The sequence below is a fragment of the Lithobates pipiens genome, unplaced genomic scaffold, assembly GCF_037356315.1.
Source record: "Lithobates pipiens isolate NorthernLeopardFrog02 unplaced genomic scaffold, aLitPip1_a1.2 Scaffold_1, whole genome shotgun sequence".
In the NCBI taxonomy this organism is placed as follows: domain Eukaryota; kingdom Metazoa; phylum Chordata; class Amphibia; order Anura; family Ranidae; genus Lithobates; species Lithobates pipiens.
The window spans coordinates 226,857,779-226,926,824 of record NW_027507685.1 but is presented as its reverse complement, the minus strand read 5'-3'; the positions used below and the strand labels follow the sequence as shown (position 1 = coordinate 226,926,824).

At 43.7% G+C, this 69,046-nt stretch overlaps 2 protein-coding genes across 2 annotated transcripts; both read left to right on the top strand.

Moving 5' to 3' along the window:
* The first annotated feature begins 13,578 nt into the window (after positions 1–13,578).
* Positions 13,579–39,476, top strand: LOC143988968 (antigen-presenting glycoprotein CD1d-like). The gene is made up of 4 exons (XM_077488934.1): positions 13,579–13,957; positions 33,156–33,422; positions 36,744–36,849; positions 38,995–39,476. The coding sequence occupies exons 1-4, from the start codon at positions 13,720–13,722 to the stop codon at positions 39,071–39,073; spliced, it is 690 nt and encodes a 229-aa protein (XP_077345060.1). The 5' UTR covers positions 13,579–13,719; the 3' UTR covers positions 39,074–39,476.
* A 4,549-nt stretch (positions 39,477–44,025) lies between these two features.
* LOC143983884 (antigen-presenting glycoprotein CD1d-like) lies at positions 44,026–67,491 on the top strand. The gene is made up of 5 exons (XM_077484007.1): positions 44,026–44,225; positions 50,699–50,950; positions 59,177–59,455; positions 61,266–61,532; positions 64,928–67,491. The coding sequence occupies exons 1-5, from the start codon at positions 44,162–44,164 to the stop codon at positions 65,032–65,034; spliced, it is 969 nt and encodes a 322-aa protein (XP_077340133.1). The 5' UTR covers positions 44,026–44,161; the 3' UTR covers positions 65,035–67,491.
* Positions 67,492–69,046: the final 1,555 nt, after the last annotated feature.

The following is a 69,046-nucleotide window of genomic DNA, read 5'->3' as shown; positions in this document are numbered from 1 at the left end:
AACAGAAGGCAACTTAGTAATAAAGATAAAGGATACTTTAGTAATAAAGATAAAGAATACCTGAAAGTATATTAAAGTATAATGTATATTTTACAAGCCATATTTACATAGTCACACAGTTTATGAGGTTAAAAAAAAGACATAAGTCCATCTAGTTCAAGCTTTGTGTAAAACCCCTTTCACATGGGTGCCTCCGCCTGATGGACTCCACTTGCTCAGCGAGGGATCTCTCCGACGGACCCTATTCTGCTCTCTTCTATGGGGAAATAGGTTGAAAACGGACCACCTGTCCATTTTCATCCAATCATATCTGATCCAATCCACCACACGGATGGAAAATAGGACCACCATCCGTCTGGATTTTGCGGACAGGATCGGATCGGATAGCGGTAAATGTCAGCGGACATGTCATCGCTGACATTCCCCGTTCCATAGGGGAGAGTGCAAGGTCCAATCAGGTCCATCTAAAAAACTGACAGGCCAACCGGATTGGACAGTGTAAATTTGTCTTTTACCCATATTGGTAAATCCCTGGACCCAACTTGTATCGATTTTAAGAATTGCCATAGTCCTGTATGTTATGCTGACTGGGAAGAATGTTTAAAAGTTTTCAGATGTTATCAGCACTCTCAGCTAATACCACTTAGTGACTTAGTACTGAAGAGAGTTCCACATTTTCTCTTCTCTGACAGTAAAGAACCCCTTGTGTAGTTTAACCGGTTCCCGACCAGCGTACACCGATGTACGTCGGCAGAATGGCACGGGCAGGCATATTGGCATACAGTTACGTCCAATCTCTAATGCCGCCCTGCCATCGCGAAAGCGCCACCAACGGCGCGCTTGCGTGCTGGTCAGGACCCCCGTGAGTCCGGTCGCGGGTCCCGCGGACTTGAACGCCGCGGGCATACCCCGTCTCATGGGGCGGATGAACGGAGAAATGCCATTGTAAACGGCATCTCCCCATTCTGCCTAGCAACTAGTGACGCTGATCTCTGCTCCATGTGATTGGAGCAGAGATCAGTGTTCACTAAATGAAAGCCCATCCCCCAACAGTTAGTAACACACCCCTAGGAACACTTACCCCCTACACTGCCACCCACTGGTTAACCCCTTAACTGCCAGTGTCATTTACACAGGAATCACTGCATTTATATAGCAGTGATTGCTGTATAAATGACAATGGTCCCAAAAATGTGTCAAAAATGTCCGATGTGTCCGCCATAATGTCGCAGTCACAATAAAAATCGCTGATCACCGCCATTACTAGTAAAAAAAAAATATTAATAAAAATGCCATAAAACTATCCCCTATTTTGTAAATGCTATAACTTTTGCGCAAACCAATCAATAATCGCTTATTGCGTTTTTTTTTACCAAAAATATGTAGAAGAATACGTATCGGCCTAAACTGAGGGAAAAAAATGTTTTTTTATATATTTTTGGGGGATATTTATTATAACAAAATGTAAAAAATAATGCTTTTTTTTCAAAATTGTCACTCTATTTTTGTTTATTGAGCAAAATAAATAAATAAATAAATAATAAAAAAAAAAAAAAATAAATAAAAACGCAGGGGTGATCAAATACCACCAAAAGAAAGCTCTATTTGTGGGAAAAAAAGGACGTCACTCTTGTTTGGGAGCCATGTTGCATGACCGCGCAATTGTCAGTTAAAGCGACGCAGTGCCGAATCGTAAAAAGTGGTCTGGTCTTTGACCAGCAAAATGGTCCGGGGCTGAAGTGGTTATGATTAAACCTTCTTCTTCATCCAATCTTAACTGACTGATTGACATATTCGAGGATTTGTGCATCACAGTATGTATAAAAAATGAAAAGAATAGATTGATGTAAGGGAGACTATTCTTCAATGCTGCTGGCTATATGAGGGGTATCATGGGTCTGTGTTGATAAGGTGAATTGATCAATAACCTGTTGTATATCACCTTTTTTGGGGGGACTAATAAGCTCCATTAATACTTTGCATTTCTGGAACATGCAACAAAGCACACAGAAAATTTGTGTGTTTGCCATGCATTTTGGAAATGCCAATTACAGTAATTGTAATTGTTAATGCTACCCCAAGTGCAGGTAGCAGGTGTGTTTTTGCCACGTGTTTTGTCACAGACTAACTCCCTGCAAACATGCAGTGAAAAAATGTGCCACACTTTTCTCCAAAAAAGGTTTTGGAGCTTCTTTGGGGTATTGCACATCAATAACTGTCCTATGCGTGACAATTGTAAGTGCTTCAAAAAGGGCAAAGCAAGCTACATAAGCTGCATTGGTGTAGCATCAGGTGACGCAGGGGTCACAATTGTGACCCCCACCCATAGCTCCTGAGGGCCCGCAGCTCTGCTCCCTGCTGTCATATTACATTTGATTTATTTCACAATCTCAGAGCTGGAGTCGAGCTCCGATCCGCCTTGTGTTCCCCAGTCAATTTATAATCCAGTAATCAGCTTCCAGTTGTTTGCCTTCTCCTCAGTCCACACACTTCCTCTGCTCTCATTGGCTGGGGACATGTCATTACTAGGATGGGGGGAAGGGGCAAGGTCATGTCATTACTATGATGTGGAGGAGGGGACGAGGCCATGTCATTACTAGGATGGGGGGGGGGGGGCAAAGTCATGTCATTAATAGGATAGAGGGGGAGGAAGGGACAAGGTCATGCCATTACTGGGATGGGGGGCTGAGGTCATGTCATTACTAGAATGGGGGGAAGGGGGCAAGGTTATGTAATTACTATGATGGTTTCTACAAAATGTTTTGAATTACCCTCTCAATATGTACATACATCTCTGAAATAACGCTTTAGCCACTTGGAGTATCTTGGTGCATAATGGGAGTATCTTGCCGTGTAATGGGAGTATCTTGGTGCGCAGTGGAAGGGGCGGGTAGTAGGGGGGCCCCAGGAAAACATTTGCATCAGGGCCCACAAACTTAAACCTACGCCTCTGGCTATAGGAATTCTTAATTTAATAGGTGTTGGATTGAGGGATTGAGTTTAATGTCAATATGGGTAAAACACAAACTGACACATACACCAAGGTTGAAGTAGATGGACCTTTGTCTTTTTTCAACCTCATAAACGATGTAACTATGTAAGTATGTATGTTACTATGTATGTATTTATGTAAAATAAACGTTAACACACTTTCAGGTATTCTTTTCTACTTATTATACTTTATCTTGATTATTATTACAATCATTATGTCGCTATTCATAGTGATTTTGATACTTTTACTAATATTATATTGCAATCGCAACACATAGGGGAATTTACTAAAACTGGAGAGTGCAAAATATGGTTCATCAATTCATCTTGTTAAATTAAGCTATGACAGAAAAAAATAAAAATTACCTGAAAGCTGATTGGTTTCTATGCAGAGCTGCAGCAAATTTGGCCCTTTTACACAAATCTGCAGGGTTTTACACATTTGCTATAACATTTACTATTGCACATCTCTAGGGATGAGCCAGATGTTCAAGTCGAATGTAAGCACCCCCCCCCCCATGTTGAGGGCATGTGGCCTGGTAGGGTTCAGGAGGGGGTCGCTCTCTCTTCCTCCATCTTTTCCTACGGCCTGCCAGGTAATGGTCTAATATGGATTTTGGGGGGGGACCCCTATGCCATTTTTAAAAATGTTTACATTTTGGCGGGGGTTCCCCTAAAAATCAATACCAGACCTGAAGGGCCTAGTAGGGATTTTGGGGGGAACCCCACGCATTTTTTTTTTAAATTTGGTTCAGGGCTCCCCTTAATATTCATACCAGACCCATAGGGCCTGGTAATGGACTGGGAGGGGAACCCATGCCATTTTTTTTCAATGAGTTTTATCTATATATATTATCTATATTGCCGAGACCCAACAATTCATTACAGCCACAAGCAGTTTTAAATGACTTTTTTTCCTTTAGCAATGTCATTTTGCTGTAGTATTGTTCTAACCATGGGAAACCTGGGGCAGGACCCGAGTCCCCAAACACTATTTATGACAATCACTTGCATATAAGCCTTTAAAATAAACACTATTGATTTTTCATGTTCATGTCCCATAGACTTTAACGGTGTTCGTATGTTCGTCCAAATTCTTTGCCTGTTCTCAAGTTGTGGTGCGAACCGAACCGGGGGGGGGGCTGGGGTGGTGTTTGTCTCATCCAAAAACATTTCTACTCATAAAGGTGGATTTACTAAAACTGGAGCACACAGAATCTAGTGCAACTGTGCCATCCAACCAATCAGCTTCTAACTTCTTGCTTGTTCAATTAAGCTTTGATGATAAAACCTTGAAGCTGATTGATCACGATGCATAGCTGCACCAGATTCTGTGTGCGCCAATTTTTGTAAATCACCCCCCCCCCATATGTAATAAAATGCCCCTCCTTTAGCCGTTGTGAGTTTACCAACACATACAGTATATGCTGTTTTATTCGGTATTAGTCATATCCACTCATTGGTTACTTTTTTTAGCTACACCTTGCTAGTACCGGTTTGGACCACATTTTACCTTCAGAACTGCCTTCATCCTTCGTGGCAGAGATTCAACAAGGTGCTGGAAACATTACTCAGAGATTTTGGTCCATATTGACATGATAGCATCACACAGTTGCTGCAGATTTGTCGGCTGCCCATCCATGATGCCAATCTCCCGTTCCACCACATCCCAAAGGTGCTCTATTGGATGAGATCTGGTGACTGTGGAGGCCATTGGAGTACAGTGACCTCATTGTTCAGTGGTGAGATGATTGGAGCTTTGTGACATGGTGCATTATCCTGCTGGAAGGAACCATCAGAAGATGGGGACACTGTAGTCATAAAGGGATGGACATGGTCAGCAACAATACTCAGGGAGGCTGTGGCATGTAAATGATGCTCAATTGGTACTAAGAGGCCCAAAGTGTGCCAAGAAAATATCCCCCACACCATTACACCACCAGCCTGAACCATTAATACAAGGCAGGATGGATCCATGTTTTCATGTTGTTTACACCAAATTCTGACCCCACCGTCTGAATGTTGCAGTTGAAATCGAGACTCATCAGACCAGGCAATGTTTTTCCAATCTTCTGTTGTCCAATTCTGGTGAGCCTGGGTGAATTGTAGCCTCAATTTGCTGTTCCCGGTGTGGTCTTCTGCTGCTGTAGCCCATCTACTTCAAGGTTTTATCAGTTGTGCATTCAGAGATGATATTCTGTATACCTTGGTTGTAACGAGCGGTTGGTTGAGTTACTGTTGCCTTTCTATCAGCACAGTGGTGTAGTGGTTAGCACTTTCACCTAGCAGCAATAGGGTTGCTGGTTCAAATCCTGACCACGACACCATCTGCCTGGAGTTTGCATGTTCTCCCTGTGCCTGCGTGGGTTTCCTCCAGGTACTCCGGTTTCCTCCCACAATCCAAAGACATGCTGGTAGGTTAATTAGACCTTGTCTAAAAAAAAAAAAAATTGGCCTTAATATGTGTATATCAATGTTGTATGTGTTTGTAAGCTTTTCAGGACCTTACGGGGTAAAAGGACAACACAAAGTCACAGATGGTGGCAAGAAAAAGCACCCTGAGGCAATTCAGTTTGCATAGGAAGCGCTATACAAGTCACTCACTATCATCCCGAACAAGTCTGACATCAACAAGGCATTTTCCTCCACACAACTGCCACTCTCTGGATATTTTCTCTTTTTCGGACCATTCTCTGTAAACCCGAGAGATAGTTGTGCGTAAACATCCCAGTAGATCAGCAGTTTTTGAAATACTCAGACCAGCCCGTCTGGCACCAACAACCATGCCACCTTCAAAGTCACTTAAATCCTTTTTCTTCCCCATTCTGATGCTCGGTTTTACCTTCAGCAAGTCGTCTTCACCTTGTCTAGATAAATGCATTGAGTTTCTACCATGTGATTGGTTAATTAGCAATTTGTGTTACTGAACAATTTAACAGGTGTACCAAATAAAGTGGCCGATGAGCGTCATGTTCAAAGTCAAGCCCCCCCATTCACATCGGGGCGATTTGCCATGCAATTTGATATGTCAAATTGCATGCCAAACCACAGCCTATTGCCGACAACGGCACTGTCCGAAACGGCACAACATCGACTTTGTGGCACCACCAGATTTCCAAAAGTAGTTCCCACACTACTTTTGCCAACTTCGGGGGCAATTTCAATACACTGATTCTGACAACATATTATATTTTGATGCCTTTATATCAACTGTGTCCCAACCCCCCAGCTCAGATTATGGAATATATTGCAAAACCAATGGCTGCACCTTATATCCGGGTTACAACAATTCCTTTTGCAAATCAAATCTTCGAAGGATGTAGGCACAAATGTCATCAATTGTCTCTACGCATTTCACAGCCAGCACAAGTCACTTCCTCAGGAGAATATTGTTTTAAAATCTACAATTAAGTACATAAAACAGTACATTTCAGGCACACGGCATCAACATAATCACCAGATACCAAAATTCCATCCAATATTCATTCCCCTCACCTAGTATGGGATATTGAAAACAAAGTATATACCCACCTCCCAGCACTGCCCCTTTTAGAGAATTCAGGACCAAGTAACAATTGTGGTACCAAGTCATTTTGTATGGAATTTGTTAATGATAACAAGACAAGCAGTAAAATAGATCCCATGCAGCCAGAAACAATAGATCCCCCCCAGCAAGAATGGAATACCTGCAACAAAATACCCCTCCCCCCAGCAACAAATGATCCCCAGCAGCAACAACAGATCACCCTCAACAGTAGATCCTACCCTCAGAAATAATAGAATTCCCCCTGCAAAAATAGATCCTCTCCAGCTACAATAGATCCCCCCAGCAAGAATGGAATACCTGCAACAAAATACCCCTCCCCCAGCAACAAAAGATCCCCAGCAGCAACAACAGATCTCCCTCAACAGTAGATCACACCCCCAGCAATAATAGAACTCCCCCTGCAAAAATAGATCCTCTCCAGCAACAATAGATCCCTTAACAACTAGCATCAATAGACCCTGCACCCCTTGCCATTAAATACATTCAGTGCTGGAGGTTCCAGAACTGTACTCCCTCACATTCCTTCTGAAAAAAAAGCTTAGCATTGCATACTAAATAATAATTGTATATGTGTATGGTGCCATACAGTAAAAACCCAAAGCATTTTGGAACCTCTGTATTAGTCACTAGGCATGTCTGCACTTTTTACATTATATTTTTGTACTGTATGTATTATTGCTCATTTTTTCGCTCTGGGACTGCCCAATGTACCTAGCCTCTATATACTGTACATCAGGAGTCAGCAACCTTATTCCACTTAAGAGCTGGATTGAATGTACGTGAATGCATGGAGGGTCACATTCACCTGCTAATAAATGAAGATGATTGATTGCTTGATTCACAGTGCCCACCTTACTCTGGAGCCTATTGGAGCCTCTGGCATTAATCAGGTGCTTCAAAAAAAATGCCCCCCCCCCCTGGCATCCAGCATCCCTTAATGGACAGGCTGCCCCTGGATTCACCACATGTGAAGGTTTTTTGAAAGACACAGTTACTGCTTCATAAATATGCCCCATGTTCAGGTCGTAAGGCCTGTTCTTCTTCAAGCCTGAAAACTGTTAACTCTTTATCTGCATATTTCTTCTGGTAGAGTGACCTTAAAAAGTGTCAAAGCTTTGGTGTCCACATAACAGTATTTTCGAGAGCAGAGCCCAGAGTCCAGCAACCCTGTCCCTCTTACTCCCCAGGTTCCATCAAGCTGAACTGGCTGCAGAGCTACTATGTCTCCAGAAATGGAGAGCTGACTCTCTGGAGCTCCATGGAGATGGAAGACGTTCAAATATTGGCTACCTACAATGCTTCACGAGAGTTTATATTCAAGAAGAGCTGGGCAAAGGGAAACCACACCGAGGATTACTGGAGTTTATATAATATCTTCCTACGCAAATACTTTTCCGCTTTCCAAATACACATAAATGGAATCAAAAAAGAGTTCGGGGCTACAGGTAAGTGATTTGCAATAAAACAAGTGTCAGAATATGTTGAAAGGAAACATGGAACAGTATAAATATAGGGGTACTTAACGTTGAATGTCTGCTAAAATAGAAAAAAATAAAGTCAATACCCCATTAAGGTAAAAAATGTTTACTTTCTGCAATACTTTCCATTAATCTCGAACTGAACCCCACAGCTATTGCTTTCCACCATTAGATGTTGCCAGTCTTTCTTACTGAATGATGTTCAGAGTAATTTAATCTACTGCTTGATCTATTGGGCCTTGATAGGCTTGATCTATTGGGCTCTGTAAACAGCAGGTTTTGTGCAACAGGTGGTATGGAAAAACTGAAAAAGCTAAACAAAAAATAGATCTACTTAAAGCGGGGTTCCACCCTAAAGTGGAACTTCTGCTCATCAGAACCCTCCCCCCCACTGGTGTCACAGTTGGCAGTTTTAAGGGGGTGCAGATACCTGTCTAAGCCCCCGTACACACGGTCGGAGATTCCGACAACCAAATCCGTTGGATTAATTCCGACGGATTAATTCCGGAAGAGGTCCGGAAGTGATGTTGCATACACACGGTCGGACTAAGTTGTCCGAAAATCCGATTGTACATAACGTGATGACGTTATTTCGTTACGACGGGACTATGTTCAGGCTAGTAGCCAATAGCTTTGGTCTAGGAATTTGATCTGAGCATGCGTGGCACTTTGTCTGTCGGAGTAGGCTACACATGATCGGAGTATGTCCGATTGGAGCATTTTGTCGGAAAATTTTACCGGCAAGTTGGAAAAGTTGGTCCATCGGATATTCCGACAGAAACAGTCCGATGCAGACCACACACAGTCGGAATATCCGACAAAACGGTCCGATAGGACACATTCCGTCGGAATCTCCGACTGTGTGTACAAGGGCTAAGACAGGTATTTGCACCCACTTCCGTGCATAGACTCCCAAAGGAGTCTATGCTGTTTCCTGTCCCGGTGCGCTGTCTGCTGGGACACACACGGGTCCCAGAGACAGCGCGGACCATTCCCATTGTGCTGCGCGACTCGCGCATGCGCAGTAGGGAACCGGGAAGTGAAGCCGCAACGCTTCACTTCCTGATTCCCTTACTGAAAATGGCAGCGGCAGCAGCCGAGAGCCGAGCGATTGATCGGCCTCAGCTGCCGTCATTGCTGGACCCTGGGACAGGTGAGTGTCCATTTATTAAAAGTCAGCAGCTGTAGTGTTTATAGCTGCTGGCTTTTAATATTTTTTTTTTTTCTAGTGGAATCCCTCTTTAACCTCCCTGGCGGTATGATTCAGTCTGGAATAAGGTGCTGAAAGCGGTACAATTATTTTGCATGGAAATATGGCGTTTTATTTTGTAGTCCTGTAATTCTTAGGAATAACGCTCTTAAATCTGTTCAAACCAGAGTCTAGCAGACATCCCGGGTATGATAAAGTTTATAATATAATAAAGAATAATAAAAAATATTCAATAATGTAATCAAATCCTAAAACACTGAAAAAGGGACAAGTTTTGGTTGCTATGGACAATCTCCAAATTCCAGGCAGAAAAAAACAGTATTTATAATATAAAAGTGCATGCAGGGAACTGCACAGACCACTAGGGACAAAGGGGGTGTGTATTTTTTTAATACAGCACTGTAATCTGTAAGATTACAGTGCTGTGTGTGTTTTGTGTACTTTTACATTTTTGAATTTGCCGCCGTTCTCCGCTCCCGTGCGCCGTAACGTCGCAGGGAACGGAGCTCGGCGGCATTCGGCACTGTGAATAGAGCGGAGGACAGCTCGATCACACAGCGCGGCGGACATCGCTGGATCCAGGGGACAAGGTAAGTAACTCTCCCTGTGTCCTCCCCTGCATCCAGCGAAGCCATCCCCAGTCTGGCTCGGGGTTACCGCTCCTGTAATTAAAATCCCAACCCGAGCCAGACTCGGGATTACCGCTAGGGAGGTTAATGTCTAGATACGAAAATGTAAAATTTTCACATGCAAGATTTTATCTTTTTACCTTTTAGCTTTAAAGATTTAAAGATTTAAAGATTTTACCTTTTAGCTTTAAAAGTATAGCACGGTTATTCCCAGGCGAACAAGTGCGGGAAACACTTGGCCAAGGTTTTGCACCCCAGACAGCAAAGACAAAATATCCCATTTATAGTCACTAATACAGGTCAAAAGCGGCATAAAAATTCGGAAATTGTGTCTGAATTCAGGGACTATTATTCATCCCTCTATAACCTCCGACCACGCGTTGACCGGGAAACGCAGGCCACCGCGACCGCGTTGGACTTACAAGGTTATGTGCAGGACACAGCCCTTCCTACCATGACGCCCGCGGAGACTGACGATTTAGAACTACCCCTGACTGCCACAGAATTCCTGACTGCGATTAAGGGACTAAAGAACGGGAAAAGTCCAGGTCCAGATGGATACACTCCACAGTTCTACAAAATGTTTGCGCAACAATTGGCCCCTATTATGTCTCGTGCGTTCGAGGGAATAGATGATACCCACCCGCTATCTTCTCACATCCTCCAAGCCCAAATAGTGGTACTGCCTAAGCCCGGAAAAGATAATTCTCACTGTAGTAACTACAGACCTATTTCACTCCTTAACCTCGATCTCAAACTTTTTGCCAAGATTCTAGCCACCCGTTTAGCCCCTATTTTACCATCCTTAGTCCACAAAGACCAAGTTGGGTTCATCCCACATAGAGAGGCTCGTGACAACACTACTAAGACGTTGCATCTAATTTCTTATGCCCAACAAAGTAACATTCCGATGTACCTGTTGGCGTGCGACGCTGAGAAAGCATTCGACCGCGTGAACTGGTCCTTTCTGCGAGCGACACTTCTACAAATAGGGACGGGGCCAAAGCTGCTGTCTAAGGTGATGTCCTTATATTCTAACCCTTCTGCAAAAGTGGCGGCGAACGGAGACTCCTCGGAGTCATTTCCAATTAGAAACGGCACCAGACAGGGGTGCCCATTGTCGCCCCTGCTGTTTGCACTCACGATTGAACATCTGGCACAAGCGATTCGGGCCAACCCTGCCATTCATAGGATTCCAGCTTTCACGGAGCCTAGCAAACTTTCATTATACGCAGATGACTTGCTTCTCTACATTACCCAACCTTTAACTAGCATTCCGGCTTTGCTACACGAGCTTGACCTCTTCGGGGCACATAGTAACTTTAAATTAAATGTGACGAAAACGGAGGCTCTGAATATAACTCTGAAACCACGTACAGTATCTCTACTAAAACAGAGGTTCCCATTTAAGTGGCAGCCGCAATCAGTTAAGTACCTGGGGACAGAGATACCTAGGAATTTTGCAGATATCTATGCCCCGAATTACAGCCCTATGTTGGCGAAAATCCGTCACTCGCTGGAATCTTGGCATAGCCTCAAACTATCTTGGTGGGGACGCATGAATGTACTAAAAATGGATCTCCTGCCTAAACTGCTGTACTTGTTTCAGACGTTACCCATAATTCTTCCTCTGGCTTTTTTCCGCACACTTCGCTCCGTGGCGGTTAAGTTCGTCTGGCAGAATCACCCCCCTAGACTGAGACACAGGATTTTATGCGCCCCTAAAGATAAGGGGGGTATGGGCCTACCGGACTTTCAGTTATACCACCTATCTGCCATCTCGTCACGACTCCTTGAATGGTTCCCGCGCCCCTTGACTAAACTGTCCACGACAATTGAACAGACCATGGCTCGGGTTGACCTCAGAGCCCTCCTGTGGGGCTATCATGCGAAATTTCGCTCCATGCCCGGACTATCCCCTTTGACTCTAGCAGCGCTCACCCTGTGGTATCGCAAACAGACGACCCTTCACCTTTCTACGGATCCGAGCCCTCTGTCACCCCTATTTGACAGCTCGGCAATCCCGACACTGCATACAGGGAGACAATGCGGCTCTTATTCTAGAGACCAGTGGCCTACCGCCAAGCAATATATACAGACTTCCACAGGTGGTTCTGGTCGCCCACAGACCCTCAACTGTTAACCCAAATGGACTGGCTCTCCAGACTAACTATAGAGCGATATTGCAAGTCACTCCATCTCTCTGGCCTGGTACATAGACCTCTCACGACCTTCGAGGACATGTGTGGTCTCTCTCAGACACCTGAACACTCTCTGTCTCGGATCTACAAAGACATTCAGCTACACTCTTATGACACCCTTCCGAATTATACACAAAAATGGTCCAGGGACCTGGGCACTGAAATATCAACGACACACTGGAACACGTCGTTCTTGATCACTCACAAATCCTCCATATCTGGATTCACACAAGAAAAAAACTACAAGCTGTTGACGAGATGGTATAGGGATCCAGTCACGGTGAGCAAAATGTTTCCGGAGGCCTCGGATAGGTGCTGGCGTTGTCACGGAGGAGCGGGCACATATAGCCATGTGTGGTGGGAATGTGATCGGATACGCTCCTTTTGGGATAAGGTATTTAAAATTCATAATGATATATATGATGTCTCTGTGTTACCGACACCGCACATAGCTTTACTTTCCATACTCCCGGGTTCCATGAGCTCACACCGAAAGAGTCTGCTCCGATTCTTTCTGTCCGCAGCTCGTCATGTCATTTCGCAGTTCTGGAAAAAGGATGTTGTCCCCCCGATTACGAGATGGACTGATGCCATGAACGATATTATGCTCATGGAAGAACTGCACGCCAAACGAACTGACAAATGGGATGACTATATGTCCCTATGGTATCCTAGGCTCCATCACTCTTCCTCAGCCCGCTTTCTCAGTGACGTGGCTTAACTTTAGATTCACAGGCCCCCTGTCTGCATAGGCCTCCCACGCAGGATTTTTGTATGGACATAACCGTAGAGAAGGGTCTATGATTAATCCCTTCTTATGTGGGTTTTACTATATAACTTGATGCATGGACTCTGCAGATGCCTGTAAGTGGTTTTGTAAGAACTTCACTCCCTACCCTTCCCCCTCTCCCCAACCTTCTTTATTCTGTACCCCCCCTCCCCCCTCAACTCTTACTGTATTATACTGTTGCCTGATCAGTAACAATAAAAATTATATTCAACCTTAAAAGTATAGCACAGAATATAAAAAAATAGAACAGAATAGAATAGAATAAAAAATAACAGAATAGACTAGAATATAAAAAAATATAATACAATAGGAAAGAACAGAAAATAAAACAAAATAGAATAGATAGAATAGAATAGACTAAAATATAAACAAATAGAATAGAAAATAATAAAACAGAGTAGAATAGACTGCAACATAAAAGAATAGAACAGAATAGAATAAAATAGACTAGAAAATAACAGATTCAAATATAAAAGAATAGAAAAAAATAGAATAGAACCGTCTTCCGTAGTTTGAATCAATCGAAATAGAATAAAACAGAAAAGAAAATAATGAAATACAATAGAAAACAAAAGAATAAAGTACAATGAATATAGCCATCATCTGAAATTTGAAAATAAAGAATATATGAACCAAATCCGACTATACAAAACAAATTCCGAAAACACATTTTTCTAACATAACCAATATGACAAAACAAAATCATCACTTAACAAACAAATTTGAAACAAAACAACTTTTTTCATTGTGCACATCTTTAGCTTCTGCTTCCTATTAGCCTACAAATAGTGTTGCCTGGTAAATATATTCACTGATTATCAATCCACTTCAGGTGCATTCACTGTACAGTGCTGGGCAGGATGTCCCTCATCTATGGACAACAATAAAGCTTTCACTTATAGGTTGGCTGCAGAAGGAGAAGACCTTGTGCATTTAAATGATGCAGAGAGAATGTGGGTTGCTGGGAGTATGCATTGTTCCAATGCTGTGCAGAAAATCATGCAGGAAGATAGCCAAACACTGCAAAATATTGAGAAGCAGGTGAAAGTCCATTGCCAACAGCTGGCCACCATATTTTCAACTGCGGGGAAGGAAGCCTTTTCAAGAAAACGTAAGTGGTATACTAAAATTCCATAGTGTATTATCCAGTAGTTGAAAATGTTTGAGCACCCTCTCAAGTGGCTTCCTCAGGCCAAATGAGTGGCAGCAACAGACTCCAGCATTTTATGAGCAACTCAACTACTTTTATTCAGTAACCAGGGCCCGTGCTACCACTAGGCAAACTAGGCAGCTGCCTAGGGTGCCTGGCCACTGGTGTTCCTACTCTCTTCTCTCTGCAGCAAGCAACTAAGTCTCAGCATCAGCAGGCAGTCCGTTTGCACATAGTGTCAGAGGCGTAGGACTGTGTCTGTGCCCCGTCTCTCAAATGAATGACAGCAAGGAAACATTCATTGATGGGCACTGGTAAGCTACAATGATGGGTGCTGGTAGGTTGCATTGATGGACGCTGGTGAGGCTGAATTTAATGGGCACTGGTGAGGCTGCATTTGATGGGCACTGGTGAGGCTGAATTTGATGGGCATTGGTGAGGCTGCATTTAATGGGCTCTGGTGAGGCTGAATTTGATGGGTGATGGTGAGGCTGTATTTGATGGGCACTTCAAAAAAAGTTGGGGTATACATGAGCAGGGCAAAGAGGGTGGTCTCAGGGTTTAAGCCACCGGGGGTGGGGGCGACGACAAAATTAGGTTTCGCCTAGGGTGTCAAAAATCCTTGCACCAACCCTGCCAGTAACCATGGAGTCATCAAATGTCTCAAGGCAGATGATGGTTGTCGAAGACCACCAGAACCACCCTGTTCTAATTTGTAGAATCCTACCACAATGATGTAATGAAAGTTTGAATTGTTGTCACATTGTTTGGGTAAAGATATTAAAACTGCATTATATGTGGAAGACAGGTGGTGTTGAAGGCCAGGGATGGGAAGTTCCACTTTGACGTAGAAGACCTCTTTTACATCTTGTAAATTAACTGTGCTTTCTGCCCAAAATATGCACCTCACTGTCCTCAAAAGAATGCCCCTTCTCCCCATGATGTGTTCAAACCTTCAGCCATGTAACATCTTCCCCCACACTTCATGGCATTGTGGTAGTAGGGTTGTGTAAATTCTAACATTGTTTTTCAGAATTTTCACATCTCCAGCCATGTTTTGTGGACAATCAACATCTGCTTTGACACATTTCATAACATCATGGTAATTGGATTTAGGTGATTGAGTTGCATGTGTGGGTGTACTTGCTGACACGTGTTCCTGACATTCATCAACTAAGGAGTCCACTTGGACAAGTGACGAAATGTGTTCATAATTACAGGACAAGTTAAACTGAATGTAACTAATTAACCAGTTAAGGACCGCCTCATGCCGATGTACGTCGGCAGAATGGCACGGCTGGGCACAATCACGTAGATGTACGTGATTCTTTAATTGCCCAGCTGTGGGTTGGGAGCGTGCCGGCGGCGGCGCGCTCCCGACCCGGTCCTGTGTTCCGTGACAGTGGCCGCAGGACCAGCGCACCCGATCGCCGCTGGTGTCCCACGATCGGGTCACAGAGCTGAAGAACGAGGAGAGGTCTGTGAAAACAAACCTCTCCCCGTGCTTCCCTGTGTGGCTGTCACGATCGTCTCTTCCCTTTTATAGGGAAGGACGATCAGTGACGTCACATGCCAGGCCACGCACCCTATGATAAAAAAAAACACATAACGTCATACATAACACTACACTGCCCCCTAGTGGTTAACTCCTTCACTGCCAGTGTCATTTACACAGGAATCAATGCATTTAAATAGCCTTGATTTCTGTATATCTGACAATGGTCCCAAAAATGTGTCAAAAATGTCCGATGTGTCCGCCATAATGTCGCAGTCACAATAAAAATCGCTGATCGCCGCCATTACTAGTAAAAAAAAAAAATATTAACAAAAATGCTATAAAACTATCCCCTATTTTGTAAACGCTATAACTTTTGTGCAAACCAATCAATAATCGCTAGTTGCGATTTTTTTTACCAAAAATATGTAGAAGAATACGTATCGGCCTAAACTGAGGGAAAAAATTTTTTTATATATTTTTTGGGGATATTTATTATAGCAAAAAGTAAAAAATATTGCATTTTTTTCAAAATTGCCGCTCTATTTTTGTTTATAGCGCAAAAAATAAAAACCGCAGAGGTGATCAAATACCACCCAAAGAAACGCTATATTTGTGGGAAAAAAAGGACGCCAATTTTGTTTGGGAGTTATGTCGTACGACCGTGCAATTGTCAGTTAAAGCGACGCAGTGCCAAATCGCAAAAAGGGGCCTGGTCCTTTGGCTGCAAATTGGTCCGGGGTTTAAGTGGTTAACATGTCCTAAATAAATAAAAACCTTTTTAAAATCAATCAAAAGTGAAAAAGTGCACATTTATTTTTTTCACTTATTTTTACATTACTCCACTTCCTCTGATTCTGTCTTCACATTTCTGCCCTTTTAATGGAGTTGGATCACAGTGTTTTAAAGCCCCGTACACACTATCAGATTGTCTGCTGAGTTTTTCCTTCAGATTTACCAAAACCATATAATATGAGGTCAAACCTTAGGAGTTTCAATGTGTATGCAATCTAGGGTTGCCACCTGTCCAGGATTCACCCGGACAGTTTGGTTTTGGAATCATGCGCCCGGGTTTCAGACTGCCTGAAACCCGGACACATTATTTAGATTGACTATGGCTTCCCTGCAGCTTCCACCCCCCAAACACTCTTACCCCTCTGTGTCTGCCCACACTCCAATCCCCGGCGCTGTGCCTCAGAAATGGAAAGTTGGGGCTGGAAATTTGAAGGTGCTGACTGCCAAGGAGTGAGTGAGTGAATACACTAAGGCAAGTCAGGGTTCTCAGAGCACCCTTTACATCAGAGTGCCCCTTTACACCAGAGGCCACAGTGTTCCCCCTTACATCAGAATCTTCTCCTTACATCAGAGTTCTCAATGTTCCACCTTAAATCAGGGTTCCCAGAGCACCCCTTATGACAGAGTCCCCAGAGTTATCCCTCACATCAGAGTCTGCAGAGTCCCCCCTTTACAGTGAAAGGGAACTCTGTGAGTTCAGATGTAAAAAAGGAACTCTGCAGACTCTGATGTAAAGGGGAACTCTTGTGATTAACTTCATATGATTAGAAATGTTATTTAATAGCAAAATATATGTATAGTTTATACTATTAAAAAAAATTGCTGCATGGCGCTAAAGTGTTCAGGTTTGACTTAAAGAAAAGGTGGCAACCCTAATGCAATCAGGCAGGCCCTTCTACTACATGGTTTTGGTAAATCTGAAGGAAAAACTCAGCAGACATTCAGACAATCTGATAGTGTGTACGGGGCTTTAGACACACACAGAACCCTTCACTTTAATGGAAGATGTGGTTTCCTGAAAACTGTACTAAAGATGCAAAAAGAAGATATTGTTTTAACATGTTGCACTTAGACCCCTTTCACACTGAGACATTTTTCAGGAGCTTTTGTGCTAAAAATAGCGCCTGTAAAGTGCCTGAAAAATGCCTCCCCTGCAGTCCTAGTGGGAAAGCCCGAGTGCTTTCAGATTGGGGCGGTGTGCTTGCAGGACATTAGAAAAATTCCTGCAAGCAGCATCATTGGGGCAGTTTGTGAGTGGTGTATACACCACTCCTCCACCGACCCTGCCCATTGGAATGCATGAACAGCGCTACACAGGCGCTTTTAACCCTTTTTTTAACCCTTTTTAACCACTTTGACCAAATAGTGGGGCCAAAGTGCCGCTATTACAGCGGTAAAGTGCTGCTAAAACTAGCGTAGCTTTACCGCTTCTGCCCCCACCACCCCAGTGTGAAAGGGCTCTAAATCACATGTTGGCGGGTGCAGGTTTTCCTCCGTCCAATAGGTGGCACTGTGGCATTATACAAATGGAGAGTAGCCCAAATTGTTTCCTCATTGACTCCGTCTGTGTCTCAGAAGTACCAGCTATCTGATTGTATACTCTAACTTCTGGTGACCTTTGGTAGCCATCCTGGTGTAGGCAGGGCTTTTTTTCAGCTGGAACTTGGTGGAACTCAGGTCCACTACCACTGGCTCAGGCCCCTGCTCCCTGCTCACCACTATCACTGGTAAACACAGAAGTCTGTCTTCTGTGTTTATCAGTGATAGCTTGCTTCCCACAGATGGACAGAGTGCAGGATGGGAACAAGGGAGATGCAAGTGCCCGGGGGGCATGCTGGATGACGACACCCCCATTAGATGATCTCCCAGCAAGTGAGAGAGAAGACGCTGACTATAGTGTGTGGGGAGGTACTAGAGTCGGGTGGGTGCTTCAGTTTAATACAGCAACAAAAATAAGACATGTGGAAGATGGTGGCACTTTTAAGGAGAAGGGTAGGTTGCATGTAGAAGTCAGAGCTGAAGAGGGGTGAAAGTGAGATATGGTTGAGAGATGCAGAGGTGAGCAGTTGTGGAAGAAGGCTGAACTCTGCACTCTGTACAGCACACCCCTAAATTCTGCATTCTGTATGCAGTACACCAATGAACTCAGCATTATGTACGTAAAGCACCCCCAAACTCTGCATGTAGTTCACCCCTGAACTCTGCATTGTGTGAGAACCCCCCAACTCTGGACTCTTATGCCCTGTACACACGGTCAGTTTTTCAGACGGAAAATGTGCGATTGGATCATGTTGTCGGGCTCCATCGGACTTCTTTTTTTTACCGATGCACAAAGTTTGAGAGCAGGATCTAAAATTTTCCCACAACAAAATCCGATCGCATAAATTCCTATCCAACGGACAAAGCGCCACACATGCTCAGAATAAATTACGAGACGAAAGCTATTGGCTACTGGACAGTTTATAGTCCCAACGTACTTGGTTTATGTCACATCGTTCTGAATGATCGGATTTTACGACAACTTTGCCCGACCGTGTGTATGCAAGACAACTTTGGGCCAAAATCCGTCAGAAAAAAATCAGATGGATTTTGTTGTCGGAATGTCTGACCGTGTGTACAGGGCATAACTCTGTACATAATGCACACCTGGTATTTAATGCCCCTTTAAGACCCTCCCAATGTTAGTAAAATGTAACCACACCCACTATTTGATGTAGTTTGGAGGGTGTGTGTGGTGGGATGGGGGTTTTGGGTGGTCATGGTTCAGTTCCCTAGGCCAAGGCCTCACCTTCACACGTATATGTGAACTGAGCCTTATTGCATAACTCCCAATCTGATTTCGAGGGAGTGTCCCTGATTTAGAACAATGTCCCTCTGTCCCTCTTTCCTCCTCATTTGTCCCTCATTTTGGTCTGATCTATATAGTTGTAGCAGTGACCCCCGAAGGAGCTGCTGGTTTTGATTGGGCCTGCACTCTACCTATAAACCCCACTAACTTGACTCAATTCCCTTGGCACAGCTGTGGTCCAATGTAATACAGTACAATATGAAACAATGCAAAGTACCTGTATAGTACCCTCAGGATCCACTGGCTCCACCTGGTGGGGAAAAACAATATGCCACACAACTGGATACTTAACCAGAAATATTGTTTACTGTAAAATATTTAGACAGGTGATTACAGTAATTGTGCTGTCATCCCAACATAGGACGACAGCACAATATATATATTAATATAACAGAATATTACATATGTATGTAAATATATTTATATAAACCTGGGAACTCCCCTTGTTTTAAAGGCTATACGTGAGGCCTCACTTAAAGTACTTTAATCCGGGGTCTTCTTTTCTTCTCTAGCTAAAGTCACTCCTTTGTATTTGTAATCCAAAGTTCATGGAGGATTAAGCTGAAATGCTCCTGGTGTAACTCCAGTAACTTATTTACAAGCACTTAGGCGCCAAAGTAAATAGGCTTTAAGCCTGCTCAGTGTCAGTGGCTCTGCTACGCCTCTGTGGAACTGCAGATTCCAGTGAGGCCTGTATGTGAGTCTAATTGCATGCAAAAGTTAACAAACGGTGGGCCGTAACCTGCTCACCAACTGGATCAGAGTTCCGCGTGATCACTTTGGTCCGGTGACTGTAGCTTGTCTTTCCGTCAGCTGGGCCAGACACTCTGTATCACTCCGCTGAATCGATCCAGTCCTCTGATTCTCTGCTGAGTGTCTTTGGACCTTCTCAATCCGGCTACTGTCTCTCAGGCTCCTTCAGGTCACCTCACAAAACAAACAGGCTGGTGCTCTGCAATAGCTGTCGGCCGCTGTCTCTCGGGAAACCTCTCCACAGATCTGCACAGGCAGGTAACGTGGTCCCAAGAGACCTAAAATGGCCGCTGTTGTTCCTTATATCCCCTACCCAGCATGCACTGCGAAAGAGAGTGTTCATGGGTAGGTCACACGGACTCCTGGGTAACAAGGTCAACCTCCAGAATCCAAACAGTCACTTCCTGTACAAGTCTTTAGGTTGTTCTGAGGTAATGATAAACAGGTGCGCTACCCATATTTGGTCACTAGATGGCTCTAGTACAAAACCACAGTAATGTCCATATACCTCACATTAAAGCATGCATAATCACATCAATAAACAAGGATGTCTGTTTTTGTAAATTTCAAAAGCCAATATAAAGGAATAATAGTGGTAAAAAAAAGCACTTGTGGGTTTAACTAAACATTTTTTTGTACAGTTCTCCTTTAAGAGGGCACGGCAGGGGGTGTGTCCTATGCCTACATACGTTTGCTAATAAGCATCCCTCATTCCCATTTTAGAAAGTTGGGAGGTATGCTTATTGGAGCCGCAATTTCAGAGTTCACTAGCAAGTGGTGCTGAAAGAGAAATATGGAAGCAGACTAGGATTCTCCATACATGGAACGCTCCAAAGAAATGGAATGCTTCTTTTTACATATTATTTTTAATATACATATAATCTTCTTCAAATTATTGCAAAACAATATAACACAAATATTACACAGTAGGTGGAGTGTTCCAATATCACAATATACAAAAAGTGTTTCTAAGATCCAATAACATTTTGTTTATTAAATTATTCTTTTGGCATAGGAACAGCACAGAAATACATGAGTTCATTATTATTCATTATTGTCAAAAGTATTGGAACACTTGTCTTTACATGCACATGAACTTTAATGGCATCCCAGTCTAAGTCTGTAGGATTCAATATTGAGTTGGCCCACTCTTTGCTGCTATAACAGCTTCAACTCTTCTGGGAAGGCTGTCCACAAGGTTTAGGAGTGTGTCTATGGGAAGGTTTGACCATTCCTCCAGAAGCGCATTGGTGAGGTCAGGCACTGATGTTGGACAAGGAGGCTTGGCTTGCAGTCTCCGCTCTAATTCCTCCCAAAGGAATCGGGTAGAGATTAGGACTCTGTGTAGGCCAGTCAAGTTCCTCCACTCCAAACTCCCTCATCCATGTCTTTGTGGACTTTGCTTTGTGCACTGGTCCAAATCATTTGGTGGAGGGGGGGTTATGGTGTGGGGTTGTATTTCAGGGGTTGGGCTCTGCCCCTTAGTTCCAGTGAAGGGAACTCTTAAGGCTTCAGCATACCAAAATATTGGGGGTTATATATGAAAGGCAAATCCACTTTGCACAGTAAGTGCACTTGGAAGTGCAGTCGCTCTAAATCTAAGGGGTAGATCTGAAATGAGTGAAAATTAGTGGAAGCTCTGCTGATTTTATTATCCAATCATGTGCAAGCTAAAATGCTGTTTTTTATTTTCCTTGCATGTCCCCCTCGGATCTACAGCGACTTTACCTTCAAGCGCACTTGCAGTGCAAAGTGGATTTTCCTTTAGTAAATAACCCCCATTGTGGACAATTTCATGCTCAAAACTTTGTGGGAACAGTTTGAGGATGACCCCTTCCTGTTCCAACGTGACTGTGCACCAGTGCACAAAGCAAGGTCCATAAAGACATGGATGAGTGAGTTTGGGGTGGAGGAACTTGACTCACTCCCATAACACTCAAACACTCCCATAGACACACTTCTAAACCTGGTGGACAGCCTTCCCAGAAAAGTTGAAGCTGTTATAGCTGCAAAGGGTGGGCCAACTCAATATTAAACCCTACGGACTAAGACTGGGATGCGATTAAAATTCATTTGCGTGTAAAGGCAGGTGCCCCAATACTTTTGACAAAATTTTCCATTCCTTCTACCTCTGAAAATCCAGGTACATAACAGTAGGTTACACTACACTGCCATTTTTCAAAAAACGAATACTTGTTTTCACCTATTACATCTCTTAGGGCTGGTCTTGTGTATATTGTGTTGAAATGGCCACTGGTAGTCTTCATCTGAGGCCCATGTGACAAGGTGACCACACAGGGGCACAATTGGAAAACAGGAGCAAAACATTGGGGTTTATTTACTGAAGGCAACTCCACTTTGCACTACAAGTGCACTTGGAAGTGCAGTTGCTGTAGATCCGAGGGAGACAAGGAAAGTAAAAAACATCATTTTTGCTTGTGCATAATTGGATGATAAAATCAGCAGAGCTTCCCCTCATTTCAGATCTACCCCTCAGATCTACAGTGACTGCACTTCCAAGTGCACTTGTAGTGAAAAGTGGATTTTCCTTTAGTAAATCAACCCCATTGTCATCCTATATTAGGAAGTGTCTAGACAAGGACTTTCATGGCAGAATCACTAAGTATTTTTTAATAAAAGCTGCAGGTTTCAAAACATTGAAAACTGCATTTGAAATTACATTATTGTATCAGAGTTTATATTAGATTTTAGTTATTGGGTTTACATCTACTTTACCTTTAGTTAAATTATAACTAAAGGCAAAACGTTTTCTTTTAGATTTGGATAGAGTGGATAGAGCCCCTGTCGGTTTTTATTGCTGTCTGTGCTACTGTTAAGGAGATTCACCCTCTCTGTTTGTCTGCTTTACCATTATCATTATAAGTAAAAAAATTAAGAAAATTACAAATTTTGAGTTGTCCCCAGAAAAGTAATAAAGGGGAAATCTACTAATGGGGAAAATTGTTCTGGAGACCTGGGGGGCCCCAAGGAATTCCCTTAAATTACAGGGATTTCCTCCCATTTCCTGTTTGGCTATGGGACAGGAAGTGAAGGAAAATCGCCAATGGGACACAATGGCAAAAAATAAAATAAAAAATCTGACAGGGGTTATAACCCTATCTTGCTTTATTCAAAATAAAAAAAAAAATCCTATAGTTCTTCTTTAATTTGTTAGGGTGTTAGATTATTAGGTTTTAGACTTCCTCAGTGAAATTTTCCAAGTTTTCTGTATCTCAAAATAAAAAATACATACGCTTTTCCCTTTTATTTTGACTAAGATGGGAAGGCAAATTCTCCTTGCAATTTTTTCACTTTATTTTTTTCCCTGGAAATCTTGCAAATAACACACTTTCTGTCCTTTTGGGTTGTATTTACTAAATGACAAGAAAGAAGAGGATTGAGCAAGGGCTACTCCAATGGACATACCGTATATACTCGAGTATAAGCCGAGATTTTCAGCCTCTTTTTTGAGGCTGAAAGTGCCCCCCTCGGCTTATACTCGAGTCACCGCTGTCTGACTGCCCGAACAGCGTGTCGAGCAGACAGACAGCGGCCATTCTACCTTTCAAAAGCCGCGCCTCCGGCTCCGCCTCCGCCTGTGATAGGCGGAACACTGAATTTCCCAGCAGCCTGTGTTCCGCCTATCACGGACATCGTATCATCCTCGTACTACGGACGAGGATGATACGATGTCCGTGATAGGCGGAACACAGGCTGCTGGGAAATTCAGTGTTCCGCCTATCACAGGCGAAGGCGGCGGCGCAGCTTTTGAATTTTACAATGGCCGCCGAGGCGCCGACGAAGAGGGCACGGGACGGAGGCAAGGCAAGGCACGGCACGGCACGGGACGGGACGGGACGGGACGGAGGCAAGGCACGGCGGCAAGGCACGGCACGGGACGGAGGCAAGGAGGCAAGGCACGGGACGGAGGCTCGGGACAAAGGCTCGGGACACAGGTAGGCTGGACACACACACACACACACACACACACACACACACACACACACACACACACACACACACACACACACGGATGGATGGATACACACACACACAGGGATGGATGGATGGATGGAGACACACACACACAGGGATGGATGGATGGAGACACACACACACAGGGATGGATGGATGGATGGATGGAGACACACACACACAGGGATGGATGGATGGATGGACACACACACACACAGGGATGGATGGACGGACACACAGGGATGGACGGACACACAGGGATGGACGGACACACACACAGGGATGGACAGGCATGTCTCACCCTCGGCTTATACACGAGTCAATAAGTTTGCCAGTTTTTTTGGGGGTAAATTGGGGGCCTCGGCTTATATTCGGGTCGGCCTATACTCGAGTATATACGGTATTTGCCCTTAATCACCCAAAGAAGATTCTTTCTTGTCATTGTCTAAAATTTAGGATGATGGTACCCGTTTTTGATGTTATTTTCGAGGCATAATCCATTCTTGTATTTACTAAAGCTGGAGATTATAAAATCAAATTCTCGTCTGCATAGAAACCAATCGGCTTCTAACTTTATGTTAACCAGTGGGTGATCTCACCTGGCCGATACACTAGAACAGCCTTTCTCAGCCTTTTCAACACAGAGGAACCCTTGAAATAGTTTTCCGGTCTCAGGGAACCCCTGCTAAATTTTAGAAATCTACAACTCATGATACATTAGTGTGATGGTCAGTGGGAAGAATGGTCCTTACACTTGTGGTCATTGGGAAGACTTAACTCCTTACAGATAGCTAAAAAGATCAATGGTGTCAGTGGGAACTTATCTGAGAGGCAGAAATTGCCCAATGCTGAAGGAACCCCTAGCAACCTTTGGAGGAACCCTGGTTGAGAATCACTGCACTAGAAGAATTGTCTATCTTATACAACTTGTCTAACGCTAGTAGATACGTGGAACTTTATAGAATCAATCATGGGCGTCCGCAGAACTTTTTTCAGGGGGGGCATCATTTTAGGGACACCCATGCACCTCCACTTTTCGACAATGTCATTATCACATTATCATGGTCAGAGACTGCAGACGTAGTACAGTTCATGAGATTAGTAAAGAGAAGCACGGATTATGAATGCAATGATATAAGGAGTGCTGGACATGACAGTGTGGATGAGGGACACAGAGGGTTAAGCTTTATGGGTGGAGCTGAGGAAAAAGGTTTGCAGGAAGCAAGTTCAGTGTAGGGGAGGGGTCATATAAAAGGGAGGGGGGTGGCTTTAGGGGATCATTCGGATCCCAGCGTGACACAGAGGAGGCAGTTTTTCCCGCCCTCCCGCCCTAATGTTATGTGTTTGTTTTGTTGTGTCGTTTGTTGCTGGTCTTTTCTTCTTTTGCAGGTTTCGTCGGTTGTCACGGCAGCTGAAGGTTTTCCTGTGTTGGCGGTGTGTTTTCTGGTGGTTTCTGACGGTAGACAGGTACTCAGAAGGGATCTGAGGGTGTGGGGGGCTCATCTAACGATCGGCCCCTCTGGGTATTCCTGAACGTTGGAGGGAATACGGTTATGTTCACTGGCGGAAGTTGTCTCCGACCGGTCACAGGTGGAGGCCTTTGGGAAGTTGGTGAGGTGTACCGCAGTGATTTGGTATTGGCTTAAGTGGGGTCACCGTCAGAGATCACCAGAATGGGCAGTTAATGTTATTTAATGTGGTTTAATGGTAATAAAGTTATTTATATTTATATATCTATATATATTTAGATATTTTCATATTAACAAGTTATTGGAGTGAATTTTGAGTTATGTTTAATAAAGGCTGTTGTGGCCAGTTTACTCCAACCTATGGTGTGGTCTCGTTTCTAATAGGGGAAGGTATGGGTAAGGTATAATATAAGGGGAACATTCAGACTACACTAGTCATGGATAATGACCAACAGGCCCTTTTACCAGACCCAGTGAAACTACAGCAGTGATCCCTCCGGCTGGACGATCGATCACTCTGGGTCCCCCGGGGGCGACTCTGGTCTGTAGTGTAGCATGTCTGTACCCTGGTCTCTCTGGCTTCCGCCCGGCCCACTCCTCATTCTTTGTCCTGTACCACTCTCTCCCTCAGCTTTTTTTCCAGGCTGCAGTCTCTCAATCTCTCTCTTGATCGAGCTGTAGCCTCCTCCCTGTGGAAAATGGGGCTAGCAATCCTTGGGACTACATGTCCCATGATGCTCTCCTCTCCTGGTCTCCTTTGATTGGCCCTCAGTTATGGCCAATAGGGAAGGAACAGAGCGGGCAGGAAGCCCGGATAGCGACAGGACTGTGCTAAATTTAAGATCTGGTCCCCAATTCCAGGGGGGGGGCACTTGACCCCCCTTGCCCCTACCTGCGGACGCCCATGGAATCAATCAAATCGAAGAGTAAGTTTTGATGTTTTGTTGATGTTTTTTACTTATGTATCAAGGTCAGTTGGGTTTCCTCCATTCCCTTTCCCCATCCTTTCCCTACCTTCTTCCCTTCACCTTTTTTTTTCCCCCCAATAACATTATTTTTAGATATTTATCTGTACTTCTTTTGAGGAAGTGAGTCTATATTTCACAAAACACATAGAGAACTAGTACAGATTACTTATTTCATTGGAAGTTCAATTTAATATGTTATTACTATGCATTTGCACTATTTGCACTATGCACTATTACTATGTATGACAACATGGTTTTAAATGTTTGTAACATCTGCCTTTTGTAATAATATTTCTTGTATATTTTACATGTTTGGTCGTGCCTCGGTAAAGTCCCGTGGCCAGTTCTTTTTTTGTATAGCTTTTAACCTCAGCTTGTTCAGTTAAAGGGGTTGTAAAGTGAATTATTATTTTTTTTTTTAAATAACAAACATGTTATACTTACCTCCACTGTGCAGCTCGTTTTGCAGTGGCCCCGAACCTGCTCTTCTGGGGTCCCTCGGCAGCTGTCTCTGCTTCCTCCCTCAGATGCTTCTCACGTTCATGCGAGCTCCCTCGCATGGTGAGAAGTATCTGCGGCTCCCGTGATACAGCTGGCGGCTATAGCCGCTTGCTGTATCACACGGCCCCGCCCCCGCTCCGCGTCAGTGGATGTGATTGACAGCAGCATGAGCCAATGGCTGCGCTGCTTTCCATCCATCCACTCCAGCCAATCAGCGGCCAGGCTGAACGGTGGAAAGGACATCGGGGGACGAGCGTGGGACTTTCAAGGGGTGAGGTAAGTAAAACGGGGGTCTAGGGGCGCAGGCACTCTCAGATGTTTTTTCACCTTAATGCATAGAATGCATTAAGGTGAAAAAAACATTTACCTTTACAATAGGGTGACCACATTTCCAAACTGACATTCAGGGACACCCCCCCCCCCCCCCCCCAGCGCGCACGCCCTCGTGCCAGCCAAAAAAAAAGCAGATTTTTGATATGTTTTTTTTGACAGTTTTTGGAAAAACAAAAGCAAACAGTGGTCACCAGTTTAGACAGATGATATACATTCTCTACATATATATTTTGTATTGCCCTCATTTGTCTGCTTCATTTTTCATTGCCCCCACTTTTCAGCCTCATTTTATTGCCCCCACTTGTTAGCCTCATTTTATTGCCCCCACTTGTAAGCCTCATTTTATTGCCCCCTACCTATCAGCTTCATTTTTTATTGCCCCCACTTGTCAGCCTCATTTTTTTTATTGCCCCCCCCCCACTTGTCAGCCTCATTTTTTATTGCCCCCCCCATCACTTGTCAGCCTAATTTTTTATTGCCCCCCAGGGCAGGGCTCCACTATGTCAGCCTCATTTATTACTGTACTGTCCCCAGCCCCAGTGCCCCTCTGACCTGCTCCAATCAGGTTCCATTTGCTCACCTTTTAAGGGCAGCACTGGGTAAAGGTCTTGCTCCCCTCGGCCTTGCTCTGAGCGAATGTGACATCACTGGTTGCTAGACACCAGGCGGGGTGGCCCTAGTAACCAGTTTAGCAATCTTCTATTAGGGGGACTATGTGTCCTCATTTCATTCCGGGACAACCCCTTTAAGCTTTGGCAACAAAACCTGGAAGCTGACTGGTTTCTATGCAGAAGTGAGCCTCCAGCTTTAGTAAATAAACCTCTTTGTATCTACATTCATTTCTCCACTGGATCTATGAAGAAGTCACAGTTGTCACACAGGCTGAACTTCAAACATGTCTGCCTATGTTCATCTCCATTTACATGGTAGATTGATGGAACTAGCAGTCTACAAGAAAGATAAGGATGTTTGTCCTCTCAGGGCATGACAAGGTACTGCTTTTTGGCAAGATCAACATGTATTTTCTGTACTTGCTGAAAATGTCCTTATCTAAGAAAAAAAAAAGAAAAAAAAACAAGAAAACAAATCCAGCCACCACATCTAAAACTGACCATAGATAGATCCAAATTTGGTTGGCTCAGCAGCAGCTGGCCGAATTTTCGATCCATCTATGGTTATTCCCGTTCAACAGAGTTTGATCCAATGATCAGGAATGTTGAAAAATTGATGCAGCGCTGATCAGTGAATTGTCTCCACTATCAGAATACAATACCACAGTGAGGTGGAGGATTTATCCATCTACCCTGTTTGTGTGTCTGATGAATGTATAATCCTGTACTCTGCCTATCAACCCCAAGAACAGTCTCAACCCCTTTGGCACACCCAGGGAAGCCATCAGAAATGTTGGGGCCCCTTACATAGCTTTAGGCCTGGGCCCCCCGGGGTCAGGGCCCAACATTCCGTGCGTTGTGGAGACTGGAGGAGTGGATGGTGCTCGGCGTGGGTGGGGATGCATGCGTTGTGGAGACTGGAGGGATGGATGGTGCTCGGCGTGGGTGGGGATGCATGTGTTGTGGAGACTGGAGGGATGGATGGTGCTCGGCGTGGGTGGGGATGCGTGCGTTGTGGAGACTGGAGGGATGGATGGTGCTCGGCATGGGTGGGGATGCATGCGTTGTGGAGACTGGAGGGATGGATGGTGCTCGGCGCGGGTGGGGATGCATGCGTTGTGGAGACTGGAGGGATGGATGGTGCTTGGCGTGGGTGGGGATGCGTGCGTTGTGGAGACTGGAGGGATGGATGGTGCTCGGCGTGGGTGGGGATGCATGCGTTGTGGAGACTGGAGGGATGGATGGTGCTCGGCGTGGGTGGGGATGCGTGCGTTGTGGAGACTGGAGGGATGGATGGTGCTCGGCATGGGTGGGGATGCATGCGTTGTGGAGACTGGAGGGATGGATGGTGCTCGGCGCGGGTGGGGATGCATGCGTTGTGGAGACTGGAGGGATGGATGGTGCTTGGCGTGGGTGGGGATGCGTGCGTTGTGGAGACTGGAGGGATGGATGGTGCTCGGCGTGGGTGGGGATGCATGCGTTGTGGAGACTGGAGGGATGGATGGTGCTCGGCGTGGGTGGGGATGCGTGCGTTGTGGAGACTGGAGGGATGGATGGTGCTTGGCCTGGGTGGGGATGTGTGCGTTGTGGAGACTGAAGGAATGAATGGTGCTCGGCGTGGGTGGGGATGCGTGCCTTGTGGAGACTGGAGGGATGGATGGTGCTTGGCGTGGGTGGGGATGCGTGTGTTGTAGAGACTGGAGGGATGGAGTAGATGCTGGGTGCGGATGAATATGATTGAGTTGCATTGTGAAAATGGATGAGGATGACTGTGGATGGGGATGAGAGTTACATAAAGAAGAGACAGGCAGTGGGCTCATTTGCACCCACAGAGCCATCAATTTTCACAATGGGTGTCCCATCCAAGAAGAAGGAGATAAAGTCCCACTAAAATGTACAAATGTACAGGCAGCACAGAAGGCACAGTCAGTAGTACACATTATATATTTCCGAATTACCCTCCATGTTGCACTCTCTGTTACAATTTGTTATTGATGTCTGTGTCCGTGTGCACTGTCGACTAGCTGGCCACTCCCCCTGTCCCTGTCCTGCCCAATAACAGTCCGAGAAAATCCTGCAGCAGCCATCAGTGCACTGGCCGAGGTGTGTCATCCTCCTCTCTCCAGCAGCTGTCAAGCGGGGAGGGGGGGGGGGTTGGGGGGCTGGCGAAAAAGTGTCATCTCTACAAGTTCTCTTCTCCTCTCTCCAGCAGCTGATAACCGGGGGGGGGGGGGGCAAAATAGATAGTGTCACTCTCCTCCTCTCACTAGCAATGTACTGATTATCAGTAGGGTGACGGACAGGCCCTTGGGGACATGCGGGCTCCTTACATGTGTAATGCCTGTACCCCACTGATGGCGGCTCTGGGCACACCTGTATGGTAATATGAGTGTGGGACCCAGCAGTAAGGAGAAACACAGTAATGATACACTATACAGTATATTTACCATATTCTTGGAACCCATCACTTCACCAGCTGTAGTAATAGATAGACTCACACAGGATATCAATTAACCATTTGAAAGTTCACTGTGTGATAAGAGACAGTAAATGGCAATATAACAGTCAATGTAAATGTGAAACTGTATTCAAGGATCACCATAGATAGCGTATGCAAACAGGTGCACAGTGGGACAGGTACCCAATACCAATCAGCAGCTACATTGAGTACCTTCCCACTGAAACCTCTGAGCACACACACATACCAATTCTGCAGCACAATGCTGAACATACAACAGCACAATACAATATAACTTTATATCATACTCAAGGGCTCCCCCTAGGTTACAATACACTGTCCAATCGGCAAACTGAAGTTGTGCTACTTTATAGAAAATTACAAAGTCTCTTGTAGTCTTCTTTCTTCAGCTAGCTCATTAGACTGCAGTATTTATAAATCCAGGAAACAAGTAGGTAGCAAATTGTAGAAGAAATTACATGGTAATAACTGCGTTCTCACACATGTTAAGCACTCACAATGTCTCTTCCTTAATGAGGGATGCAACTCAGCATTAACTTTGCAGTACAGGCAAGGCGAACCCTGAAGTTCCACTATACACAGTCTAATGACAAATTAGATCACTCCTGTGGGACTATAGATCCCACCAGCAGGCTGGAACTAATTCACACAGTCACAGTGCACTATATTGATCTGTGCAGGTGCCCACTCACTACAACAGGCCCAGATGCTTGTTTGGTTCCTTCCTTGATATCACTGCACTGCTCCTTTGTATAGCCGCCAACTGTAATGCAGGAAACCCCAAATGTTCTGTAATGCAGACCGATCCTCCTGCTTGATCAGTAAGGTAGTTCACAAGGATCCCCTTTAGGACAGGCGATCCATTCTCTACTGTAGGCCCGCAGGCTCTTCCAGCCCTGGGCCCACACACAGGCCTCCTGCTGTGTGTAAGATGGTATCCAGAGAGAGCTAAAATGTGCCACGCCTGTCTCTTATTTGCTTACACAGCAGGCTGTTCTGTGGCTTGGTCTTGTGGGTAAGTGAATTGGGCATTGTGGGTCAGTAGTTCCTTGACTGAGTTAAGGCTATGTGTTAAGTCTATGAGTCACTTGACAAAACATTAAACTACATTTCCCTAAATGCTTTGCAGCGCTGTCCAAGAATTGTAAGAAAAAGTCCCAACAGCATTAACATCAAAATGACACTAGAGGGAGCCATTCCCTTACTTAAGGAACAACATATTAACATGATAGCTTGGGTAACAAAACCCCTGCGCTACATGTGGATGGGGGCAGGGGAGTTACCAGGTGGCAAAAAGACCAGGGGCTTTAGAGCAGAAAATACACCTGCCTAACACTGCCATTACACTGACCTGCCTGACCTACACTGACCACTAACCAGTCTGACCTACATGCACTGACCTGTCTGACCTACATACACTGACCTGCCTAATCTATATACACTGACCACTGACCTGCCTGACCTACACTGACATGCCTTACCTAAATACACTGACCACTGATCTGCTTGACCTACATACACTGACCACTGACCTGCCTGACCTACATACACTGACCTGCATGCTTTACATACACTGACCACTGACCTGCCTGACCTACATACACTGACCTACTTACACTGACCTGCCTGACCTACATACACTTACCACTGACCTACTTACACTGACCACTGACCTGCCTGACCTACATACACTTACCACTGACCTACTTACACTGACCACTGACCTGCCTGACCTACATACATTGACAATGACATACATACACACAATGTGTGTCTTACCTACCTCAGCTCAGCCGTGGTGTGCGGTCCCAGCAGGCAGTCAGTCACTCGTCCCTGTCAGAGAGGTGCCGAGCCGAGGAGAAGAGGAGAGCAGCCCACCCGAGCGGGGATGTAGCGTTCCCGCCTTCTGGAGCCTGCAGGCTAAGATGGACGTCACATCACACGTCCCACGGTCCTGGCATTGGTGCTGCAGGCTCCAGAAGGCGGGACCTGCGGCACTTTGCCCCTATGGCACTCGGCTACTTTCGGCCGCACTTGACCACTTTCTGTCGAACTCGCAATCAGATTGGTCCCGGGGGTGATAACAATGGAATGCAGCATTCCATAAAATGAGCTTTTCAGGGTCACATTCGGGGCTTCGGCCCCACTAGTCACCCCCTCCCGATGCCCCTGGATGGGGGAATCAGCCCACTGGCTGATCTAAAAAAAAAAAAAAAATACCAATATATGCCCAGCCTAAGGTTTGGTAAGTTGCAATGAGTTACATTATTGTTTTTAGGTTTGGATATGCAATAAAGGGGTTGTAAAGGTATGTGTTTTTTCACCTTAATGCATCCTATGCATTAAGGTGAAAAACACCTGGCAGTCACCGGCCCCCTAGCCCCCCCCCTCGTTTCACTTACTTGAACCCCTTCATTCAGTCGGCAGGGACACGCTGGCTCCTTCTCCACAGGCTCCTGCTTCTTGAATGGAATAGATTGATAGCAGTGCAGACATTGACTCCCGCTGCTGTCAATCAAATCTAATAACGCGATCGCTGGGGGGGGAGAGGCAGAGTCCAGCATTCTGTGTCTATAGACGCAAATGCTAGACTCGGGAGCGCGCCCCCAAGGTAACCCACATCAGATGTGGGGAGGAGCTATGAGAGCCGCTGGGGGACCCCAGGAGAGCAGGTGCGGGGCCACTCTGTGCAAAATTAGCTGCACAGTGGAGGCAAGTATGACATGTTTGTTATTTAAAAAAATAAAATAAAATTACCCTTACAATCACTTTAAATGAATCTATAAAAACCTATACATGATTTATTAAGATTTCTTGACCTGATTTTCTTAAATAGCTGTCCTTCTTGGTATGCAACAACAAAACACCTTTCCTTGTACATATTATATTTTTGTTCATACCTTTCTTTTATGTTCTTAACTTTATATCTCAGTCCAGCCACAGGTCTACATTACCAGCAAATCTTTAAAATCTGAAACAGAGGTCATCTGTATGGTGACCGGGTTCTATCCAAAGTCAATCAATGTAAGCTTGTGGAAGGAGAACAAAATGGAGGAAGTGTCATCAACGTTGACTCTACCCAATGGAGATGGGACTTACCATATAACAGTGCTGACAAGTTTAAATTTGACAAAACTACAAAGTGTTTATTGTAGGGTAGAGCACGGCAGCTTGAAGGAACCATTAATAATACATTTGGGTGAGTAATATTCATATGGAATTTTACAAATAGAAAATGATTAAGGGGGAATCCAAGCTAATGAAAGTTCTTCCTTTATTAATTCTAAGGGTGACTAGTTCCAAGTTGCTGAAGGTCAACTTTAATACCAGCTTAATACCAGCTGGAGCAGAATATTATTCTTAAATTTGCCATTTGCTATTTTCAAGTTCCTCTTTTGATTCAATGTGAGCAAAAGAGGAACTTGAAAATAGAAAATTGCTCCAGCTGGTATTAAAGTTAACCTTCAGCAACTTGCAACTAATCTGCAGGAATACATCCCTGAAATATCACAATACAAAGCAAAATTATGACAGTACTTTTCATCATAAAGGTTCTAATTTCCAGTGGCTAGGCTTGTGGTTATTGTTGAGGCCCAGCAGAAAGATTGTCATCAGCCTGCTGCAGAGAGGATATGAATCTGGTATGAATTTTAAAGGGTACACCATTTCAAAATCAAGAAAAAAAATTTGTGCGCCCCCCCCCCCCAAAAAAAATAAATAAAACTACATTTCCTTATCCAAGCATGCAGCCTTGCAGGCCCCTTATCCCAGCATGCTCCCTTGGCAGAGCACCTTGTCCCAATGTTGATGAGGACAAGGGTCTCTTCCCCACAACCCGCATAACCCTACACCTACTCATTCACATAAAAAAAAAAAATTAAAAGAATAAACACAGAGACAAAGTTTTTGGCAAGTTATTTCATTTAAAAAAAGTTCCAATGCCCACCAACCTGCCAAAAGAAAAAAATATACGTCTCGTTTCACGTCTTCCCTCCCATCAAATGACAGTTCTAGCAGAAGACAGCTGGTATAAAACGGTGGGTTCTCCTGGGTGATGTCATTGACCATATATGGACATGACAATATTTGGTCAATTGGAAGAGAAATTTGGATGATGGACTTTATAGGCACAATGCTAACTATGTAGTTTAAAAAATATATATAAATGTATTATTTACAAAAACTCATATGAAACAATATTGAAATCATTGACTATTCACAATGTTGCCTTGAAGCATATACTACACCACCTATAAGTCACAGGTAATAAAATACTTAGTAATGAGAAACCAAGGGGTAATCTCCAAGAGTTACTATAGTATCATGGAATATGAAAGGCGGTGTGTCGTGATTCAGCTCAGCTCTACATGTTACGTGTACTTCTTCAGGAGCTTGGGGCATATTATTACTAGAATCAAGGAATAAAGTCCACGACACAGCCAGAGATGCATCAGCAAGATTCCAAACTAGTCTGTAAGGTAATGATCAAGCAAGACTTGTGGTAATTGAAGGTTAATTCTATAGCCAGCAAAGGAAAAAACTAATCAGGGTATTTTAAAAGTTGTATGGTAATTCTGGAATTGCAATTAGTCATATAGTTCACTGGTTTACTGTCATATAGTTCACTGGTGCCACGTGAGTGGCACCAGTGACATGGTTGTTAAGTACTCAGCAGTGCCTGGACCTGCCGGCATCCTTAACAACCATTGACAGCAGGAAGCTGTCATGTACAATGGCAGTAATAACACCACAATTTTGGCATTCAGCTTCTGCCAAACAGGTAAATGTTCTCCAAATACCAAAATAGCCAAGGATCGGTCCACACTTATGCGGGCTGAACCTTAAAGTGTTACTAAACCCAGGACTCTGCATTCACTATATCTAGTCTCCCACAGTACACAGAACATAGAAATGCAATCATTTTAGTATATATAAACTGCTAAATACCTTTTCTCACCAGTAGTATATAGCAGTTTTGAGACTTCTATCCGTGTCTGGTTAAAGCTTGTAGAAGGAGTTTTCTGACTGTCCTATAAGCCTGCAGGACTCCTGGCCCTCTATCTAGACAGTACTGATTGGCCCTGTGCTGACCACATGCACCCTCCCAAGAAAAAAAAAACCCTCTCTAGCAATACACACCAAACTGAGCATGTGTGGCCTTATTCCACAGACTCTATGTTATCAGGAAATTATTACAGGACAGTGGAAGAAGGGGAGGATCAGAGAAGACAGGATCAAACAGCTATTTAACACAATGCGGAGGATTAACCCCTTAGGTTCTACAGTTATGCCACGTACACACGACCAGACTTTTCAACGGACTTGGTCCGGCCAACTGGAATCCGTCAGACAATTCGATCGCGTATGGGCTCCAGCTGACTTTTTCTTCCCAAAAGTCAGATGGACCTAGAAATAAAACTTGCTTCAAATCTCTCCAATGGACTCGAGTCTGGTCGAAAAATCCGGTCGTCTGTGTGCTAGTCCGACGGACTAAAACTGACGCTAGGGCAGCTATTGGTTACTGGCTATGAACTTCTTTATTCTACGTCATCACGTTCGAATCCTTTTGACTTTTGGAGTGATCGTGTGTGGTCAATTGAAAGTCCAGCGGACCATGTACTTTCGAAAAGTCAGTCGAAAAGTCCGGTCGTGTGTATGGGGCATTAGTATAACAAGCATGCTTTACTGCATATACAGACTGATTTTACTGTAGTGGGTTTAGTAACACTTTAAGCTCATTACGTATCCTATCTTCAGAAACTTCTTTGCAGCAATAAAGATGCTAAAGCTCTTATTGTTCTTATAAAAGGTTTGTAAATACTGATGCTTTTCCCAGACCTAGGGAGCCACATCTGCTGCATATAACCTGCTATACAAATGAATGACTGCACACACCTGTGTTCTTCTAAGTAGAGAGGTGATTGTAGGTGAATTACCAATATTATTAATTATTATCAATAATTGCACCACATGCCATATATATAGGTAAAAGAAGGGAGAACTGGATTGGGACTTTTTAGGTGCTTACAACAACCAGAACTTATTACGTAAAAAAAAATCAACATTTATTTAGAAATCATTAAAAATATTTTCACATATTAAAAAATGACATATACACTTTGGCTTTATATCATCCAATTCCTGCTTTGTATGATTGTAATTTAGTGGTTTAATCCCGACATATTCTGCTCTCTGATCTTCTTCAGGGTATAGTAGCCTGTTGCAACTCAAGAACTTCTATTAAATAAAGATACAGTGTAATTGTGGATACAGTGATTGTGGACATGTATACATACACTGTATGTTTATTTAATAGAAGTTCTTGACACACAACAGTCTAATACCACCTGAAGAAGCCCAGAGGGCGAAACATGTCAGGATTTAGGCACTAAAGCCATCTAACCTGCTTGGTTTGCAGGAAGCAGAGCCGGTCTCTGTAAACCTGGAAGCTGGAACTTAGAAAAAAATAAATAAATGAACTTAGCCTTTAAAACTTGACCTCTTTTCATCATCTCTGCAGATAAGAACTACCACAGACCAAGAAGACTTTTCATAGGTATGACACTTGTGGCCATTTTCAGTGCAGTCGCAATGGCGTGCTTTGTAATGCAGAATAAAACGCGCAGGTAAGATGGCGTCAACAAAGCTAAAGTAACAAATAACTGAAATAAATAGATGTGCTTTGGAAAAAAACTTGTGTTAAAAGTTCTTAAATCATTCCTTAGAAGGAACTGTGGTCTTTACACTCTAGTCTTTTCTAGTTAGTTTTTTGACTTAAAGGAGGAGTACAACCAAAGCTCATTTGGCTGTACGTCTCCTATGGATCACAGGATTGTAGTTTGTTTTGCACTCCTGTGACCTGTTTTCAGCAGAGCGGGCTGAAGCCTGCTGTCGGCTGACATCACAGAGCCGGTCCAGGCTCGGGAAGGATCGTGGCCATATGGTCGGAATCCATCCACATCCCTTGACCGCCACCCGGCTCAGGCTCTCAGCAAGTTGCTGAGAGCCTGAGCCGGACACTCCTGTCCCATCCGCAGCCCAGCACTCAAGTGAGTGCAGGGGGGCCAGAGCAGAGAGCTGTAACTGACAGTCATCAGCTCTCTGCTCAAGGAGTTGTGATAACTGAGAGATCAGAGATGTTCAATCGCTCGCTTATCAGTGTTAGAGACAGCAGGGGACCGATGCAGCATTGTACTGACGCTGCATCCACCTAGGTAAGTATGATTTAAAAAAAATAAAAATCCTAACACTCCCCCCCATTGGAATCCATGCGTCCGGTGTCCCACATGTAGATTAGGGGGCTGGACACTTGGATAGGGGGGTGGCGCCCCTGGGCCCCGAATTATGGGCCCCCCCACTGCATAGGATGTAGAGTTGGATCAAAATTGCACCAAAAGTCGCACTCCAAAGTTGCAAAAGGAAATTGTGGATTGAGATGCGCTAATGTGAATGCAGCTTAAAAAGGCATCTAGTGGTGAAAGAAAGGGGGCAGCACTGGAAAGAAGGTGAACATTGCAGTCAGATGCATTTTTTTTTTTTTTTTTTTACAATATTTTTATTCAATTTTCAACAAGAGAAATTACAAATTCAGAATCTGACATTGTCGATGCATAAAAGCACAAGAAAACCAATACGGAACAATTCAACTATAAAAAGGAGGAGGAAAGAACCGGTTGTACATGTGTGAATCTGCAAGGGTCAGTCAGATGCATTTTTTATTAATTTCACAACACTAATGCATCGTACACACGATGGGACATTCCAACAACAAAATCGTGGATTGTTTTCCAAACGATGTTGACTCAAACTTGTCTTGCATACACACGGTCACACAAATGTTGTCGGAAATTCCGAACGTCAAGAACGTGGTTACGTACAACACATATGACTAGTCGAGAAATAAAGAAAATTAAGTTCAATAGCCAGTACAACTCTTCTTCTTGATTCCGAGCATGCATGGAATTTTGTGCGTTGGAATTGTGTGCACATGCTCGGAATTTCCGACAACAAAGTTTGTTGTCGGAAAATTTGAGAACCTGCTTTCAAACATTTGTGGGGGCGGTAGTAGGGCTGGGTTTTTTGGCTAGGCGGTGGGGTTGTGTGGTGGGGGTAAGCTCACTTGCTGGTTGTTGACTTACCAGTGCCAATCAATGCTGACCACTAAACTCACCCACCTGACATACATACACTGACCTACATACAATGACATATACTGACCTACCTACCTGACACACACTGACCTACCTACCTGACATACACACACTGACCTACTTTACCAGGAGACAGACTTCATGTGTCCTGCAGCAGCTCATCTCAGCTCAACCACGGTGTGCGAGGCAGCCAGAGCCCGGAGGAGAGCTGCCCACCCAAGCGCCAAGCGGGGTTTGATGTGCTGTGGCGGGCGCATTGTAGTTCCTGCCTTCTGGAGCCTGCAACGCCTATGATTGATGTCACATGCCCCACGGTCCTGCCATTGGACCAATGGGACGTCCATCATAGGCGCTGCAGGCTCCAGAAGGCGGGACCTGCTATGTGACTTGGTGGTGCTCAGAATCAGATCGGTCCCGCTCAGCGGCGGCACTAATAATAGAACAGTGCCCACCTGAGACCCGGGGCTTTTTGGGGACCCACTCGGGGGTTCAGCCACTGTGAGCCCCCCCTGCCGACGCCACTGGTTCTGACTGTCTATGTGGGGTCAAGGGGGTATTTTTCTTTCACTCCTATGTAACAGCTACTAACTCATAAAATGTCTTATTTTCTATACTAAGCAGAAGATACATATCAATCCTTGGGGCCACTATGAACAGATTCTACTGGAGGAGAACAGACGGAGGAGTGACACATACCTGAACTGTGCTGAATAGAAAAGAATAATGCGGGGCCATCAGCTATAGTATTTGGACCCTGGGTGACAGTTTTTATTATATCAGCTGGATTCTCCTAACCGTTTACATGTGTAGGACTGTAGGCTGTACACACACAACCTCATTAGTGGGCTTTAAACCGAGGCCACAGATCTGAGTCGTCACCTGAAGAATGCACTGGATAGAGGTCTATCTGTCTCTTACTTCTTTCTGCCTGTTCATACCATGGATGTCCCTGTGAACTGTTTGAATTGTGTTTTACTAAACCTATCTGAGCTTATACTAATTACCATTGATGATATTTTCCTAAATATGCAGCTTTCATTAGAGTGGAATTAAAGAAATGTTACAGCAATATATGCAATATCAATAAACAGCAACATTAAGTACATCAGGGTTACTGACTCTTCTTTCTGGTCCCCCCCAAAATATTTAAAGAAGAGAAAACAAGAGCAATATATACTATCATTAAAAAACAGGTAAACCCATAGGCGTGCCTGGGCTCAACCTAATCACCCCATGTGGCGCAGATTCCCCCTGTTTGGACTCCTGATATTTCACCAAAGCCCACTAACTGGGCTCCTAAAAAATTGTAAAAAAAGAATAAAAAATAAAATAATAAAAATAAAAACTACTGACACCATTCATTGCTCCGCTGACACTGTCAGTATATATACACATCCACACACTTGCAATAGACTGTGCACACCTATGTGTAATCCTAACATTTCATATTCCTGATATGTGCTTGTTGTATCATGTACTTGTATGAAAAAATCTCCCGTTTCTTTTGGGTTGCTTCCTTTGTGTGAAATCCCCGATGTTCCTGCCAGGCCCTCTGCTTTACTATTAAAAACAACACTAAGCAGGAGAATACAGCCTGGCCAGTCCTCTAGCTGTGTTGAAAGCTCAGCCTGCTCTCCTCCAATGATCAGACTTGCGCTCAACCCCCCCCCCCCGCACAGCCATTCACTGGGAAGATCAACATGCTACTATTCCCCCCCCCCTCCCCCCCCCAGCTCTCTGAGCTCCTCATGCAGCTGAGAACAGAGGTGAATCAAATCCTGTAAGGTGTGAGCATGGGGGCTGGCAGAGCTGTGTTGTTTGTATCTATGGACGCCCACAGCCTGGCTCAGGATTACGACCACACAAGTGCCCCCACAGCACACAGCTTGCTAGTGGGGCACTCAGAGGAGAGCAGGAGCAGACAGCACAACACATGCACACACACACAACAAATTGCTATTGCAAATGTGGAAGAAGCCACATAAGTAAATAGGGACCAGGAGGTTCATTCTATTATTGAATACAAAGCTTCCTCTGATTGGCTCAGTCAGATTGTTGTGACATCATAAGCCCGCCTCTCTTACTCTGCCAGTCAAAGGCAGGTATGAGAAAGAACGTCTTGGCTCACACCCAGAACACAGTGTAGTATTCTGTATGTGGCCGCAGTTACATACCGTTTATACTGCACATCAAGTGGCCTCACAGATTAGTAAGGGACATAGCTTGTTTGGGTCAAGCTGTAAAGTTTACCAAAAGACGGAGTTTGCATTTAAATACACAGATAAAATACATAAATTGTCGCTGGTTTGCCACCAAGGAATTTGTATTTCTGTCCATCCAGTACTAAGATTTACATTTTTTTCTGTTTATAGCTAAGTTAGTGGTCTTAGCACTCTCCCAGCCTGAGGAGCAGGAGAATGATGAGATTGTCACCAGTGGCGGCCGATGCTCAATATTTTGGGGGGGAGGTGGCAAACTAAAGAGTCCCCCCCCCTCCGTGGGAGATGGATGGGAATGCGGCGATCAGAGTCCTTACCTTAGGAGGCAGGGGGAAGGAAGATCTGGGCAATTGCTTCTCCTCCCGGCCGAACAGGAAGTGTATCCTGAGACACGTTTGGTCAGGGAGTCCTAAGATTTCCTGGCCAATCGGGTGACCCACTTCCTGATTGGCTGTCAGGAGAATCAGGAGGACAATAGCGAATATTAGTTTGCTATTGTCACACAACTGGGTGGGCTTAGGGCTCAGTGCTCTGTGCCCCCGGGCCCACCTTTTTTTTAAGCCAATTAGAGCCTCGGGCTCTAATCATGTGCTTAAAAAAAACAAAAAACCCTTTGGAATACATGTGTCCGGCACAATGCATGTAGATTAGGGGTCAGGCACATGGATTGGGGGGGCAGTGCTCCTGCGCCCCATATGGGCAGGCCGCCCCTGCTTCTTACTCTACACTACTATCCGCATGATCCTTGTTAGGAACAATTTATCGGCTTCTTGTGCTGCCAAGGGGCCCCTGGGAGACAATGGGGCAGATGCAAAGTTAAATTCAAGTACTTACAGTGCTTGAATAAAAAATATATTTTTTAGGTAATAATGAATGCACATCTGTATTCGTTTGTGTATTTTATATCTGTCTGGAGTTTAGCTTTAACAGGTGCTATTGCACATATGTCTAGAAGACAGTTCTGTGCAGTGACTGAGGAGTCGCTGACCACCTGACATGTACAGGAAATTGTTACATCAAAGAATAGAAGCGCGGTGGTAGCATGGTATTACGTGTATCTGAAACCCTGACATTTATCTAACATTTCTCAGCAGTTCTAGTTTCCAGTTACTTGACATCGTCTTTGTGAAACCTCATTTTACTACTGCTAGAGACACCCAAAACTCTCAAGGGGCTCCTGGGCTGATAGTTAATGACCGAGTCTATACCTATTACCATTATGGTCTCAGATAGCGGAACACTGTTAACCCAACCCTGAGTCCGCATTTTATCTGCATGCTTTCCATGCAAGCATGACCAAATTTCTCCAGCATTACAGGTTGGTCCCATTCAGACCCCATTTTTACCCCAATGTTTACTTCATGGGTTGGTCCTGCCTAGAACCTGCCTCTAAATATGCTGGGGCCACCCACTCGTGGTCCCGATCCCGACAATGACTACCTTTTTCAATTGCTGCATATGTGTTTAGATAAGGTTGATGCTGTGATCCCAGAACATGGCCTGGAACACAGCATTGGCAGGACAGAGGACCAAGATGTGGGACTATCTCAGAGTCCAACTTATAAAAACCTGAAGCTTGTCGGTTTATTGAATATGGTAGCTGAATATGTGCATACAGAACCTGCTTTTACATTTTTGCCTTCTTCCTACTGTTTTCCCTTTTTAAATTAGTTTGGTTTGGCTTGTGACTGGCCATCATAGCCATTTTTTGAATGGAGTGGTGGAGAGTTAGAACATCTTTTATTTTTTTTAGTTGCTTTCTGCTTTCCCATTCTTTTTGACCTGATGAACAATCAGCACACAAAGCGATTGGAAATCCCAAATTTACCAGCTGCCATCAGAACAGGACATGAAGGAAAATCTTCCAATAAGGACACCTGTTCCAATGACAAATGTCTTAGCCCTTGTACACACGGTTGGACATTCCGAGAACATAATCTGTCGGATTTTGTCCGATGGATTTTGTTCGAAACTTGTGTTGCATACACACGGTCGGACAAAGTTGACGGAAAATCTGATCGTACGTGACGTGATGATGTTATTTCGTAGCTTTGGTCTAGGAATTTGATCTGAGCATGCGTGGCACTTTGTCCGATCGGAATTCTCTACACACAATCGGACAAAGTCCCATCGGATCATGTTGTCGGAAAGTTTTAGAGCCCAGCTCTAAAACTTTGTCCGTCGGATATTCTGACGGAAACATTCCGATGGAGCCCACACACAGTCGGATTATCCGACAACACGGTCCGATCGGACATTTTCCGTCGGAATGTCCAACCGCGTGTACAAGGGCTAAGAAGGGATTTCCCCTCTGACTGCTCACAGAAAATTGCATGCGTGGACTTTGTGCGACGGACTTGTGTGAACACAATCGTAAATTCCGACAATAAACATTTGTTGACGGAAAATTTGAGAACCTGCTAGCCAACATTTGTCTGCCAACAAATGTCCGATGGAGCATACACACGGTCGGACTTACCGTCAACAAGCTCACATCCAACATTTCCTGTTGGAAAATACGATCGTATGTACGCGGCATAAGAGTCCAGAAAAAACAATATTTTAATTTATAATCAGAATAAAAAGAAAAAACATTCAATGCATTTTAAGGGTTAAGAACAGCCCCCCTTCATAAGGGCTGGAGGCTGGTAACCTTGAGAACGTGGGCCACCAAAATGATTTCTACTTACAAATTCCTCCATCAGTAAGAGTATGATTACTGATGCTATCTGTGGTTTCATGTATAAAAAATGTGCTTTTCAAATGTCTCATCATTTGTGCAAAATTAACAAATAATACCTGTAATGTTTGTAATAAGTGTGTAATGTCAGTTTCTATTTTTGTGCTTTTCACATATTTACAGCATTATGGGGGTTATTTACGAAAGGCAAATCCACTTTGCACTGCAAGTGCACTGCACAGTGCAAGTTCACTATCAAGTAAAGTTGCTGCAGATCTGACGGAGACATGCAAGGAAAATAAAAAAACAGCATTTTAGCTTGCACATGATTGAATGATAAAATCAGCAGAGCTTCCACTCATTTCAGATCTACCCCTCAGATCTACAGCGACTGCACTTCCAAGTGCATTTGCAGTGCAAAGTGGATTTGCCTTTCGTAAATAACCCCCCATGGATATTATTGTTACTTTTGAGCAAATAATGAGACATTCGCAAAATTTATTTGTTTATACATAAGCCCCTTTGTCTTCACTGGGGATCTCTCCCCTCACAATTTGCCCTGATGACCACGCAAGTAAGGGGAGAATCTCTTCATCACTAACAACATATATTGTGCAACCCAAATTATATTATTGTGCTTCCCCACTTTATGTTAAGAAAAAACTTTTGATTTGAATCATTATCATAAATATGAGGAAGTCTGGTCTTTAAATACAGCCATCTCCTCAGCAGCTCCAGAACATTTGTACCATCCTTTGTAGTCAGGGGATGTGAAGGGTTTATAAAAGTTTATTTTACCAGCACTTCTGTTTTCCGCCGCCTATAGTTATTTTGATTCTTAGTTAAAAACATATATATATATTACAGGAGGATTCTTCAGTAAAGAATAATGAAAGGGTTTCTTCCATCCATGACTTTATCCATCTACTTATTCCTGAGCTTCACGGCTATAGGTAAGTACAATGTATTAACCTGTTTAAGTTTAGTACAACGTTTTATTTATACAATTATAACCAACGAATTTTAACTGTACAACATCTTTATTATGCTGTTTAACATCTATAGCAAGAAGCATAGAGTGATGGATAAGACGTACATAGTTACATAGTACGTGAGGTTGAAAAAAGACACAAGTCCATCAAGTCCAATCTATGTGTGTGATTATATGTCAGTATTACATTGTATATCCCTGTATGTTGCAGTCCTTCGGGTGCTTATCTAATAGTTTCTTGAAACTATCAATGCCCCCTGGTGAGACCACCGCCTGTGGAAGGGAATTTCACATCCTTGCCGCTCTTACACTTAAGAACCCTCTACGTTGTTTAAGTTTAAATCTCTTTTCTTCTAATTCTAATGAGTGGCCATGTGTCTTGTTAAATTCCCTTTTGCGAAAAAGTTTTATCTCTATTGTGGGGTCACCAGTATGGTATTTGTATATTGAAATCATATCCCCTCTCAAGAGTCTCTTCTCCAGAGAGAATAAGTTCAGTGCTCACAACCTTTCTTCATAACTAATATCCCCTCAGCTTTGTTGCCTTTCTTTGAACTCGCTCCATTTCCAGTACATCCTTCCTGAGGACTGGTGCCCAGAATGGACAGCATACTCCAGGTGCGGCCAGGCCAGAGTCTCGTAGAACAGGAGAATTATCGTTTTATCTCTGGAGTTGATCCCCCTTCTTTTTTTTTGAAAATTCATTTTTATTACATTTTTTAAGCATACAAATAACAACAAGCCACTCTTGCGGCCGACACCCACTGGCTATAACACAGTTGCTGTTGGACATTTACATACAAAAAAAAAAATCAAGCATGGAGTTAAGCAGCCCCCCCCCCTCCCCCAAAACAATAGAACTCCTCATAGAAGGTTAGTAGATTGGTTTGGCGATAATGATTCTTCATGAATTAATGCTGATTACTGCTAATAATACCGTTATTATTACTAAAATCTTGTATATAGTCCCTTATCATCCCCTCCAAGAGTTTACATACTATTGATGTTAGGCTAACTGGTCTGTAATTCCCAGGGATGTATTTTGGGCCCTTTTTAAATATTGGTACTGCTTTGGCTTTTCTCCAATCAGCTGGCACCATTCCAGTCAGTAGACTGTCAGTAAAAATTAGGAACAATGGTCTGGCAATTACTTGACTGAGTTCCCTAAGTACCCTAGGGTGCAAGCCATCTGGCCCCGGTGATTTATTAATGTTAAGTTTCCCAAGTCTAATTTTAATTCTGTCCTCTGTTAACCATAGAGGTGCTTCCTGCGATGTGTCTTGAGGATAAACACTGCAGTTTTGGTTACTGAAGCCCCCCGATTCCCTCATGAAGACTGAGGAGAAGAATAAATTCAATACCTTCGCCATCTCCCCATCTTTGTAACCAGATGTCCTTCCTCATTCTTTATGGGGCCAATATGGTCTATCCTTCCTTTTTTACTATGTACATACTTAAAGAATTTATTGGGACTTTTTTTATTCTCCTCCGCTATGTGTCTTTCATGTTCTATCTTAGCCGTCCTTATTGCACCCTTACAGTTCTTGTTGCATTCTTTAAAAAGTCTGAATGCTGATAATGATCCCTCGACCTTGTATTTTTTGAAGGCCTTCTCCTTTGCTTTTATATGCATTTTTACAGGAGTTAAGCCATCCAGAAATTTTGCCTGCTCTTTTAAAGTTATTACCCAATGGAATGCATTGGCTAATGCGCTTATTTAATATGCTCTTAAAGCAAACCCATCTCTTCTCCGCATTCTTTGTTCCTATGATTTTATCCCAATTTATGTCTTTTAGTAAGGTTTGTAGTTTAGGGAAGTTGGCTCTTTTGAAATTCAGTGTCTTTGTATTCCCCTTATGTTTCCTATTTGTGTGATTTATACGGAAGCCAATTGACTTGTGATCACTGCTCCCTAAATTTCCCTGTATTTCCACATCTGTGATCAGGTCTGGATTGTTTGTAATCAGTAGATCCAATAACACTTTATTTCTAGTTGGTGCGTCTACCATCTGACCCATAAAATTGTCCTGCAAGACATTTAGGAACTGGCAAACTTTAGATGAATGCGTGGTTCCCTCCGCCCAGTCTATGTCTGGATAATTAAATCCCCCATTATGATAACACTTCCCATCTTTGCTGCTAATCCCAATTGTGATAGCAGATCAGTCTCTCCTTCCTCCCACAGGTTAGAGGGGGCTATAGCAAACTCCCAGTATTATTTTCCCCTTAGCTTCATCCCTTTGGAGCTCTACCCATAAGAATCCCACCTCCTCCCTAGCTCCCTTGGTGATGTCATCTCTCACATTCACTTGTACATTATTCTTGATATATAGGCATGCCCCTCCCCCTTTTTACCCTCTCTATCCTTGCGATAAAGGATATACCCTTGAATGTTTGACAGCCAATCATGAGAGCTGTTGAACCAGGTCTCTGAAATTCCCACAAATTCCAAATCCTCCTCGTACAATATTATCTCTAGTTCACCCATCTTGTCCTCCAGGCTCCTGGCATTGGTGAATATGCCATGTAGTTTAGACCGGTCACATATTATCCTCTTATTGGGTGTTCCGAGACTGCAACTAGGACTTGCTACTATACTTACCTTGGGTTTATGTGCTTTGGTCAACCTACCACTAATGCCCCCAATACTACCCTCTGGAATATGTTCCGCACTGACTATCTCTACCTCTGGACCCTCCCCCCATCACCTAGTTTAAAAACCCCTCTAACTTTTTGGTCATCTTCATTCGCAGCTGATCTGGACCCTCCTCATTTGGGTGCAATACGTTCCTTCTATAGTACCGGCTATCGACTGAGAAGTCCTCCAGGAACCCAAACTCCTCCTTACTACACCAGCTCTTCAGCCACTTGTTTACTTCCCTAATCTCACTCTGCCTTTCTGATGTGGCTCGATGAACCAGTAGTATTCCTGAGAATACTACCTTGGAGGTCCTTTTCCTAATTTTAGCTCCTAAGTCCCTAAAATCATTCTTTAGGACACTCCATCTGCCTCTGGCTTTGTCATTGGTGCCAACGTGCACCATGACAGCTCGGTCTTCCCCAGTCCCTCCCAGTAATCTGTCCACCATATCTGTGATGTGCCGTACCCGAGTGCCCGGTAGACAACATACTGTTCAGCGCTTCAGGTCTTGGTTACAGGTGGGCCTCTCTGTCATTCTAAGAACTGAGTTCCCTACCACCAGAATCTGTCTTTCCTTTCCCTTCGCTTCCCCCCACTCTCACTGGAGGAGTTCTTCCCATGGCAGCTAGGAGAGTCCCTCACCTCCAGCAGTGCTGGACAATAACTGGGTTAACCAATGTCACTCAATGAAGCGTACTTATTGAGATGCTCCAGCCCTGGATCGGCCTCCCTGGCACTTCCCCATCTACCCTTCTTGACTGTTACCCATCTACTCTTTGCTAGTGCCTGGACCTCTTTGTCTCCACCCACCTCTGTGCTGGCCCCTGCCAGCATCTGGCGTGTGCGTTCCTGGCTCTCCTTTAGTATGGAAGGACTTCTCAGTGCTGACAGTTGCTTCCCCAGATTCAGAACTTGGGCTTCCAGGGAAACAAATGCGCTTACATTTTGCACAGCAGTATTTACCCTCGATCGGATAATCAAGGAAGGCATACATGCTGCAAGATGTACAAGTCGCCTCTCCACACCCGCTGGGCATCGTACCTATTAAATTGAATCACCATTTAGAAGAGGTGTTCCAGCTTATACAGTAAATGGCCAAAAGTTTGCCAGCATCTGACCATTCCACCATCACTTATGCCTAGTTTGTGGACATTCCTCCAAATGATTGAGCTTGGGTGTGCCCAGAGAAATGTATCATTGCTATAACAGCATACAAAGACATTTTAGACAATTGCATGTTTCCAGCAGTTTGGGGAATGCCCTTTTCTGTTCTAGCAAGACTGTGCCACTGCACTGTGCACAAATCCATCTCTATAAAGACATGGTTGGATGAGTTGGGTGTAAAGTGACCTGTACAGTGCTCTGATCTCAATTCTATAATCCTATTGAACATCTTTGGGATGAATTAAAATGCTGCATGCAAGCCAATGTCTTTACATAATGAATAAAATAGTGTAGCTCTACCCAAACATCTAAATCATGTGCTCAAATAAAAATGACTATGACAAAATACTTGTGACCTTTTGAGATCTACAATTAGTCGGCTTTACCACATATTCAGGGCAGATGTGATAAAAGTCCAAACACATCATATAATTAGATCAATAAATAACTAGTCCAACAAAAGTCTTCAATTATAAACACTGCCAACAATCTTCTTTGAACATGCGCCCCTGTTCCACAAAACATGTGACGTACACTCCACCCAGTGGTACATGAGTCTGCTCACCTCTGTGCTGGACCTCAGAGGTTCCTCGGAGGTCAAAAGAGTTTTTCCATAATAGGTAGATCATTCCAATCTTCTTTCAGCCATAGCTCCTCCCACCAACATCCTCCGCAAGCCACAGCAACAAGAATGGCATAAAACAACAAAAAGCAACTAATAGTGCTCACTGTATACATTATCCCATAATCAATAAAACTTCCATCGTGTTTACCAATTTACCTTTGTTCCAACCATGTGCCTCATATAAAGTCTCACTTCCTTGTTCCTCCTTTTTTGATATGACAAGGGATGGAAATGTGTGACCGTACCAGGCCACAGTTTCAATTAAAGTCCCCAGGGATGGAACCATTGGCCCTACCAAACCATGCGTTCATATAAAGTCCCTGAATATAGAATTTTTCTTTTCCATAAAAAGCATGGTTAGGTTATAAAAAAATATCTCAAGCTTTGAACATCTCACGGAGCACTGTTTAATCCATCATTCGAAAATGGAAAGAGTATGGCACAACTGTAAACCTACCAAGACATGGCCGTCAACCTAAACTGATAGGCTGGGCAAGGAGAGCATTAATCAAAGAAGCAACCAAGAGGCCCATGGTAACTCTGGAGGAGCTGCAGTGATCCACAGTTCAGGTGGGAAAATCTGTCCACAGGATAACTATTAGTCATGCACACCACAAATCTGGCCTTTATGGAAGATTGGCAAGAAGAAAGCCATTGTTGAAAGAAAGACATAAGATGACCCATTTGCAGTTTTCGAGAAGACATGTGGAGTACACAGCAAACATGTGGAAGAAGGTGCTCTGGTCAGATGAGACCAAAATGTAACTTTTTAGCTTAAAAGCAAAACGCTATGTGTGGCGGAAAACTAACACTGCACATCACCCTGAACACACCATCACCACCATAAAATATGGTGGTGGCCGCATCATGTTGTGGGAATGCTTTCCTTCAGCAGGGACCGCTACGCTGATCAGAGTTGATGCGAAGATGAATGAAGATGAATGGAGCCAAATACAGGGTAATCATAACAAGAAAACTTGTTATGCCCTGTACACACAGTCGGATTTTCCAAGGGAAAGGGTCTGATCGGATTATGTTGTCAGAAAATGCGATCATGACTATCTATCTGACTTTTTCCGTCGGAAATCCAGACGGAAAAAGTTTGAGAGCTGGATCAAAAATTTTCCCACAACAAAATCCGATCTGACATTTTCCAATTGTTTGTAGAGAATTCCGATGGACAAAGTGCCACGTATGCTCAGATTAAATAACGAGACCAAAGCTATTGGCTACTAGACTCTACGTAGTCCCGCTGTACGTAACAAACGTCACCTCGTTCCGAACAATCAGATTTTCCGACAACTTTGACTGACCGTGTGTATGCAAGACAAGTTTGGCACAAAATCCATCGGAAAAAATCTGATGAATTTTGTTGTCGGAATGTCCGACCGTGTGTACAAGGCATTAGAGTCTGCAAAAGACTTGAGACTGGTGCAGAGCTTCACCTTCCAGCAGTGCAACAACCCTAAACATACAGCTAGACCTACAATGGAATGGTTTAGATCAAAGCATATTCATGGGTTAGAATGGGCCAGTCAAAGTCCAGAACTAAATCCAATTAAAAATCTGTTGCAAGTCTTGAAAATTGCTGTTCACAGACACTCTTCATCCAATCTGACAGAGCTTGTGTTATTTTGCAAGAAGAATGGGCAAACATGTCACACTCTAGATGTGCAAAGCTGGTAGAGACATCCCCAAAAAGACGCGCAGCTGTAATTGCAGTGAAAGGTGGTTCTACAAAGTATTGACTCAGGGGGGCTGAATAAAAATGCCCCCCACACGTTTCACATATTTATTTGTAAAAACAATTGAAAACCATTTATCATTTTCCTTCCACTTCACAATTATGTGCCACTTTGTGTTGGTCTTTCACAAAAAATCCCAATAAAATACATTTACATTTTTGATTGTTACATGAAAAATGTTATGGGGTATGAATACTGTTTCAAGGTAGTAAGTAGGGCAGATGAAGAAGTTGATAATGATTTCCGTACTCCACCCCCAGGCTCTAACAGGCTAAATTGGCTGCAGACTTACCAAGTGAGTGATGGAGAACTATCATATTGGAGCATAATGGAGATGGAAGGCTTTCAGTTAGCGGCTACCTACAACAAACCAGCATTGGTATATAAGCAGAGCTGGGCAAAGGGAAACACGAGCCACGACTACTGGAGCTTATTTGATGTGTTTCTAAACAAATACTTCTCTGTTTTCAAAGAAAAAATATTACAACTCCAGGAGATGCCTGATCTTAAAGGTACGTTTTCCTAAAAAGTAGAATATAGATTACGCTGAGGTGAAAAATATTGCAATACATAAATGATTTAAAAAAAACGAATTTGACCATTAAAACAACCCAGTTTTAAATACATTTTTTTACGTTAAATGCATGCCTGCTAAGTGGAACACTCACTGGTATTTATTGCCTCTATTACCTCTGTAACTCTGTGCATTGTTACTGAGGATGCAGAACTCTATTTGGCCACAAGATGGCAACATTCAGTACTTCGCCTCACCATAGCCTTAATACAAGTACTATTAGAGCATTATGGAATATATAGCTGGGACCCAGGACTTTCTATACAGTAAAGCTGAAGTCACAATTACAAAGCCCACAAACACCAGCCAAAGGGAGGGTTATAAAGGGAAAAGTACAAAAAGGAGCCAGGGCAGTTGGAGAGAGATGTGCCAATTGGAAGGAGTATGTGTGTGAACTGTTCCAAGCTGTGTTGTCCAGACCAGGCTGGGTCAAGCTGCAGTTAACTGAGTTGCTAGTAAGCCAAGATGCAGACTGCTGTGCCAAGTGCTGAACCAAGGGGTCCACCCTGGGGAGATCCTTCAACATCAGCTGTATAGAGGGCCTGTATCCAGATTTCCACAGCCACATTGCCATTTATGGGGGCCCCCACCACATGATAATTGCATTCTTCTGGACTGCTACGGAAGGACTGGGTGAGAGGGTCCCCAACCCACACTTCACTGCAATACATTACAGTTAGTTCTTGTTGACACGCAGGCCTACCTGGGATATGGTGATTTACTGACACTGGCCATAATAAGAGTTAAAACACATTGCTGCCATCCATGACTGTAATCTGCCACTTTCTACACTAAAGCTGCCACTGAATCCAGACTGCTGAGCTATATTATCTTTTCCCTTCCTGCTTAGCAAACTCCTGGCTTCAACAGCATTTACACATGTTTAGCCAATTTAAAAAAAGGCATTCCTACGTACTAAATCCAGTTCTCCTTTATGGAAGTTCCTCATTAACTTCACATTTTTAAAGTGAACCTCCTCGTTGACTCGTCACCCTAAAGCGACATCACCCTGCTTTGCACGCCAACGTAAAAGGTCCCATATGAGCCGGCAGAAGCTTCTATCAAAGCATTATTCAGAGTCAAGGGTCTGCCTGGTAGCAGCACTGATGTGCAGGAGATTTGACAGACTTTCAGGCCTAAGCCTAGACTCTCCTGACTGAGAGCTTCTAAGTGAACTAGCCTGTCATCTTAGTGGTAGCCATCTGAAGTCACTTGGAGTGTGTTCTCCCACTCAGAGAGCTATTGTTTACACTCTTGGTACTGCAGTACATATTTATTTTTACATTACTTTTTACATATTACACTTTAATGGTGCTGGTGTTAACTGCACTGCATTGTTTTTGCCTTCTCTCTGTGTGTTAAATTTAAATCTTTGAACTGCTGTATTATCCTATCACTCTAGTTTTGCCAATACAGCCCCTTTACTTTACTACAGTCAGTATGTGCCCTTGTTGTGTAACTTCCTGGAGTCCTTGGCTAGGGTATTCTGGTGGTATCATCAGGAGTAAAGTTCCACTTAGGGCCAAGGGAAATAGCAGAGAACCCAATACTACCAGCGGCTCCTGTGGGGGTAGCGCTACACCTCTTTATTTTTTTATAATTATTATTATTTCATTATATTATATTTTTATATTTTGTTATATAGTATTTACTGTTATTATATATTATTACCTATATTTCCCTATTAACTGTCACAGTACTCCCCCGGCAATGACTTCATGTGCTTTCACTGAGACATTGCTGCCCCTCCCCTCAGCTCTTCCAATCAGAGAACACTTTGCATTCATTGGGACAAAATGCAAGGTGTTCTTTTAACCACTTGCTTACTGGGCACTTAAACCCCCCTCAGTCCCTGATGCACTTTGAATGACAATTGCGCGGGCATACAACACTGTACCCAAATGACATTTTTATCATTTTTTTCCCACAAATAGAGCTTTCTTTTGGTGGTATTTAATTACAGCTAGGAGTTTTATTTTTTGCTAAACAAACAAAAAAAGATAAAAAAAAAAAAAATCATGTTTAATAGTTTGTTATAAAATTTTGCAAACAGGTCATTTTTCTCCTTCATTGAAGTGCGCTGATGAGGCGGCACTGATAGGCTGCACTGGTGGGCACTGATAGGCTGCATTGGTGGGCACTGATAGGCTGCATTGGTAAGCACTGATAGGCTGCACTGGTGGGCACTGATAGGCATAGTTAAGGCGGCACTAATAGGCACAGATAAGGCGGCACCGATGGGTACAGATAAGGCGGCACTGATGGGCAAAGATGGGCACAGATAAGATGGCACGGATGGGTGGCACGGATGGGTGGCACTAAGGGGCACTGATAGGTACCACTGATAGATGGGACTGATGGGCACTGATAGGTGGCACTGATAGGTGGCTCTGATAGGTGGCACTGCTGGGCACTGATGGGCGGCACTGCTGGGTACTGATGGGCACTGGTAGATGACACTGATGGGCACGGATATGTGGCACTGGGGTGCAGCACCTTTGTTGAGGCAGATTGTGGGCACTGCTGGGTGGCACTGCTGGGTGGCACCGTGGGCACTGCTGGGTGGCACTGTGGGCACTGCTGGGTGGCACTGATGGGGGACACTTATTTTTTAATTATGTTTAGTGATGAGGGGGCAGGTGGGCACTGGCAGGGGGTAGGTGGGCACTGGCAGGGCTGGCCGGTGATCGGCTCCTTTTTTTTCTCCTTGCGCTGACAAGGAATAATAGCCGATTACCGGCTCCGTTATATCACATGATCAGCTGTCATTGGCTGACAGCTGATCACGTGATAAGGGGTCGGGATCGACCCCTTGCTCGGATCAGTGATCAGGCGAGTCTCATAGAGGGGGCGCGCAGGCCGCTCGTGCACGGGACGACGTCAATAGACGTATTTCCGGCAAAGGAGATCCACGCTGTAGCCGTCATTCGGCTATAGCGCGGGTCTCAAGTGGTTAATGGGCACTATGCCAAGTGAGCGGTCTCCGGTGGTTGGTGTGCAGTGGGGAAGCACACAGAATATCTCACCCATCATGTAGTAGCTCAGGCTATTACAGTGATTTACAGCTGCTATGGAGGCTGATCAGTTTTCACACACATACCTATGTTGCGCCGAGCTGGCCCAATTTAAGTATGCAAAATATACAGTATCACCCCCTTAAATTCTGGTTTAGAGCATTTTGAGAAAAAGCAACCCATTCAGTTTAATATAGTAATGAAAAGTGAAACATTTTTATATAGATATAAAAAAAAACATTATAAATACCCTTTTTTATAAGTGATCACACTCTCTCTGTTCTCAGCTGCACAAGAGCTGGGGGAGGAGAAGCAGCAGCACACTGAACTTCCCACTGAAGGGCTGTGCAGTGGGGGCGTGTCAAGGAGAAGTCTGATCATTGGAGGAGAGCAGGCTGAGTTCCCAGCATAGCTACAGAACTGACCACAGTGTGCTCTCCTGCTTAGTGTGGTCAGTTTTTTAAATAGGAAAGCAGAGGGACTGGCAGGAGCACCAGGGATTCCACAAAAAGGAAGCAATACAAAGAGAACAGGATACTTTATCATAAAAGTACACCAGGCACATATCAGGAATATGAAGTGTTGGGGTAACAAATGCTTTAACTATTTTTAGAAATTGTTTTAATAAAAAGGCAAGAACAACTGTGGAAGAAAATTATTTACAGAAAAATATATTACAATAGTGACAGCAAAATAAATTAGATTATAAAAGAAAAATAATTAACAAGGTTTTCCTGGTCTTTGGTTCTGTCAAAGTCCAATCCTGACAGATTCACTGACCCTCATAATGACTCTCTACCTTTATGCCTAGTTTAATTGGAAAATTGAAAGCCCCAAGTGCCAATTCCAGCAGCTTTTATGGATCCTGTGGTGTTTGAACCCACCCCACCCAATCAACAGGATTGAGAAGTGTGGCGTAGGAGGGCTAAATTGTATATGCTATTTTTCGAGAAAATTGAGTAGTAGGAAAAATGGACCTTAACGGCACATGTAGAAAATTATAACAAAGTTGTAATAGTTCACATAAATTACATATGTATACAGTACACGTTTAATAAAACTCAAAAGCCCCGTACACACGAGCGGACTTTTCAACATCCAAAGTCCGTCAGACCGAGTCTGTCAGACTATCCGATCGTGTGTGGGCTGCAACGGACTTTAGCTCCGCAAAAGTCTGACGGACTTTAGAAATGAAGCATGCTTCAAATTTTCCAGACGGAACTCCGCCGGACCCGGTCCCCTTCGAAAAATCCGCTCGTGTGTATGCTACTCCGACGGACTAAAACCGACGCTAGGGCAGCTATTGGCTACTGGCTATGAACTTCCTTATTCGAGTCGGGTCGTACGTCATCACGTTCGAATCCGTCGGAGTTTAGTGTGATCGTGTGTGGCCAAGTCCGTTCGGCCGAAAAGTCTGTCAGAACTCCGGCGGAACTCCGGCGGAACTCCTTTGGAAGTCTGTCGGACATAAGTCCTCTCGTGTGTACGGGGCTAAATAGGTATATAGAGAGAGGATCCATTGGTTAGCCCAAGGGGAGTACTGAATATATACTTCCTGTGCGGCTATACTATTTGTATCAGGAAAAGCCCACACTGAGATATGGTATTTTTCTCTTGGGTGTTACAAAGGTCCTTCTTATATGCTATTTTTCAGCAAACCTGCCCACAAGGCCAGATTTCCAAATGCATCTATATATTCAGATGGTTGGGTTCTTCAGTCCTAAAGCCAACACACTATTGAATAGTATCAATTGTACAGATTATGACATCTAATGTGACTATACAGTATATCCTAGTCATGGCTGTACAGTATACTCTAGTCACGTTGATCTTGGATTGTTCTGTATTTTCCTATACATTTGGGTAAGTACTTGTCATTAATGTATTTTTATTGGATCAAGATTTATGAAATATGAGAGCTGAGTTGTATGAGAAGAACACTTTCTTTTCTCCCTTTCAAAGAATGCAAATAAATAAATAAAAAGAAAAGATCACTTTTTGGTCAAATGAAGCCAGACTCTCAGATTAGATTGATTATAACTAGATTTCCGATGGTTAGTTACAGGCAAAAATGTCATACCAAGGAATGATTAGGAAACTCTTTTTAGAATAGTTGTTAGGTGGAAGAAATACCTTGCTAATGGGTTCATGACCTGGACCAGTGTACTTGCAAAACATTACAATCAAGTGGCCACTGCCTCCACCTATACAGTAAGGGCTCTTTCACACATGCTTGTCCGTTTTCATCCGTTCTGATCCACCAGAAAGATGGTAAATTGGGTTAGTGTGGATTTAGCAGAATGGAGCGGATTGGATGTCAGTGGACACCGTTGACATCCATTGCTCCATAGAGGTACATGGATCTTCCATTCAGGTCCACCTGAAAAACTTACATTAATGACTTAATGACTTAATGGTCCACTTGTGTGAAAGGACCCTTACTGGCCTTTGTGGCAAGGAGCACTGGAATAGAGATGCACGTCAAACAAATACAAAGATATTTCAAACTTACCGACCAGCCTACGACCAACCAAATTGACCTGTATAACAATATGCGTTAAAAATAGGGGTTTAGTCTGCACACATTTGCAAATACATGTGTAAGATACAGACCCCCATCAAGGCACCCCATTTTCTGTAGTTCATAACTCTAACTTCTGAGAGTCTCCACACTTGAAGCACATGAATTTATTTTAATGGATAGAAAGAGGGCAGGTGAGCCTGGAATAAGTCCACCCCTCCTTAGAGGTACAGGGGCACACTAAACACCCAACACACAGCACTATGGCAGCAAAGGTGTCAGTGGATTGCCTGACCAATATATTAACAGTAAAAACAAGTGGCCACTTCCTCCACCTATAACCTGCCTATGCAGCAAGGAGCACTGTAAGGGAGACGTATGTCAAACAAAACCAGGCATGTACTGGAGTTTCCCAGTGGGCCGATGGCTCATTGGGCCGGTTTCAGACAGCGGCGCCTGTACAAAAAATGGCTGCGGAGGGGCGAGCACTGCCAGCAGGCAGGGTTGCATGGGAGCCGTTCTCTCAGCAAACGCCCCGGGGAAGAGAGAGGAGACCAGGCGGCCGGATCATAAGAGAGCACGGAACAGTGCTGTAACAGCTTTTATTAGAATTGCCCGCACTCGCTGTCACATACAGGTACATACAGGTACATACAGGTACATACAGGTATGTACAGGTACATACAGGTACTTTGATAGACAGATGACCCATCCAATGTGTGTGATGTTGATATGCGATGTGTATGAAAGTACCTGGGCCAGAAGGCGGGCTGTATGTGACAGCAAGTGGCGGGAACGCTTGGCAATTCAAATGAAAGCTGTTACATTGATGTTCCTCGGTGCTCTGATGATCTGGCCGGCAATCCTCTTCCTCTCCTCTTTCTTCCTCTGCACAGGTAGGCTGTGTTGATGTACACAGGTAGGCTGCATTAATGGACACAGGTAGGCTGCATTGTTGGACAGAGTTAGGCTGCATTGTTGTACACAGGTAGGTTGCATTGTTGGGCACAGGTGAAGTGGCATTGATGGACACTGGTAGGCTGCATTGTTGGGCACAGGAGAAGCGGCATTGATGAGCATAGGTGAGATTGCACTGATGGGCACTGATAAAGTTGTTGTTAATATTTATTATTGCAACTTAATTCTGCATAAAACATTTAAGTGTAATTTCATGAGATAATTTATAAGGGCGTGTTTAGGGGTGGATTTAGGGGCGAGCCATGGTAGGGGTTGGGTGGGGCAACTGGTGGTGAGTAACCCTTAAAGCCTGGCTAGTGGCTCAGGACTTGAAATTTTGAGCCCTGAACTTGGCCATTTTAAAGTGGGCCGGTCTGGATGAAGTCCAGGGCCAAATTCTTGTCCCAGTCCAGCCCTGAACAAAACCAAAGAAGGACGGGGCATATAGCTTACTCATGTATTTGCTAATGCATGCAGACTAAACCCCTGTTTTTAACGCATATTGTTAGACAGGTCAAGTTGGTTGGCTTCCGGCTGGTCGGTAAGTTGAGTTTGTAAAGTTCTTTGGTTTTGTTTGACATACGTTGCCCTTCCAGTGCTCCTTGCTGCAAATGCCAGTTTGCAGTATGGGTGTACTCTTTACCTGCCATAGAATGCAAAATTTTTAATCTGATGTCTGTCCCAGACTTCTAGTATGACACCTCATTCACCACTCAATATGGAGTTTACCAGACCTCATTATTGTCACACCTCTACATGATTAAATTAAAATATGCAAACTATGCAAAAATGTAATTCAATGCCCAAGTTCATATATACATATAAAGTTAAAAGTGCAACACTCCACAACTACATTTGGATGCTTGGACATAAAAATTCTCTGCTCCAAGCTGCTCATCATCACTGCCATGACAAACCCGCATGCTGGGGGTTATACATCTCCACTCACAGGCCAAGTGCTTAGAAGAACATCAGTGCACACTGGAGGGATCTCTGGTGTCCACATTTATTAGGATGGATATGCACATACTTGACATTAACAGTCTTTGCCCAGGAACGCCCACTAATGTGTTTCATCCATATGACTTACGTAGTCGTAGAAATCTCTACAAAAATAAATGTGCAAATAATAAAATTCAGTGACAATGTTTAAAAATTAGGAAGGATATCTACAAGCTTGACATTGACAGCCCTCGTCTCAGACCGTCCCTCTAACGCAGAGAGCGAATGACAATCTTCTGTTGAATGGTCTAGCTGGAAAACCAGCATTTACTCCGGGCTTGCAAGGCTGATAAGTTTATTCTAATGGGGAAGGGGGGTTCTCCTCATCAGATAACAATAGCTCAGCAGTAGGGATTCCCTGATCATCATTGTGTTGATGTGGGGATCTGTCAGTTTAATAAAAGAAAAAAAAATGAATATGTATACTTTGCTTTAGCTTGATCAGTTGTAGTCTTTACCAGGGTTGCACAGAACAGTGTGAAAGAAGCCCAATTGGGAGACAGTTGCCACAGGATATTCCTTAACAAGGATCTTCATGGCAGAAGCAAAACACCTCACACTAGGGGCATCCTTTTACTATGGAGTTTGAAGTTAAAATGGACCTGTAATGTTTTTTTCTATGCTCAACTAATGAATTTAGACCCTTAATTTGAGAATCAATCCATCCTAGATAAACACACAGTTCAATGCTGGATAGGATGTCCATCATCTTTAGAAGAAATTGAAGATTTCACTTACAAAGTGGCTTTGAATGGAAAGAATGAAGTGCACTTAGATGTCATAAGGAAAGTATGGGTTGGTGAGAACAATCCATTTGCCCAGACTGTACAGAAACTCTTTCAGGAAGATGAACAAACCATGGGAAATCTTGTGGTCTATGTGACAAGCCTTTGCATCAAGCTTGCCGAGTTATTTTCACAGGCAGGGGAAGAAGTGTTTTCAAGAAAGAGTAAGTATTACCATTTGCATCAGATGCTGCTCTCTCTCCATAGTGAAGTGAAGATAGTAATATAATAAATACACACATTACTCTTTGGGGTGTATTTATAAAAAGCTTTAAACTGCATTTACGTGTGTGAATAGGGCAAAATTGAATGTTTTCAGGCTATATTCTCTGCAATTCAAATGTATAAATGTGGAAAATATCACATTTTGGCCACTAGATGGAACTGAGGAACATATTTGTTTTCTATGATAGCGCCATCTAGTGTTAAGGACTTCCAGCCCAAGGACATCATATGATATCTTTGACTTTCAGTGGAGATATCTGAATGATGCCTACAGCTACAGGCATCATTCAGGCAACATCTTTTAGAGCCAGCAATTCTGTGCACTGTAAGAATGATCATAGTGGCAGTTCCACCACTGGATCATTTTTACAGGCGACAGGAGGGGACAACCCCCCTCCCGCCGCCCTCCGGGGCTTCTTTTGGCTTTCCCATGCCATCGGGGACTCGGAGAAAGAATCCGCCGCTGCCGGATGACGAACATAGAGATTCACGGTGATCAGATCATCACCAGTCATCTCTATGACTATCGGAGGCCTGGGAGTGACGTTATGATGTCACGTCTAGGCAGTGGTTGTAAACAAAGCCACAATTGTGGCTGGAAAGCATCAGATTGTTAATTTTTTTTTTAATCTCATGCTTACCAGCTTGAAGGAGAGATGTGGGGTCTATAAGCCCCCCCATACACAGGGGGCACCCTCCAAGGCCACCAACAGTCTCCTCAGCACTCCATCTTCCACCTGACTCTCCTGCTGGCCTGACTCATCCATATTTCAGGGCTGGTTCAGCCACCCTGTCAGGCCCACTGCCTGGGGATTGGCCAAGTTCCCGTAAGTACACAGATCAACCCTCCTGGCCTCCAACCACTAACGTTTAGAAATGTCACCAAAATTCTAGAACCAGGGGGAAGCACCAGAGACCACCAGAGTACTAGAGACCTGCCTGCCTGTGAGTTATTCAGCTTGACCTGCAGCAAACCTTTGACCCAATTTAGACTCACAAGTTAAAGCGGAAGTAAACCCATCAATAAAACAGTTTCATTTCCGGGCACATGCCAGAAATGTAACACTCCCATTGGTTGTGCTCTCAACCAAACTGTCAAACCATCAAATGGCTGGAGTCATAACTGATCACATGTGCAGCATCATGGCAGTTGTGGATTAAACAGAGGCAAAGATGGCAGCTTCCTTGGCTGAAAACGATAGGGGGATTTACTTACACTTTAACTTTGCCTTTGCCTACACTCACACTAGTAGCACACCAGAGGGTGCTACACTTACAATACCCTCATGTTCTATTGCACACCATGATTTTAGATCTCAAAGACAGGCTAAGAATACTGCTGATAAGTCTGCAAATACAATTATTTGACACTACATCTATAAGGTCTTTATCGTTTGACTATAATGAAAGGTGTCACATCCCAATATTGCAAGGTATACCAGAAAGGAGACTAATAAGGAGTTTTAAGGCACCCCCAAGACAACATATTTAAAATTAACATTTGTATTTAAGACAATTGTTCATAAAAACATAATTGTGTATCATTATTAAAACCATGTACGGAATCTGTATGTAAAGTCAGTTCAAAGTGCATGTAAACACAATTATCCTCAAATATGGGCATTTGTTTGATACAATCTTCTTACCTTCTTGGTTCCTTCCTAAATAATGCAACAAAAACATCTAATCACACACACATCATATATAATGGTTCTTCTTTTTTTCCAACTTTTCCTCCATATATCTCAGTCCAGCCACAGGTCTACATTACCAGCCAACCTGACCAATCTGAAACAGAGGTCATCTGTATGGTGACCGGCTTCTATCCAAAATCAATCCATGTAAGCTTGTGGAAGGAGAACAAAATGGAGGATGCAATGTCAACGGACACTCTACCCAATGGGGATGGGACTTACCAGATAAAGGTTTCAACAACTGTAAATGACATAAAACAGCAAAGTGTCTACTGTCGGGTGGAACACGGCAGTTTGAAAGAGCCGTTAATAGTCTATCTGGGTGAGTAATCTATGAAGTACTTTGTGGAAATGTAACAGAAGGAAGAAGCTAAAAGAAAATTCTGAGGTAATTGAGGCTTTCTAAAATAAAACTAACAGAGGCAGAACAGACGAGAACTAAAACAATAGCAAGAAGCAGATAAACCCTTTAGTGACTGAGGGTAAAACAAATGTTAATGCCTCAACACAATTTGCAACTTTGGCATGTGTTAGTAAAACTGTACATATCATCACAACTACTTCATGTATTCATTTAAATTATGCCTTGTTTTTTTAAGGATGAATAGGCTTTCTTTTGATGGTAAATGGTAACACATATCCCCTGGATCTTTTCTATTGTCAAAGGAAAACTGGCCAAAAATAGTAAAAAAAAAAAAATCTTAAATTTAGCTGTATATTTCTTGCTTTTACCATAACTTTCCACCAAAGATCAAACCAAAATAAATGCTCTTGGCCCTGACGATCACAATGATACTACATATGTGTATGTTATTTGTTGTTTGTACCCATAGTAGGGCCCAGAAATAATAGTACACATATTTTTATTTTACCTTCAACACACTGACACTAATGCCGCATACACACATCAGATTATCCGGCGGACCAGAGTCCACTGGACAATCCGCCCATGTGTAGGCTCAGGACTTAGAAAGAAATTTTGACTTAAAATTGTCCACCAGACTCGGCAGTCCGGCAGACAATCTGCCCGTCTGTGTGCTTTGAAATGAACGGACTTGCCCACACACAGAGAAAAGTCTGTTCATTGTGAACGTGGCTCCAGGTAGAGGGGACTAGCGCACTAAGTCAATGTCGCCACCTCCATCGGCGAGATTGACACCTCGTTAGCCCGTCACCTTGTATGGATTTAAAGGGGAAGCCCTACACCGAAAAAAACAGTGTAGGGGTCCCCTCAAAGTCCATAGCAGACTCTTATCTGAGCACGCAGCCCAGCCGGTCAGGAAAGGGGGTGGGGATGAGGGGGTGGGGACGAGCAAGCAACCCCCCCTCCTGAGCCATACCAGGCCGCATGCCCTCAACATGGGGGGGTGCTTTGGGGAAGGGGGGGCCCTGCGGCCCCCCACCCCAAAGCCCTTTGGCCCCATGTTGATGAGGACAAGGGCCTCTTCCCGACAACCCTGGCTGTCGGGGCTTGCGGGTGAGGGGCTTATCAGAATCCGGGATCCCCCTTTAATAAGGGGGCCCCCAGATTCCGGCCCCCTACCCTATGTGAATGAGTACGGGGTACGATGTACCCCTACCCATTCACCTTGGGAAAAAAAGTGTACAGAAAAAAACACAACACAGGTTTTTAAAACACTTTATTAGATAGCTCCAGGGGTCTTCTCTTCTTCCGTCTTCAGGGGTCTTCTCGCTGGACTCCCGGCTTTCTCTTGTCCCCCGAACACAGAAGAAGAGAAGACCCCCGGAGCTGTCTAATAAAGTATTTTAAAGACCTGTGTTGTGTTTTTTTTCTGTACACTTTCTTTCCCCAGATGAATGGGTAGGGGTACATCGTACCCCATACTCATTCACATAGGGTAGGGGGCCGTAATCTGGGGGCCCCTTTATTAAAGGAGGCTCCCAGATTCTGATAAGCCCCCCGCAGGGCCCCCACTTTCCCAAAGCACCCCCCGATGTTGAGGGCACGTGGCCTGGTACGGCTCAGGAGGGGGGCCGCTCGCTCGTCCCCACCCCCTTTCCTGACCGGCCGTGCTGCATGCTCGAATAAGGGTCTGCTATGGACTTTGGCGGGACCCCCACACTGTTTTTTTGGCGTAGGGCTTCCCCTTTAAATCCATAACAGGTGACGGGGATAGCGAGGTGTCAATCTCGCCAATGGAGGCAGCAACATTGACTTCCCTTGCTAGTTCCATTTACCTGGAGCCACGTTCAAAATGAATGGACTTTACTCTGTAAAGTCCTACCTAGATCTAGCTATTTTTTCTATGTTTTTTCTTTTTTTTTTTTATTTGTACACACTTTTGTTTGTTTACATCTTTCTCCCCTGCAAGGAGAATAGGATATAAAAGCAGAGAGAAGAGCGCACAGGCTCTGGTGCAAAATATTTTATTCAATAAATAAAAAAATTGATAATAACAATGCACTCACAAACATGAGTAGGCACAGGCATATCATCCGCTAATCCCCCTCCTCAGTATAGGGTAGTGATGATGAACCTTGGCACCCCAGATGTTTTGGAACTACATTTCCCATGATGCTCATGCACTCCAGATTGTAGTTGAGCATTATGGGAAATGTAGTTCCAAAACATCTGGGGTGCCAAGGTTTGCCATCACTGGTGTAATGGTGTCTGACACACTATATTACCAAAAGTATTGGGACACCTGCCTTTATACGCACGTGAACTTTAATGGCATCCCAGTCTTAGTCCGTAGGGTTCAATATTGAGTTGGCCAACCCTTTGCAGCTATAACAGATTCAACTCTTCTGGGAAGGCTGTCCACAAGGTTTAGGAGTGTGCCTATGGGAATGTTTGACCATTCTTCCAGAAGCGCATTTCTGAGGTCAGGCACTGATGTTGGATGAGAAGGCCTGGCTCGCAGTCTCTGCTCTAATTCTTCCCAAAGGTGTTCTATCGGGTTGAATTCTGTGGACTCTGTGCAGGGCAGGCCAGTCAATTTCCTCCACACCAAATTCGCTCATCCGTGTCTCAAATGTTTTGATTCTCAGTTGAATTATGCAATTTTTGTAACGTTGACTACGTTTGTAGCGTCTACAAGGAATGCGTTATATGTATCTTTCTTGTAATCATTTATATAACGCTGACTATTTTTTCTCGCAGAGGTGTTTATCTATTTAAAAACTTGAATTAAACTCAGGAACCAAGTTGTCTGTCTGGTTTGTTGAGACCAATGCCAGTTTTATCTTACAACTAGGAACATGAACAGATGTGCACTCCTATTTCTACAATGAAGCATAGATTAACATTTTCTCATTATGGATTACCATACCTGAGAATGTTAATCAGATTGTGACCGAGAATGGGTCAATGACCACATGCTCTTTACTTGTAGCCTGCCCAAATTCCTATAGTTGACATACACAGCATAAAGCAGTGATGGCGAACCTTGGCACCCCAGATGTTTTGGAACTACATTTCCCAGGATGCCCATGCACTCTGCAGTGTAGTTGAGCATCATGGGAAATGAAGTTCCAAAACATCTGGGGTGCCAAGGTTCGCCATCACTGGCATAGAGTCATGTAAGAGGATAATACCTAGAAGCACTGTGAAAAGTCTGCTGAATCTGCTTGCTGAGGAAATTAAAGACTGTTATTTTCATATTTAAGTTATTGCAGGTTTCCTTTTACAGAAATAGTATTTTTTATTTTTTTGCTTGGAAGTTAAATACTGACCTTATTCCTTCAACTTTGCAGATAAAGAACCTCACTTTCCAACTGGACTGATCATAGGTATTGCAGTTCTTGTCGCTTTCTGTGCATTTGCCCTGGTTTTCTTTATAATGAAGTACAAAAAGTGTTAGAATGATGACGCCCACCTGTAAGACAATAAGTTTTACATATGGCTGCCCAATGTACCTTCGGAAAAGCTTAAGATTGATGATAAGGATGCGGAATCCTCCATCCCTCTAAATGAACAGTCACTTAGTCTGATCGATGTCTCCCATGGACTTCAATTCTCAACAAATTCAGTTTTTGTTTCTATTATTTTATTCTTATAAGACATATCCCATTATTCTAGTAACACTCTGCCCTGTCTTTTCCTTTCTTCATGAGAGTTTTTAAATTTCATCACTTAAAGAGACTATACCTAGACAAAATTTCCAATAGCAGGTCTCTGGAATGCAATCAAAAGTATAGTCACTTCTTCACCGGCCCGTGTCTGCTAAATTCCCTCTATTCTAGCGCCACAGCCTCTGTTAAAGTGGTCTCTTTAAGTGGTTAAAGTCTCTTAAAGTTGATGTAAACCCTCCTCTTTTATAGTTCAGTGAGATAAATCTTGACAAACAGAGAAAAACTTTGTCAAATCCTCCCCCTTGCTGTGAGTGATTTACATATCTCGTGCGCTAGTCTAAGAGACATGCATTATTTTTTAATTCCCTCCCACTCCTTTCTTCTGCTGTTCTGCAAGGATTGGATGTTCCACACCTCAGCATGATTTCGCATGCTGAAGTCATGTGGTTACTTTCCTGTCTTTTCACTGGATGTTAGAGATCATAGCAGAAGTTCAGTGTAAGAAATACACAGGAGAAAATGCATATTGACAAGGGGAGTGTAGAGGTGGGCGGGGAGTCTACTGACATCACGACTCCACCCACCGAGCTCCAGACAACAGGCCCACCTACAAAATATGCAGTTTTTCGAGTCTCATAGCAGACAGAGGGAAGACATTTGACAGGTAAAGATACCCGTTTTTTGTTTTTTTCTTACCTGCAAGGTAATTTTATAAATGTAAATCCTTATAGATAACCCCAATGGCAGTAGTTTAGAAAGGATGACATGGGGTTTACATCCACTTTAAAGTGGTTGTAAACCACTGGATGTTGTTTTTTTTCCTTACCTGCAAGGTAATGTTAAAATGTGCTAATGATGCAAGGTCTTTGCTGGAGGCCACTTCCATCTTCACCCGTCTAACAGGATTTGCAGACTCTGACTCTGTGACTGGCTGGAGCCGCGATGATGTCACTCCCGTGCATGCACGCTGGATCGGCCGTTCACGGCACAGGGATTAAAAGAATTGAAGGAACGGCATGGGTGGCCATTCTTTCAGAGCGCATGCACCAGTGATGTCACTGGCTGCATGCACAGTCAATATCTCCTAAACATGCCCCGTGTACACTACTTATAGGTAAAATTAAGTGATGGAAGTTTACTTCCACTTTAAGCATTTGATACCTAGATTAATATTGGAAACTTGTCCCTCCTGTCGAACATTGTGGTTCCTCTCTTTGGTCTTTTCCCCACTACAGGAGAAGGCAGTGACACGGGTCAGAGAATAAAGCCCTAGAAGGGGACATGAACATCTGACATTTCCAGAAGTGTTGTATATGAAAGGGTCATAGAAAGACTGCAGTTTGGAAATGGAGAAGATGTAGGAGACACAGGGTGCTGGAGATGTAGGTATAAAAGCTTTACCAATATAGGGACCTGCTATTGGAATTTGTTTTTTAGAACTGCTTTAAACTATAACCCCAGCCAAAGTATTGTATAGAGTTATAAAGGTATAAAGCTCTGGTCTTGCTCCCTATGTCACCTCAGTATTCACCATAAGGAATTTTGCCACCAGAAGAGAACGTGAGAAAGAATGCAAAATTGTACAGTTGTCAATGGAACAAAAGTAGAGGGAAAATCTTCCAGTGAATACACTTGTATCAGTGAGTTCCTGTAATGGTGGTAAAAGGTGTGATTTCCCCTCTTTTTGGCGACATGTCCAGGGTTATGTCCCTGGGAGCAGGAAGTTCAGGGCAGTCCCAGCAATGAGCATATAGACAGTGAGAAAACCTTGTTAGGGGTGCATCACTCTATTCAAAATTAGGGGGAAATGTTTTGGTTGAACTTTCACTCCTACAAGATGTGCTAATTGCTAGGGATGAGCTTGATATTGGGGTCGAACATAAGTTTAACTCGAACATCGGTTGTTTGCCCATTCGCAGAACAACGAACATTATGGGGCAAGCGTGGCAAACTAGAGCAGCACAGAATGTCCCATAATGCACTGCGAGATCGCAGTGCATTGCTGTATGACGATTGGCCAAAGCATGCAGCTGACCTGCATACTTTGGCCAATCACAGTGCCCTCTGCTAAGAGAGCCATAATTGGCCAAAGGCAGGGTGCCTTTGTCCAATCATGGCTCAGGGGGGCTAAGTCCATGCCCCACACTATATAAGGCTGCCTACATGGCAGCCCTGTGTAGTGTTGCTCGTGTGGACAACTGACGCATTTAGCATAGTCTATAAATTCAGTGTTTATATACAGTCAGTGCAGGCAGTGTATTAATATATATATATATATATATATATATATATATATATATATATATATATATATATATATATATATATACATATATACGCTACATTCAGTGTAGCCTATATCTACGGTGCATTTCATGGTGTACTGTTTCTAATACACTTCAGGCAGTGTAGACCGTATCTAATACAATGTGTAAAGGTGTAACGTGTCTACTACACTTCTGGTGGTGTACACAGTATAAAATACAGTGCAGCCATAGTACAGTTGCTAATACAGTGCAGGCGGTGTACACAGTATCTAATACAGTGTGTATAGTTTCTACTACACTTCTGGTGGTGTACACAGTATCTAATACAGTGTGGTGTTGTAAAACAAAATATACATCATGTCCGGAAGGCCACCAAGGAGAGGCAGACACTCACAGACCCCTAAATAAGGGCAAGCAGCCTCTGTGTCTACAGTCAACAGTGCTAGTCGTGGACATGGTGCATCCTCTGCAGGTGGCTGTGGGGCATGCTTGTCCTTTTCTTCTGACTCCCCGCTGTCTTTTAAAAGTTCCTTGGTGTGGGCCTTTTTCGACACATGTGCAGCAGATCACACCGTTGCTGTTTGCAACCTATGTCTGAAGCGGATCAATCGTGGCCAGATCAGCAGCTGCTTGGGCACCACATGCTTGACCAGACATATGATGACCTGCCATGCAGTCCATTGGCAACAGCACTTGAAAGACCCACATCAAAGAAAAAGGCGGACATCTCCTTGCTCCTCATCTGGGATCTCCAACCCCACTATACATCCAGTCCTCTCTGCACTGAGAGGAATGAAGGTATAGCAATAGGTGTCCCAAGTAGAGAATCAAGATGAAAGGATCAAACTATAAGGATACCACGTCCCAATTATATATAGAGAATTTTTTTTCCCCATGGGAGGGCTGGGGGGTAACCAACCCCGGGACTTTTACCGGTATCAGATCAAATGAATCCTGTAATTATAAAATCAGAGAAATTAACAGTTACATTTAATTTATAAAAATAGGAAATTTTATTCACATCTCACAATATCAATAGTAAAAACATCACTATACAATCATGAAAATGATCATACATGGTACAGCATGGAAATCCATAAAGAATTACCCAACTTTATACATAAAAAACAAAGCTAAGCTGCGATTCTCAACATGTTTCGCTCAATTCAAGCTTCTTCAGGAGATAATGCAGCCCATACTCAAAGCACTTCACCAGGATTCTCCAGATGTATAATATATTCGAATTTATAGATGAAGCATTGGAGAGAGTAAGTATTAGTAAGATCATGGCCAGTAAAGACACATCGCCGTTTAGGGTCTGAAGGAGTAAATTATGATAGAATCAATAGGTGGGAGCTTTAAGTGGCTTAAAATAATACAAAAGTAGCCGTTGGTATTGTCAGATGGTATCAAACAAATTGCCAGGCATTCTTTGTTTAGATAGGGGTGGATCCAAAATGCGTGGAGCGGAGTGAAATGATCCTCTCTCGTCAATTGCCAAGGGTGTCCCAAGTACTTGCAGCTAATCTGCTAT

What these genes read in the sequence shown, in the direction of transcription:
- LOC143988968 (XM_077488934.1), top strand. Translation starts at nt 13,720, where the DNA reads ATGGACAACAATAAAGCTTTCACTTATAGGTTGGCTGCAGAAGGAGAA. An exon ending in ACCATTAATAATACATTTGG is followed by an intron (nt 33,423 to 36,743) that starts GTGAGTAATATT and finishes TCATCTCTGCAG; the next exon opens with ATAAGAACTACCACAGACCA. An exon ending in ATGCAGAATAAAACGCGCAG is followed by an intron (nt 36,850 to 38,994) that starts GTAAGATGGCGT and finishes TATACTAAGCAG; the next exon opens with AAGATACATATCAATCCTTG.
- LOC143983884 (XM_077484007.1), top strand. Translation starts at nt 44,162, where the DNA reads ATGAAAGGGTTTCTTCCATCCATGACTTTATCCATCTACTTATTCCTG. An exon ending in CCTGAGCTTCACGGCTATAG is followed by an intron (nt 44,226 to 50,698) that starts GTAAGTACAATG and finishes CTCCACCCCCAG; the next exon opens with GCTCTAACAGGCTAAATTGG. An exon ending in AGAAGTGTTTTCAAGAAAGA is followed by an intron (nt 59,456 to 61,265) that starts GTAAGTATTACC and finishes CATATATCTCAG; the next exon opens with TCCAGCCACAGGTCTACATT.